General features: G+C 42.6%; 1 protein-coding gene across 2 annotated transcripts; it reads left to right on the top strand.

Annotated features, from left to right (window-relative positions):
• The first annotated feature begins 5,998 nt into the window (after positions 1-5,998).
• OPRK1 (opioid receptor kappa 1) lies at positions 5,999-42,834 on the top strand. 2 transcript variants are annotated; one of them, XM_077809005.1, is made up of 3 exons: positions 5,999-6,264; positions 33,491-33,843; positions 42,302-42,834. In XM_077809005.1, exons 1-3 carry the CDS (start codon positions 5,999-6,001, stop codon positions 42,832-42,834), a joined length of 1,152 nt encoding a protein of 383 aa, XP_077665131.1. The 2 variants fall into 2 exon arrangements, with proteins under 2 accessions (XP_077665131.1, XP_077665132.1); XM_077809006.1 differs by having other exon boundaries at positions 6,008-6,264; positions 33,491-33,847; positions 42,312-42,834.
• The last annotated feature ends 29,255 nt before the right edge of the window (positions 42,835-72,089 follow it).

The following is a 72,089-nucleotide window of genomic DNA, read 5'->3' on the forward strand; positions in this document are numbered from 1 at the left end:
ATTCTGGGTTCTGAAAAGAGAAGAGGAAGGTGACCCAATGCTTGGTTGGGCTTTTTTCCTGAAGAAGCAATGGATGGCTATACCAATGACTTACTTTAAAATAGAATTTGAACATCCTTCATTGGCAGGTAAAAATGAAGCCTCCTGAGAATGAAATTTAAGGGTTTACAATACAATATATCTACCTACATGTACATGAACCATGTAGGAATAATTATTTTATATTCTTTCTCTCCCCCCCCCCCAGTAACAGGATAAAATATAAATTCCTGACAGCTAGATTTCGCACAGACAGCTATAATTTCTGAATGCATATAGACAGGAGAACTTGGTTCCCTTAGCAACCAAAGCCACTTGAAAGCTCTTTAAATTGTCTCTCATTATTCGGGTTCTCTTTTATTGTAGCCGTTGGTCAATCAGGTAGCAAAGAGAAAAATAATTATCAGGTGGACTAAAATGGAACAAGCTAGCAGATTTTTTTTGGGGGGGGGGTAAGGAGGGGAGTGTGACTACTTACTATCTCCCAGAAGACTAAAAAGAGGCCTTGAAAATTATCACAGTCCGCACACCAAAGCTCATGGCTGAACCTCAAGTTTTCAGCTTTCTTCAGAGTTTAACTTACAAACCTCAAAAGACTATTTCATCTTCGGGGAGGGATAATCGAAATTCTAGCAGAAAATGAGAAGGTTTTTTCATTCAGGAGGGCTTCACAGCCTAATGATCTGGCATCTGGCAAAATGACAGAGACAGCAAGTAGCCTGCAGAAAGACCACTATCTGCCATGATCCAGTCAGCTCTCAGAAAATGGATAGGGTTAGCACTTAGATGGGAGAACTTAAAAGACACCTAATCTTCTGAGATGGTGACGTCAGTCCTTTGCTGCAGCCTGGCACATAGGTGCTAGAGAAAGTAATGCTGGTGATTCAGTAGGTTTTACTCTTACATCTGAATCAGTACTGAATTAGTGTCCTAGTATGTGGTTAGAGGGCACTGTGCTTCTGGATATGCCTTTTTGTTTTGTTTTTTCTAATGAGATGATGAATCTGAGGCCCTGCCTACTTGTTTTCATTAAAGATCCTAGTACATACAGGACAACTATATGTTAGTGAGGTTACAAAGTCAAGCATTTGACAGGAAGTGCCAGATATATGGCTACCTGTGCAATCACATTTATGTTGCATAGGCAACCATGCATTTTGATACCTTGTGCGTCCAATCTGTGCAGTGCAGGAGGCAGGTGTCCTATGGAAAAAAATGTGATCATGTAATTATAGAATACCATAGCACATATGCACAAGAGGGGCCAAATCTGGCATTTTAAAACTTTTTGATTGCTTGAATTTGCAACCTAAATAATAATCTTTTAATATACTATTTTGTATGCATTCTCCTATTTTTAATGGAAAAAAGTAAAAACAAATTCCACTATGTATATCAACCGTGTATCCTCACCCACATCATCATCAGGTCTGGAAGCCTTTATTTTCATTACTGTAGAACAAACTATTACTCAAGCTGTAAGACTAACTACTGGCGCTGTCTGCTGGGTCCAGGGTCGTGGCCTGGCTTGGATTTCTCTCTCCCCACCCCCCTACCACCCGGGGAGCAGGGGGATCTTCACTCCCATATGGTGTCCCCAGAGAAGGGCATGGGCTGCTGGGTGGACTGCTAACCTTTTTTTTTTCTCTCTCCCTTTACCCATGTGAGTTGAAGGATCTCCTGCCCCTTGTGATGACCTCTGGAGGCTGGGAGGGGAATTGAACAGGGTATCTATCTCTATGCTGATTGGGGGAGGGTGAGTTCTGGCTCTCTCCCTGTTTCTGATTCTTTAGTAGTTCCCAACATTCCCAGCGCAGTGTGGGCTGCTTGCGCAGTGGTGGTGTTTGGGTGACATGAACCTGGCTCTTTAGCATATGTGTTCAGTTGTTGTTTTGGCAAGCTGCCAAAATTTTCCTCAGGCATGCAAGCAAGAGAAGGGAACTGGTGATTTCTGGCAGTTTATAACTCAGCTAAATCCAAATGACAGGTTTCAGAGTAGCAGCCGTGTTAGTCTGTATTCGCAAAAAGAAAAGGAGTACTTGTGGCACCTTAGACACTAACCAATTTATTTGAGCATAAGCTTTCGTGAGCTACAGCTCACTTCATCGGATGCATTCAGTGGAAAATACAGTGGGGAGATTTATATACATAGAGAACAGGAAACAATGGGTGTTACCATACACACTGTAACCAGAGTGATCACTTAAGGTGAGCTATTACCAGCAGGAGAGTGGGGGGAGGGGACCTTTTGTAGTGATAGTCAAGGTGCCCCCCCACTCTTCCCCCCCCCCCCGGAGGATTGGCAACCCTAGTTGGGGATCAGCATACCTGTTTGCATACACTTTTAGTACTTGAAGATTCTTTGAGATTTATAAGCAATAACCATACTCAGTACTTGCAGCTTAGATGGAGAATGGAAGCTGGGAAGAGAAAGGGTGATTCCTTATCTAAACCTGAACACTTTAAAAAGTTTGGGGTCAGTTATTAATTAATCTAACTGTATTTATTCACCCTCTTCATTTTAGATTTGTCTGGAACATCCAAAATAGCAGTTTTTTTTCTCCATAAGAACATTTCTGATCCAGCTAGAGTAACTGGAGAACAACAAACCACTTCCTCCTCATCCACCCTACCTTCAACTTAACAATCATAAGTCTCACTTTACTGATAAATTGACCAGAATTCAGCCTCATACTTGTCCGAATGAAATAATTGTTTATTATAAAACACACAATGAAATGGTTAGCCAATGAGTGTTAAAGATGTTGCTACACTCTGGCTCGTGTGTGTGTGTGTGTGTGTATATAACATCTGTAATGTGGAAAAGTTCAAATAAAATGTTAAAAGTAATTGAAAATTAATGAATTAAATTATAGATTAAAAGTGACAGCCAGTAAATTCCCCCCTAGCCAATACTTCAATCTAGAGTGACTTCCTGATTTTATAGGGACAATCCCGATATTCAGGGTTTTGTATCATATAGGAGCCTATTACCCCCCCACCCTGTCCACTTGCTGAAATTGGGGAGCCCCCACTTTCCATAAACTAGACAGCAAAGGTGCCCCCGTTCCATATGTACTCCACCCAACACAGACTCCAGAATTCCCCTCTCCTCACCCCACATATAGAAACCTGAATGCCTCTCCCACCCCACATATATCCCACCAACTCTCCACCAGCCCCCATCAACATCCCAGAAACCCTGACATACATCATACTCATTGCAGCCCCCAACACCTCAGCTCCACCAGCCACAGCCCCCAACACTCCAGTCCTCAACCCTACTGCTACCCCACCCCCAACTCACCCTTCTGCCTGCAACAGCTGCTTGCTTCTCAATTGCCCCCACTCACGCCGTAGCCCACTAGCAACTCACCTGCAGCTCCTCAGCTGGTTCCCCCAGGACCTATCTGGTCACTCTCTGGCGCTTCTCTGGCTCAGTGCTTTGCTCCCATCCCAGGCCAGGGTGGCTCCTCCTGATCCTGGTGACCCAGTTCTGCTCACTCCCATCACCTGCCCTGCCCTTACACAACCCCCGCACCACTCAGGTTTAACACAGCTGCCCCTCTGTCCTGGAGGGACAGCCAGGCCAAGTGTGAGCAGTGCTACCCAATTTTTTTTTCCCTCTGGGTTGTCTGGGGCCTCCCTCAGATGAGGTGCCTGTGCAAGTGCATATTGGTTAATCCAGGTCTGACTTCCATGTGTTAAAACTGGCCTATGGGCTGCAGCTGGAGGAAGAAGAGAAGCAGTGGGGAGCAGCTTTTTTCATGGCAGTCCATAGGTCATTGCTACATCTTTAAAATGCGTATGACTCACGCAGAGACATTTCTGTCATGTTGCATCGGTTGTTTTTGGTAATTTCAAATTTATTTAAAACACTACAGCTACGTCTACGTATTGGAGAGCAGAAAAGTATGCTATGACACATGGTTTGGTTTTGGCAAAACGTCAAGCGTTGTGGTTGGGTTTTCAAACCACATCGGCCTGTGGGTTTGGAGCCCCTTTCTAAGATGTAACTCTTCAACTGAAATCAGAGCATGGAGTAAAGTCTCTGTATTACAAAAGGAGCAAGAGGAACACACCCCACCCTGTTGAACTCCACCAAAATGCATAGAAGCACATTACGCTCAGTCACCTGCTGTTGTCTTCTTGGGGAAAGCTCTACTTACCCCACTGTGCATCCTTACAAAGACAGCTAGTCTGTTTCCTCTCTCTGCTGCAAAGTGTAGGCCCAGAGGATCTTGTTTCACTCATCAATTTGGCATTTACAGGGAAACATAGTGGAGCTCTCCACCCCCATCTGGGGTCAGATTAATTAAGTAGTATCCAGAATGATGTTCAGGAGCCAAATACCTGAATGACTGAATATTTTCATCTGATATTCAACTTTTAGGGATTTGGGTTATGTACCCCCTTTTCCCTGGGGGGTTAGTTTCTGGTGGAATGGAATATTATGGTGTCATGTGACAATGGCAAAGAATCACAAAAGAGTTGCATTCTTTTAATACTGTACAAGGAAACTTACGAGAAAAAGAACAAGGATATTAGATCTAAATCTACTTTCTCACTCTCTCTGCTTCACTGCAGAGCTTCTGCCTATAACTTTCCCTAGACCCCTCCTAACTGACTTCTTGCTATAGATATAATAAAATACTACACAACCTCCCAATGAGGAACCATTTGGATCCAGTTTCATGAATCTACATTTTGTCCTCCCCATAATATATTATGAGACACACTGTGCAAACTTTCTATTAATAAGGAAATGGGGGGAAGTCAAAGGGGTTTCATTCTAATGTCTTCTAGTTAGCAAAATCTGGAATATTCAGTAAGGGAGCAAGTACCATTGCTTGAAGGCCTTAAAACTGCCTAGGAGGGAAAAAAAAAAGGAAAGACAACTTGGAAAAGTGTATAGAGATGATACATTCATTTACTGTAGAACTTACTGTCTGTCTTTCCTTTCAACTTATCTGCCTGTCAGTGTTTAGACAGAAGTCATGTGAGCTTTTGAGCTGCAGGGACTGAGATCGAGCAGAATGTGTGTGTTAATGCAGAGTGCTGCTGGAGACCTGGCAGAGTGAGAGTGAGACAGAGAGAGAGAGTGAGTGGAAAAGGGGGAAGTGCTGGGAGTTGTAGCAGCAGCAGCTGCTGCCACCTCGGAGCTAAAGACTGGGATTCAGCTCCATCTCCAGCACGTTTTCGGCTCTCCAGAGGCATAGATGCTCCACGTTCAAAAGTCCTAGAAGATCAGTGACACCTCCAAAGCTGAAAGGATGCTTCTCTACTACTCCTAAAAGCATCTGAGGACTCTGCTCCTTTTTCAGGACTGAAAGAGGTAATTTTTGAAATTTTGTTGATCTCATTTAAAGGGGTCACATCTGAATGTGGAAAAAACTCAGGGCAGAAAGGCACACAGTTGTGGTGAAAGGGGGTGGATTCTCTCTCCCCCCCCCCCTTCGTTGTAGTTTAGGCAGTAAGAACACCCAGAGATTAGGATACTGTTTGACTTAAAAAATGTGGTGGGAGGGGGAAACCAGTAGAGTGGAACTGAGCTGTTTCTAAATTGTTATGGTCTCCTGTTTTGTTTCTAACGTGTAATCTCTAAGTGGAGAAACTTTAGCCATGTATCTCATAGAGCATTTGCCAGCACTTACCTGTTACATTAAACAATGAAGAGATTTTAAAATATTGCATTTAGTTAAATGGGATTTATTTAAACCTCTGCTTATTAAACTATCTCCCCTCTCCACCATTGACCCTCCCATCCTCCCCCCCCCCCCCCACAAGATTTTGAAATGCAGGTCTGTTTGAATAGAAAGCTTGCACATTATGTTTCATTCTCTTCTCTTCTCTTCTCTTCTCTTCTCTTCTCTTCTCTTCTCTTCTCTTCTCTTCTCTTCTCTATTGGCCTTCTGCTGTCTCCATCCTTGTCCCGTCCTCCTCTCTGCTTGTGGTAGCAATGGACCACATGGAGCCCCCTGTACACATTTTCCGTGAGGAGCCACCCTCCACCTGCTCTCCAGGCCCCTGCCTCCTCCCCAGCAGCAGCAGCTGGCTCCTGGGCTGGGCTGAATATGGCAACAATGCCAGTGGTGGCTTTGAAGACTTGCAGCAGAACCACACCAACATTTCCCCAGCTATCCCTATTATCATCACTGCTGTCTACTCTGTGGTCTTCGTGGTTGGCTTGGTGGGGAACTCTCTGGTCATGTTTGTCATCATAAGGTAAGGGATCTTGGGGAGAACTGTTTGGCTTTTGAGTATCACACTAAGGAGGCTTCAAATGATACCCCATTGGAAGGGATGTAAGGGAAGGGGTGGGGAGAAAGCTCTTTGGGAGATGTAAGGTGCATATCCTAGGAGCCATAGGGAAGTGACTGAGCTGTGTCCAAGTGCTAGTTGGTAGCTATTCACATTTTTGACTTTTGCCTGGGAGTACAGCTAGAAACCCAAAGGAGAAATGGATTAGAAAGTTATAATTCTGTAGCCTCTGAGTTGGAGGAGAGGAGGTGCTGCCTGGCTGCGTACTGGAAATGTGTGGATAGAGGCCCCCCCTCCCCCCGCAAGGGTCAGAAGCAGTTAATGTTATAGAAAAAGATGAACTAGAATAAGGAAACTTCTTCTGCAAGGCATCCTTTTCCTGGGCTAGGCACCATAAAAGAAGGGAATTGTTTATGGTTCCAATTTGCATTATTGTATTATCATATTATCTTTTACTGACTTTTTTTTTTAAGATAAAGACTTTATAAAAATTTGGAAATCCTGAATATAAAGATGGGAGTAATTTTTCTTTAAATTAGACTATTATGATAGTTTCCAGGATTAAATGCCATTATTGCTTTTAGGCCTGATAAAATCAAAGTAAGCATTGATAGGGGTTGCTTTTCATATTCCAAATAACAGGACAAAAGAAAAATTTATTTGCACTAATTGGTGTTCACGCTAAACAGCTCATTTAAATGCACTCTTTTACACTTGTATATTGATGTACATCTTTAATCCCCAGGAAATGATGGGGTGTGAATTTTTCTATCTATTTTTATAATTTCCGTGTGCAATTACTGTATCAAAGTACGCCATATAGTGCCTCTCAGAAGGTTTATAGCTCACTTCTTTGTGAGTGAAATCACTCAACCTTTTGGTCTCCTGCTTCATAATGTGTTTGAATCCTACAATAAACACTGTGAAATTCACTTTCTGGAGTGTTTTAGTGCTTGAGTAAAAGAAGTCCGTATATGAAAATTAAGCTGACATGAATTCAAAAGGTTCTGGTGAACAAAACTGGCCTCGTTTAGGTCAAGCAGTTCTAAAATGAGGAAAATATGTCAAGATTGATTCAGATTGGAAGACAAGGTAGTTGTTATTTACAATGTACGTTAGGAGGAACACTTACAATCAGGTGAAGCTCCTTGAAAATAAAGATAAAATCCCTTCAAAAAATCAACACCGTAAATAAGATGCCTGTGTGTCAGTGTGAGATAATTAGTTTGCTCCAGGCTGAAAATGTTGTACTCCTACCGGCTATCTACTCTATCCTTTACATATAGTAGGAAATAAAATCCCTAATGTATAGGGAGGACTGAGTCTTTCCCTGACACACCCTCAGTTGTAAGGGGAGAGCTTCTTTAAGCTGTCAGTCTAATAGTGTCAATTAACTAGATGGGCAGCCAAAATACACCAGCCATCAACCCTGAAAGCAAGCTAATATGTATTATACTGGCTTGTGTGTATTTCCTATCTCTCTCTTACTACTTCCCTCCTGAGGTGTTTTTTTTTTTTTGGGGGGGGGGGGTGAAGGGCGGCATCCCCTGCTAATTATGTAGTTCTTTCTCTTCTCCACCCCAGCTTTTTTGTTGCTCTTTCCTCTTTGTGTCTCCCCTACCTATATTTCTACATGGAAAAGCCTGAGATTGTTCACAATATCTTTCCCCTTCCCCTCCCCTTATTTCTGTGTGGCAAATGGTTTAAATGTTCTGACATCACTAGAATATATAAATATATATAATAAACTCTAATTTGAAATATTCCAATTGGTGTTGCACTGAGTGTCACTATCTGATTTTTCATAAACCAGTGAAAAATATATTATATATGTTGCAAAAAACTCCTTTTCTCTACAAACACCAGCTCGGTGGGAAGCTTTGGAGAAAGTGGCGTGGGAGAGTCATTTCCTTCTGCCATTTCATTTCTTTATTCTTCTCCTTTCCCTGCTGCCCCTAGCAGTCTCGAGGGGGAGGATGATGACACACTGTTACTCCTCTTTTTTTTTTTTTTTTTTTACTCCTCAGACATGTGGGGGAATTCATGTGATGTCCCTCACTGTTGTTTCTACTCTGTACAATCCCTTCAGGCTAATGCTGTTGTTTCCTTCCTAACATCAGTACTGTTGCTAGGCATTGACGATGGGATGTGGAGACTCTGGCTTACTACTTTTTTAGCTCTTTGGGTAATCAGTTGCCTAAAGGAGGCGGGGCTTTAAATAAGACACCTAATGTCATGAGTCTCGTGATAAGATTGTGAAAGTTGGCAATATTGTATCACATGCAGGAGACCCACAGAAGCATCAGGGAACCTGCAGAAGAAGTGAGGAGCAGTCTGGAGGGCTACATAAACCAGCTAACATCCAGCCAAAAGCTGCAGAGTAGGCAGGTCTGCCCTATTCCTAACCCCTCTTGGAGCTGTTAAAACAGCTTTTTGCTAAACCACAAAGAAAAGGAGGTGTCTCTCAAGCTGCTTTTCCTGACCCAAAAAGACTGACTTAATTGGCTTATGAGCAGACTGGGGTGGAACTGAGACCTTGATTCACTAGCTGTCTTCTCCCCAGCCCTTCTAGATGGCCAAATGGGGAAGAATATCTAGTCGAGCTCTCCAGAAAATGTCCATTTTGTTTCATGCAAATTTCTGAGGTTTTGAAATTTGTCTTTGTGACAATGTGGAACAAAACCAAAACCTTTCAAAAGTTTTAGTGAAGTGGAATTTTGTTTAAAAGTCCATTGTTGGATCACAAAGTTCAAGTTTTCAATTTGAATTTCTCTTTCATATGCATCCACCCTGGACCTGAGATACTTTCTCATTTTAAAATTTTGTCAAAATGCATCTGTGAAAAAAAAAAAATATATATATATATATATATATATATATATATATATAAATTTTGGCATTTTCCATCGATAACAACAAAAAGACCAAGTTTTGTCAAAAATTTTTCCAGGCAGCTCTAATATATAGCCATTGTCCCTGACTTAGACCTGTAGTGTCTGAGCTGACTGGTGGTCTGGATTAGGTCTCTGGTCAGTAAATTCAGACTTTCACAGACTTCTGCCTGAGCACCAGCTTATCAGGGGGCTATAGTAACACTGGAGGGAAATGAAGTTTACCTCTCCAGAGCAGGGACATGGAGACAGAGCAAATTCCCACCTGAGAACTACATCCCCCCATGAGAGAAAAGGGAGGAATGAGAAGAGAACTCTTGAACTGCACCCCCTCGGAGATGGGACCAAAGATGAAGAGAAAAGATGAAGACAGAAATAGAGAAGAGCCCTACCTCAAGAGACAACAAGAGCAAGGAAAAAAGAACTAAGGGGCAAAGACGGAGTGAGGAGAAAACACCTACCACCTGGGGGATTCTAACTCTGTGGGAAGAGAGTGGGAGAAAGATAAAAGAACCCCTGATGGTGGGGAGGAGGAAAGGGGAGAAATGAGAACCCACACCTGCAGGCCCATCACCAGGGAGGGTAAAAGAGAGAGCTTCTGTTCTGTGGTGAAGGGGATTGGGGAAAAGAAAGGGTGGGGGAAAGAAGGTAGAGAGGAGTGAGAGAAAGCAGACATTCAATGAGGCCCTCATCAATGGGGGAGGCTGTAGAAGAAAGGGGAGAAGAGGTAGGTGGTGAGAATCAATGGGGAGGGAAAGAGGAGTGAATCTCCACTTCAATAGATAAGGAAGGGACAGTGGAGAAAAAGGTAGAAGAAAAGGCAGTATCAAGAAGGGGTGAGGAGAAAACCTATACCTGTAGGGGGTACAACTGGGAGCAGGAGGTTGAGGATAAAGATACCCAGGCTTCCTCAATAACACCACATTCAAAGGGGAGGTGTGGGCACGGAATGCACAAAATAAGTGAAGTCCAGTCACTGGTGACTAAAGGGAAGAGAGAGAGAAAGGAGGCTGTCTTCTGTGACTGGCTCTGAAGGGAGAAGGCAGTAGGAGAAAAGGAGATATCTGTGGCAGGCTCTAGAGATGGCTAAACCCCAATTATTCTGCCTGGAGATAGACTGGGAATAAGGATCCAGCCTGTGGAGAACCAAATTAGGGGAACAGCTCTAAGGAGGAAGCCCTAAGAATCAGTGACTTGGGTTGGAGCTGGTTCTCCAGGAAGAAAGTACAGAGAGTCAGTACTCTATGAGAGAGCAGGGTAGAAGGGTAGCTCAGGAAGGGTAGAAGACTCATTTATTTTACATGTCCTTTGGGACTATTGTTTAAATTTATCAGCACCATGTTCTGAGAGAGATGGTGGGCAAGGTGTTCTGGGCAGGCTGACCCTGCCACAGAGGCCATATCAGAGGCTACATAGCGGAGTGAAGAGAGACCCTTCACCACCATTGGAGGACTTTATACCCTACTGGTGGGAGGTCAGAAGAGGGAGAATGCCAACTCAGCCATTCCATCCCTGGTGGGGTAGGGGATAGAAGTGAGGTAGAAGATAGAAGAGGGAGCAAGAAGTCAGTGGTACTAGTGGAGGGGTGTGGCCTGGTGGATTGGAACTCCAGAATCGAGCTGGGTGAAATTTTTCTACAAATAGTTTTAGTCAAAAAATGCACTTTTGGGTCAACTAAAACTATTAGTAAATTCATGTTGAGTTGCTGATTAGTTTTAACTGAAGTTGAAATGGTCAAAATATTTCAGTAATGTTGAACCAAAACATTTCCTTTCAACCCAACCATTTCCTTTTTACTTCCATTTTGACAAAAAAAAGGAAAGGATTCATAAAATGACTGAGTCAGAGGAAGCAGCTGCTCTCCCCTTATACACTTTAGCCTTGTCCCTTATAAGCTTAGGTGTAGGTAGCTGGGTTGTGGGAGACCCAGGTGCAATTCCCTCTTCTGTCTGATGAGGAGGAAGGATTTGAATATGGGTCTCCTACATTGCAGAATAATGCCCTAACCACTGGCCTACAGGATATTCTGACAGGATGATTTCTCAATCTCTCCTCTTGAAGCTGTTCTGCTTTTTATAAATGATTAGTCACTGGAGCAGGGATTTAAACTGGGATCTTCCAAATCCCAGGTGAGTGCCCTAACCACTGGGCTAAAGCTTATGAGGGAGTGGGTGGCACCATCACTGCGTCCTCTTCCTCCAGTCGTTTTATGAATCCTTTCCTTGATTTTGTCAGAATGACTGAGGGTGAAACAACATGAAATGTTTCCTTTTAACATTACCAAAACATTTTGTTTTGACACAAAACTTTTCAATTTGTCGAAAAATATCATTTTTGGTACAACTCAAAATTAAACTTTTGATTTTTTTAAATTGCTTTACTCTGGAGACCTGGTTCCTATTCCTGGCTCTGCCACTGACCTGGATCCTTAGCAAGTCATTTCACCTCCTTTTGCCTCAGTTTCCCCATCCATAAAAGGGGGCTACTGATATTTTTCTCCCGTGTAAAGTGTTTTTAGATCAATGGATGAAAAGTGCTATATAAAAGCTTGGTGGTATTATAAATTGTTGGGGTTCCCCCGAGAACTCTTTCACTCAGCTGCCCGAGAACTCAGTTCAACTCCACTCTTGTCACTCAGAATCATTTAACAGGCATACAGCTAATACAGCAACACAGCTTTTGGCATACAGCAAAGCTATGCTGAATTGATTAGACTCAAGCATAGCGGGTGGGAATAGGGTGTACCACACATCCAAAGTTACACAGAAAACATCTTCCTATATATGTATTTACACATTACCTGACATATACTATATATTGCATTACACTTTTGGGGATTGACTTGGTTACTTTATAGGAAAGAATCCCTGTACAGGATGCTCTGCTACACACAACTTAGTTTTTACCTCATCAGAAACTTTTCTGACTGGCAGTTTCAGCTGGTGTTTCATTAATTTTTTCCTTTAATTTAGCATTACAATTTATTACCTCCCTTTTCTGTGCCCAGGTTACATCCCTACTAGTACATTTGGAAGCAGGTAAGGCCTATTTCCTTTTAAGTGTTTTTAATTAAATCACCCAGAGTTAAACAATTTAAATCGGATTGTCTCTGTGCCTGCAGCAGCCAGCATAACTAATAATTTACAAACACGTTCATTGGGAAGGGCCCATTTCCTTTAGAAAGGCGGTAAACTCTTAGTGGGGGCGGGGGAAAACATAGTAAACTCTTAGTGGGGAGAAAACTCATAGTCGTGGTAGCTGTCATCACTTAAACTCCTATTTGCATAATTTGTTTGGTTACTAAGGATTTTACCAGGTATGATGGCACCAAGTTATACTGCTGTAACTGGGTTTAATTATCAAACCAACCGTTCTCTTCCTTAAAAAAACCCAACACATTCAACATTCTCTTTAACACTTTATTATGGCTATGTCTACACTACAAAATTAGGTTGAATTTATAGCAGTCGGTTTTGTAGAAAGCATTTTTATACAGTCGATTGTATGTGTCCCCACACAAATGGTCTTAGTGCATTTATCCAGCATTTAGTCGGCGGAGTGTGTCCACAGTACTGAGGCAACCGTCGACTTCCAGAGTGTTGCACTGTGGGTAGCTATACCACAGTTCCCGCAGTCTCTGCCACCCATTTGAATTCTGGGTAGAAATCCAAATGCCTGATGGGGCAAAAACCTTGTTGCGGGTGGTTCTGGGTACATATTGTCAGGCACCCCTTCCCTCTCTCCGTCCGTGAAAGCAATGGAAGACAATCGTTTCGCACCTTTTTTCCTGGGTTACCCAAGCAGACGCCATACCACGGCAAGCATGGAGCCCGCTCAGCTCACTGTCACCATATGTCTTCTGGGTGTTGGCAGATGTGGTACTGCATTGCTACAAAGCAGCCGCTCATTGCCTTTTGGCAGCAGACAGACTGGTAGCCTATAGTTGCCGTACTCCAGAGTGCTCTTTTAACCGACTTCTGTGAGGTCAGGAGTGCCTGGGAAAACATGGGAGTGACTCATGGGTGAAAACATGGGAAAACATGAGTCACTCCCATGTTTTCCCAGGAGTGCCTGGGAAAACATGGGAGTGACTCATGAGTGAAAACATGGGAAAACATGGGAGTGACTCAGCCAGGTCATTACCCTTTTAAGTTTCATCTCAGGGCGATTCAGTCCTGCCGGTAGTCCTATTGCACCGTCTTTTAATGAGCAGCCAGGAGACGACAATGGCCAGCAGTAATATGCACTGTCTTCTGATGAGCACCCAGGAGATGATGATGGCTAGCAGTCTTATTGCACAGTCTGCTGCCAGCAAGATGTTATAAAGATGAAGTGGATCAAAACAAGAAATAAATCAGATTTGTTTTGTATTCATTTTCTCCTCCCTCCCTTCGTGAAATCAACGGCCTGCTAAACCCAGGGTTTTGAGCCCTATGTTTGAGGGGGGCATTCTGTTTCTCCTTGATGCAAAGCCACCCCCTTTGTTGATTTTAATTTCCTGTAAGCCAACCTGTAAGCATGTTGTCAGTCACCCTACCCTCCCTCAGAGCAATGGCAGACAATCGTTTCACACGTTTTTTCAGCGCAGATGCCATAGCACTGGGAACATGGAGCCCGCTCAGATCACCGTGGCAATTATAAGCACTATAAACACTGAACGCATTATCCAGAAGGATATGCAGGACTATAACCTGCAAGAAAAGCGAAACCAGGTGAGGAGGAGGGCGACTGCAGCGCGGTGACGACAGTGATGAGGACATGGACATAGGCCTTCTCACAAAGTATGGGCCCCTGCAATGTGCACATCATGGTGTCAATTGGAAGGTTCATGGCGTGGAACACTGATTCTGGGCCTGGGAAACAAGCACAGAGTGGTGGGACCACATAGTGTTGCGGGTCTGGGACAATTCCCAGTGGCTGCGAAACTTTCACATGCGTAAGGGCATTTTCATGGAACTTTGTGACTTGCTTTCCCTTGCCCTGAAGTGCAAGAATACCAAGATGAGAGCAGCCCTCACAGTTGAGAAGAGAGTGGCTTGAGAGTAGCCCTGTGGAAGCTTGCAACGCCAGACAGCTACCGGTCAGCCGGGAATCAATTTGGAGTGGGCAAATCTACTGTGGGGGCTGCTGTGATGCAAGTAGCCAGCGCAATCACTGAGCTGCTGCTATCAAGGGTAGTGACTTTGGGAAATGTGCAGGTCATAGTGGATGGCTTTGCTGCAATGGGATTTCCTATCTGTGGTGGGGCGATAGACGGAACCCATATCCCTATCTTTGCACCAGAGCACCAAGGCAGCAAGTACATAAACCGCAAGGGGTACTTTTCAATGTGCTGCAAGCACTGGTGGATCACAAGGGACGTTTCATCAACTTCAACTTCAGTGTGGGATGGCCGGGAAAGGTATGCTCGCATCTTCAGGAACTCTGGTCTGTTTCAAAAGCTGCAGCAAGGGACTTTCTTTCCAGACCATAAAATTACTGTTGGGGATGTTGAAATGCCTATAGTTATCTTTGAGGACCCAGCCTACCCCTTAATGCCATGGCTCATGAAGCCATACACAGGCATCCTGGACAGTAGTCAGGAACTGTTCAATTATAGGCTGAGCAAGTGCAGAATGGTGGTAGAATGTGCATTTGGGAGTTTAAAAGTGCGCTGGTGCAGTTTACTGACTCAGTTAGACCTCAGCGAAACCAATATTCCCATTGTTATTACTGCTTGCTGTGTGCTCCATAATATCTGTGAGAGTAAGGGGGAGACATTTATGGTGGGGTGGGAGGTTGAGGAAAATTGCCTGGCCGCTGATTACATGCAGCCAGACACAAGGGGGCTTAGAAGACTACAGGAGGGCGCGATGTGCATCAGAGAAGCTTTGAAAACCAGTTTCAGGAATGGCCAGGCTACGGTGTGAAAGTTCTGTTTGTTTCTCCTTGATGGAACCCCTCTCCCTTCCTGCCCCGGTTTCTCTCTACTTTCCTGTAAGCTAAGCACCCTCCCCTCCTCCCTTCGATCACCGCTTGCAGAGGCAATAAAGTCATTGTTGCTTCACATTCATGCATTCTTTATTTATTCATCACACAAATAGGAGGATAACTGCCAAGGTAGCCCGGGAGGGGTGGTGGAGGAGGGAAGCACCAGGTGGGGTGGTGGAGGAGGGAAGGACAAGGCCACACACCACTTTAAAATTTATTGAATGTCAGCCTTCTGTTGCTTGGGCAATCCTCTGGGGTGGAGTGGCTGGGTGGCCGGAGACCACTGCGTTCTTGGGTGTCTGGGTGAGGAGGCTATGGAACTTTGGGAGGAGGGCGGTTGGTCACACAGGGGCTGTAGCGGCAGTCTGTGCTCCTGCTGCCTTTCCTGTAGCTCAACCATACGCTGGAGCATATGAGTTTGATCCTCCAGCAGCCTGAGCATTGACTCCTGCCTTCTTTCAGCAAGCTGACACCACCTACCATCTTTAGTCCGCCACCTCTCCTCGCTGTCATATTGTGTTTTCCTGCAATCTAAGATTGTCTGCCTCCATGTATTTTGCTGTGCTCCGTCAGTGTGGGAGGACAGCATGAGGTCAGAGAACATTTCATCACGAGTGCATTTTTTTCTCCTTCTAATCTTCGCTAGCCTCTGGGAAGGAGAAACATATGCAGCTGGTGGAGGGGGGAAAAAGGGAGAGCGGAAGTTAAAAAGACACATTTTATAGAACAATGGGTACACTTTCACAGTAAACCTTGCTGTTAACATTACATAGCACATGTGCTTTCATTACAAGGTCGCATTTTGCCTCTTATTGAGGGTATGCCGGTTTGGTGTGAGAGATCACTCACGCAGGGGCCGGGCAGCAGAATTTGGCTTGCAGGCAGCCATGGTAAGCCACAGTCTTTTGGCTTCTTTAAGCTTCATAACATGTGGGAATGGTTTCAAACAGCAGCGCCCTCATTTCCCTTACCAAGTAGCCGTTGGGTTGGCCATTTAACATGGGTTGGCAATTTAAAAGGAGGGGCTGCGGTTTCCGGGTTCACGTGCAGCAGAAACCCAGCTACCCTTCCCCCACACACACACCCAATTCTCTGGGATGATGGCTTCACCCCTTTCTGCACCACGTGGCTAACAGTGGGGAAGATTTCTGTTCAGCCACAGGCCAACAGGAACGGGCACCTCTGAATGTCCACTTACTAAAACCACCCTATTTCAACCAGGTGACCTTGAATGATATCTCTCTCCTGAGGGTAACACAGAGAGATAAAGAACGGATGATGTTTGAATGCCAGCAAACACCGGGACCATACGCTGCAATGCTTTGTTCTGCAATGATTCTCGACTACGTGCTACTGGCCTGGCGTGGTAAAGTGTCCTACCATGGAGGATGGAATAAGGCTGCCCTTCCCAGAAACCTTCTGCAAAGGCTTTGGGAGTACATCCAGGAGAACTTTACGGAGATGTCCCTGGAGGATTTCCGCTCCATCCCCAGACACGTTAACAGACTTTTCCAGTAGCTGTACTGGCCGCAAATGCCAGGGCAAATTAATCATTAAACACACTTGCTTTTAAATGATGTATAATATTTATAAAGGTACACACACCAGAGGTCCCATCTCTGCCTTCAGGGTCTGGGAGCCTGCCTTGGGTGGGTTTGGGGGGTACTGGGTTCAGGGTGATAAACAGATCCTGGCTGTTGAGGAAACCAGTTTCTCTGCTTCCTTGCTGTGAGCTATCTACAACCTTCTCATCATCATCTTCCTTAACCCCAAAACCCATTTCCGGGTTGCCTGCCACTCCTTCAACAGAGTCAAAGCACACAGTTGGGGTAGTGGTGGCTGAACCCCCTAAAATGACATGCAGCTCATCATAGAAGCGGCATGTCTGGGGCTCTGAACCGGAGCGGCTGTTTGCCTCTCTGGTTTTTTGGTAGGCTTGCCTGAGCGCCTTAAGTTTCACGTGGCACTGCTGCGGGTCCCTGTTGTAGCCTCTGTCCTTCATGCCCTTGGAGATTTTTTCAAATATTTTGGCATTTCATCTTTTCGAATGGAGTTCTGCCAGCACGGATTCATCTCCCCATACAGTGATCAGAGCCCATAACTTCCATTCGGTCCATCCTGGAGCTCTTTGGTGATTCTGGGACTGCATGGTCTCCTGTGATGATGAGCTCTGCATGGTGACCTGTGCAGGTGAGCTCGCCTCGCTGGCCAAATAGGAAATGAGATTCAAAAGTTTGTGGGCCTTTTCCTGTCTACCTGGCCAGTACATCTGAGTTGAGAGCGCTGTCCAGAGCAGTCACAACTGAGCACTCTGGGATAGCTCCCGGAGGCCAATAATGTCGAATTGCGTCCAGAGTACCCCAAATTCTACCCGGCAAGGCCGATTTCAGCGCTAATCCCCTCATTGGGGGTGGAGTAAAGAAATCCATTTTAAGAGCCCTTTAAGTTGAAAAAAAGGGCTTCGTCATGTGGATGGGTGCTGGTTTAAATCGAGATAACGCTGCTAAATTCGACCTAAACTCATAGTGTAGACCAGGCCTTACACTACCCCAACTATCTAGTCCCCTCCAAGCTCTGCAGTGTCAATTTGTGCAAAAGCTCCTTTTAACTCCTTATCCTTTCCCCTCAAATCACTGACTTATTTTTCAAAGTGACACATTTCTCAGCTGATTATTTTCAGTGTCTGAACTTATCTTTTATGTTTTTTTGCACTTATCCTTTAACTTAATACACTTCGCCTGAAAAGCTGTACTCACTAAATACAGTCCTTGAAGGATGGCTACTTTTTACTTTGGATTTATGCAGAAAGGTAATTGACACTGTTTTCTCTCTGTCCTCTCTGGAATCTTTTCCATTTAGTTTATTTCTTCCTCTACAACTCTGGTTTCTTCTTTGTGCTTTTTTACATTCACCCTTCTGGGTAGCACATTTCATTTGTAAAGTTTTAGCCACCAGAAATCATCTTTGTAAAATTGCTGCTGCATCGATCTGGACTCAAGATTAAAAACAAAAGAAAACAAACAAAAACCTAGATACTATACTGCCAATGGGTCCTATTTTTTAAAAAAATTTCAGTGGCACTCGAGACCTTTGCTGTGCTCTGCAAATAATTTATTTATTTATGGCATTCAATGGAGCTCCGCTGTGTTCTGCTAAGCATTCTTTTTGGTTTTTTTTTAAATCTGGTACCACTCTCTGGATTTCCTTTTTCACCTGAATACTTCTCTAGGGTTTGCCTTTAGATTTAACATACTTCTTCAGTGTGGTGCTAAAGAAGTGTGGTGCCTCATATTGAAACCTTTAAACCCTTCCAATGCATTTCCCTTAATGCTAGGTTGCAACCCGCACACTAAGGGATGTATACATTACCTTACTTATACATTACCTGCTCCAGATGAGGGGATCTGAGTCGCTGTACCACTGTGTTGGAGTTCCCCCGAGACCTCTTGCATTCAGTTGTCCAAGAACTCCATTTTATTCCAGTCTCTTCACTTAGATTCCTTTATTTAGCATACAGCAAAGCTAAACTGATTTACTTAGACTCAAGCATCGGGGGAGGGGGTATAGGGCATATCACACATTCATAGTTAAACAGAAAATCTCTTCCTTTATATACATTTACACATATTACATTGCATTTACTATATATTGCATTACACATTTTGGGATTGGCTTGGTTACTTTGGAGAAACCAATCCCTTTACAGCATGCTCTGTTCACACACTGTCCATACACGATTTACTTTTTACCTCATCTTCTGTTCCAGGCCTTTTTTGTCCCTTGTTATCTTGTCCATTGTGAATGATTCCGTGGGTGTTCCCCCTTAATATCAGCCACACTATCAGAGGCTCGTTCACTTGCACATTCACCAATGTGATATATGCCATCATGTGCCAGCAATGCCCTCTGCCATGTACACTGGTCAAACTGGACAGTCTCTACGTAAAAGAATAAATGGACACAAATCAGATGTCAAGAATTATAACATTCATAAACCAGTCTGAGAACACTTCAATCTCTCTGGTCACGCGATTACAGACATGAAAGTTGCGATATTACAACAAAAAAACTTCAAAACCAGACTCCAGCGAGAGACAGTTGAATTGGAATTCATTTGCAAATTGGATACAATTAACTTAGGCTTGAATAGAGACTGGGCGTGGCTAAGTCATTATGCAAGGTAACGTATTTCCCCTTGTTTTTTCCTACCCCCTCTCCCCCTCAGATGTTCTTGTTAAACCCTGGATTTGTGCTGGAAATGGCCCAACTTGATTATCATACACATTGTAAGGAGAGTGATCACTTTAGATAAGCTATTACCAACAGGAGAGTGGGTTTGGGGGGGGGGGGAGAAAACCTGGATTTGTGCTGGAAAATGGCCCAACTTGATTATCATACACATTGTAAGGAGAGTGATCACTTTTGATAAGCTATTACCAGCAGGAGAGTGGGGTGCGGGGAGAGACCACCTTTTGTAGTGGTAAACACCCATTTTTTCATGCTTTTTGTGTATAAAAGGATCTTCTACACTTTCCATAGTATGCATCCGATGAAGTGAGCTGTAGCTCACGAAAGCTTATGCTCAGATAAATTGGTTAGTCTCTAAGGTGCCACAAGTACTCCCCCCTTAGCTTAGGTAGTACAGACATTGTTTCCAATCTAGTGATCCAATAACCTTCCTGATACTGCCTCCCAAGAAATGAGGCTTCACATATGTCCAATTACTCATGTCAGGCCAGGCCTACATAAATCACTTGAGCAATGTCTATATTACATTTCTACAGCAAGCCATTTTTGAGATATGACAACATCAAAGACCTTAGAATATGCTTCTAAAAGGGAAAATCACATTTTTAAAATTTCATATGAAAACAGGCCTTGTCCCCTTACACCAAAACTTTTCCTGCCCCCTGCAAATTCGACTCTGATTAGGGACTTCACAGGAAAAATTTCAGGCAAAATGGTGCTGTCTTGAGACAGCTGGAGGGGATGAAAAGGCGTATTTGTAACAGAAACTGAGTTATAACTTTAATTATGGAATTGCTATCACAATGTTGTACACAGCCACCATGGGAGCTATGTGTCTGTTGTTTCACTCATTCTGGATTCACCTCTTCAGTGTGCTCTGTCTTGACTGCCCCAACAGGTCACTTACTCAGAAGAACTGCTGACGTCAAACTCCAAGACAGCCAATCCTGTATTTCTTTGAAAATATTTTGCAAGCCTCCAGTGGTCTGAATAATTCTCTAGGATTAAAAACAGTTTTAACAATAGGCAGTGTCACAGCTATGTGCGTTCATTCCTAAGGGAAAAGAGGAGCTTGTATGCCTCTGGTTTGTCTAATGTCTTAGGAAAAAAAAATAAGCGTCACTGAATTTAATGGCATCCTGTATAACAGGAATACTCTGTTAAGAAATGTCATAATGTAGTCAACTCTTTCTCAGATTACTTTTATGTGCTACTGCTGTAAAAATGTTCTTTGTCCCATGTCAGTCTCTTAGTACTTTTTTGTACTTTCATTAACTTGCATTCCCCTCAAAAATGTTTCTCCATGCCTCCTGGTGTGTGTGTGTGTGGGGGGGAGGGGATATGGGCATGCCCCACACTTTGGGGACCACTTTCCTAGGAGGTGGTGCTATTAATCCCATTTTACAGATGGGGAATTGGGGCCCAGAGAAGTTAAATTACTTGCCCAAGGACACACACAATGTCCATGGTGGAGCAGGGACTTGAGCCAAGTCTCCCACATCCTAGTGTAATGATTTAACCACTGGCTCCTTGGTGGAGCTGGGTTGCACTTGGACTTCCAGTTTGGAAATGTTTCCATTAAAAAAATAAAAAATTATCAGTTGTAGGCCAACTGAAACATTCCATTTTGATGAAATTTTAGTGTTTTCTTCCAAGTTTGTCTTTTAAAATTGTTTTATTTTATTATAATTTATGACAGAATATAAAATTTGAAACAAAAATAATTTTGAAATGCAAAATCAAGATGTTCCATTCCAACGAGGTCGACCTTATTGAAATGCTAAGTTTCAACTTTTTCTATGTGAAATTTTGTTGAAATTGACATGTTGCCATGGAAAGTTTAGATATTCTATGAAATGACACTTTCTGATAGAAATTTTTTCTGCTGGAAAACTTTTGACCAGCTCTACTCCTTGGCAAGTTACTTAAACCCTCTGTGTCACAGTTTCCCCATCTATAAAATGGAGATAATTCTTATTTATTTACCTAGTTGTGGTGTGCAGCCCACCGCCTTATTGTTTCAAACAAAGCTAATACTCCATTTACTAGCACGCTAGTTTGTTGAGTTGGAGAGGTGCCTCCCAACAAACACATGCATCAGGTGTCAGCCTACCGGCATACAGGAGTGTACCAACTGAATTAGCTTTGAGAGAAGAAACTTGGGCAAGGAAAGGGTTTGATTCTTAGGCTATATACACTGAGTGAAGATGGGGAAGGGGGGTCTTTTACAAAAGTGATTTCTGCACAAGGAAAATGATTTAAAAAAGAAAGGAGGGCGAGAGCAAAAAAGAGTCACAATGGATCTTTATGGCCTTGCTGGGAAGCCTTGCTTACTGCTCTAACCATCAAGTTTGGAATATTTTTCCTGGAGTCACAGATTCAAATCTAGTCAGGTTCAGTATTTCATTCTCCGGGAAGGTAAAATGAGTTCCATATAGTTTACTATTTGGACTGTTCAGACAGGTCAATGTGCCCCCCGCCCCCCCCCCCCCCAGATGATGCCCATGTTTCCAATACTTAAACATACCCCTTTCCCAGCACTCCACCCCAAAAGTATGAAGCTTCTGGTTTATGGTTTAACTCTCTCAGGGGCATGCACCAGTGTGAAGCAGTCAACAACCGCCCCCACCCCCCCACAGACACACATACTTTGACAGCCTAACATCTTTATGCTTTTTATATTTAATCATGAATAGCACAGGAGAGTACAGAACACACAAAACAATAAACCATCCTAAATGCAATGTCCTTCACTAGCCCACCCTTCCCTTGGGAGTCCTTGGGGAAATCGCCTGTGTTCTGTCAGTTAGGCAGGCAGGCAGGGTCCTCTGCCCCTTGCCCACCCACCTTGCAGCAGCCTCCCTTATCTTAATTTGGTGCAAAATGGCTCTCCCCCAGTTCTCCTGTGAGTCTCTTTATATACTCCTCCTGAGGTCACCTGCTTCTTCAGTTCTGCCATTTGGTACTTTTTTCATTACTCCTAACTCTCTACCTATCCCTCAGAGCAGAGGAGAAGGTGTCTTGTCCTATGTACAGCAACCCTATGGTCCGAAGGTGCTCTACTTTGTCCAGTGCTGATTGCTCACCATTGTCTCTGGCTTGGCAGAGACCTGACACAAACCTTGCAGTACAGTGGATCCATAGACATGACAGGCTATCCTTTACACAGTAATTTCATCACACAATTCATATAATCATTTCCAATTCAGAAGTGGTGCAGACAGAATCCCCAATTTGTCACAGCACACACTGCGGGATTCTCAAAACCTAGCCTGGATTCTCAAAACCTACAACTAGACTGGTAGATAGGAGCATAAATATCTATATGTAGTTTTGGATGGGAATTTTCAAAGGTCCTTTTAAGTGCCTATTCTGAAAAATCTGACTACATAGTTAAGTGCACAGACAATGGGAGCTTCAGGTGCTCAGCACCTCTGAAAAGCAGACCCTAGTTATCGCACGTTGGACACAAGAGCTGTCATTGAAAATTGTGACTCAAGTTACCAATCACATAGTTAAGTGCACAGACATTGAAGGCTAGTTTGGTTGGAAGCTGAGTGTACAGGAACGAATGCCTGACAAGTTAATGATGGGGTAGTTTGGTGGCACTCTGTTTCACTACATAACTTACAGCTTTGTTTCCTGCTACATGGATGTACTACAAAATGTATTATGCCTTCCTCTGTGTCACATGGTTTGTTGCATGTGCAGGAAAATGTCCACAGTTTACTTTTCTTAATTCTTATATGTTTAATCAGAAATGCTTAATGTCTTCAAAGTATTTTGTTCCAAATCTTGTGGAAGAGCTGTAGAAGACATCTTGTGGACAATGGTGAGCAGGATCAATGATCTGCCACTCAGTAGCTGATTCACTTTCCCCCTTCTTCCTTCCTCTTTCATCTATCCCACCTTGTCTTCAGCTGTCAGGGAAAACTCCAGATTCCATGTAAGCAGCTGATTGTGACTGTTCTACACAGCTGTTTCCATGGGTCTTGCCCATGGACAGATACCTCATAAAGTCCAACTTTTCTTTCTTAAATGAATTGTTTGTGAGGAGCCATTCCTGGATGGAATACCCTTTCTTTATGGACTGGAATGATGTGGTAATAATAGTCAAAGGGATAATAGAATCATGCTGGAAAGAGTCACCAAGCTCTTTTGGAGAAAGTTTTCCTCCAAATCTTGTTGAGTATTGGAGGAAACCTGTCTCATCAAGTATATGCAAGATTATGTATAGTCCCAGCAACAAACTGGCTAAACAAGGCCAAATATTTACCAGTTCATCTACTTAGTCTTTTGGCTCCTTTTCTGTTATAGCCCCATCTTGACTGTGCCAAGAAATTTCTGGCTCAGGCCAAACCCAGTGAGGCTGTATTTCTTGGCTGATAACTGCATTCCACAGAGACTCATGTGTGAGAGAGAGGCAGATTATGAAACTGTTTTATCTGAAAGGATTTTACCATATGCTCTGAAGGGAGTAAGAATGGGGAGGGAGTTGCAATGTAGAGTTGCAGTCTCAAATAGAGGAAGGGGGTCCAAGGAGGTCTGTACTAATCAGGAATGGAAATGGGAACATTATATTCTAAACACAGAAGTCAGTTCCTGGCCCCGCTAAGTCGTCTTTGTGCTGTTCTGGCATGAAAGAGTGCTAGGGAGGAAAGGGGAGATGGCCAGAACATCATGAATTCGGGCAAACATGTAAGGCCATGGGAAGGCATTATAAGTCTCCATAAATTAGAGCAGTCCCAGGGCTGCTCAAGTTTGTGTGGGGCCAAATTGTCCCCCAGCATCCTCAAGGATGGGGAGGATGTGATGGTCCTGTACATCCACGATTGCCCTTCTCACCTCTATGTCAAGTAGAGCTTAGCCAAGCCCCAGACAGTTTAAATGCGCTCACTGTACTACGCTTTCAAACACTACTTGATTCTTCAGAAAGCCTTAGCCATAATGACTACTAAGGGCATTTCAGTGAGGCAGGGCATCCACCAGTGCTGGTTCATGGTGTGTGACAGAGAGTGTGTGTGGGAGGTGGGGGGAGGGAATGTTCAGTTCTGACCTAGTACAACATTTTATGTTACAACTAGCTATTCAAATACGCCCATTCAATTTCCTCACCGAAGGCAGGATTTTTTAAAAATCTCTCAGTTGATGCTCACTGAATATGAGAATCAACTGCTGTTGACATGTCAGGACCTTCTTCTAGAGGTATTCCCAGAATAACTGGCTTGTCAAACACTGTCCAGAAGAGGAAGGCTAATTAGTCTCCAGAGAAGATCTGAATTTTGACCCAAATGATCCAGAAGTGCTATGTCTGCCACTTCAGACCTGACCCTGAAGTGTCCCATAAGGAAAGTTTGTGCTTGATGCAGTGAATGCTATGGGAGATGACTGGAGAGGTATGGAGAATATTAAGAAGTGGGTGGCATGCAACAATGAGGTGAGGAAGATAGAGGAATGCATAGAGGCCAGAGGTTGATCCCACATGATTTCTCCCAAGTGGAGACACTGGAGCTGTAGCCCACTCAGACCATCAACAGCCTATGGGGACTTGAGACCACCCTAATGAACCAGATCTTCACAGATAAATACTCTTGGGAAGTGTATGTCATACAGTGTGACTTCTTTTTCTCACAACTTCTGAGCTGTATAGTGTCTTACCCTTACTACTCGGAATGTTCCCTGATACCCCAGTGAGCATTAACGGAATGCTTGTTTAAGATGCAACTCCCATGTGTCCTAATTTTCAGCTACACAGTTATCAGATAGAGCATACCTAATGTCAGCTACCAGTGCTCTCTTCTATCTCCACGGTAAGGCAGAGGCCATGTGCTTTGTTCTGAGAACAGGCTGAAGGTGTTTCCCCATGAGTTGTATTCATGCAGCGTACTCGCAGAGCCTCTGTTTGTGTGTATTGAATTTCCACCCCGCTTTTACTTTCCCACAGAAACAGCCTGACAAACGCAGTTCCCTTAAAAAGATTTGGCTGCCACTAGCCAGGATCTTCAGAGGTAACCATTCCCTAGCCCTTCAGATGCCACAGCCCTTGCAAAGGAAGAAAGGGGGAAATGGCACTCTGACAACCTTCCACTGGAGCCATTATTGCTTCTCCCCATGAGCAATGAGATCTGTGCTCTCCACCAGGTGACACCTGGCCCACAGCATCCATCAGCACAGACAACTCCATTCAAGTGAAGGATAGAGTCCCTCCTTGTTGGACCAACAACTGACGCGTATGACACACCTGGTTCTTCAGGAACTGCCAGGCAGAACCTGGAACCTTTTGTCCCAGAGCCACTGACACATACCTAGGGAGGTTATGGTGTCCTGCAAGAAAACCTCACTGCAGGAAAGAGGAATGTTGAGGCTGAAAAATGCTACATTGACAGAGGAGCAGCATTCACTAGGAAAGTAATGTAACTTCTAAAGTAACTTCTAACGTAAGGCAAAATAGGGGCTCTTGGGAACAGCCACACTAGTCAGGAATTCTGTATATAGGGAGCTGGGCAACCCACTCTGATGCTCTGCACTCACATGGGACCCATGCAGAGCATCAGAGTGGGTTGTCCAGCTCCCTATATTCAGAGTTCCTCACTAGTGTGGCTGTTTCCAAGAGCCCCTATTTTGCCTTACATTAGAAGTTCTCATCCTGTCTAAGCTAGAAGATTGTGATGACTGCAAGGCTAGTGAAATGACAACATCTCAAGATCTCAGCAAGAGAAAGTTTAGCTATTGCAATAGAAAGAGATTTGCAACCAGATGGTTTAAAAATTGTAATTTTTTTCTGTTTTTATTAAACCTGTTTAACTTAAATTTAAATTTTAAATTTAACTTTAAAAATTAAAAACTAAGTTTTTGGATAGAGGAAGGAAATATTTAAGGAAGTATTCCTTAAAATCTAATATCTTTCGCCTTTCAAGCGTGAGAAGTCACAATATCCTTGAGTCTGGTTGCTTTCTCAGCAAAACCATGGGACACCAAACTTGACATTACTGCCATTTGTAAGGAAAAATTGAAGCTTTTTTCTTAATTAAAAACAAACAACTCCTTTGAATCTTCTTTATCCAAAGAGGAAAAAAAAAGATGGATTCATAACGCAGTGTGGCTTTGTCCTCAGTGAGTGACTAGACCATGTTTGGAGTTTTATGAGTCTTGTCCTGCCCTTGAATTTTCAAATCCAGTACTTTATCTCAAGCATAGAAACTCAAACTTTTTGACCTGAGTTCAGGCCCCATAGATGTCTCATTCAGGGGTGTAGTTATAAATGGAGGCCCATGTGAGGATTTTAACTCTTGTTGACCTTTGAAAGTTGGGATGAATTTCTACAATCAGGAATATGCATAATTCATACCAGCACGGTGTGGCTCTTTATCCTCCTCTAGGGCTAAACCATGCATACAGGTTAAGACTATTATTCCATTTGAGCTATTAGACCTAGTCCTTTAGCTGTAGCAGCTGAGATTCATGCTTTTTGATCCAGAATTCCCAGGTTGACTCCCTGCAGATAAACCAGCCAGCACTGATATTGCAAGGGAACTGACCTATTTAAAAAAATCCTTTGCAGTTCATGTTTAATATTTTAATATCAATTTTTGTACAAATTTTTAACTAGTTACAATAATATTTATAATAAGTAAACATTATGGCAAATATATTAAAAATTAGCATCTCAGGTTTTGCTCCTAAGTCCATATTAAGGCAGCTAAATAGGTGGCCTGATTTTTCAGAGGTGCTGTATCAGTGGGAGCTGTTGGGCACTCACCACTCTTGAAAATCAGGCCACTTATTGTGTTAAAGCTAATTCAGTGGACAGACAATTCTTGAATCTGTATGATAACAATAATAATGATTACTATGAAAGTGTGAATTTGTTTTCTGAGGTCCCCGCTAATATAAATTCAAGACTGCCATGAATTCAGAATGTAGTGATAACACATGGCCGAAAATGTGAGAGTGGAGGTTGCAACATGCAGACTTTTACACTCTATGCTGGCTCTGTGTTAAGTTTCATATTGATGTAAACTTTCAAAATGCCTTTTAAGACTATAAAAAGATTAGATTCATTCTACTTCATATGTCCCCAGTCTTTCACTATGTTCTGATTCAGTTGGTTTTGAGTTTACCCTAAATATAACCTTGATATCTGGGGCCTTTCCCAGTTATGCCCTTTGTCTTTGCAACACTTGCTGCTGCTATCCATGGGAATTTCACACAAGGGAGCCTAACATGATAGCATCCATCTGTAGCTTAAAGAAATGTTTGACATTTGGTTTTGTATGTTTTAATTCAGTGCGACAGCTGTCCTCCTATACCACTTCCATGCTATGCCTCATTCTATTTAATGCATTTGTACTTCACATATTAACCACTATCGTAGAATGTTGTCGAGGTATATTTGTCATTCTTGCAAAACAAATTGATCTCATACTGAAGTGGAACATTTCAGCATGAAAATGTTATTTTATCAAAGTTATGTCTGGATGAATAATGATTTGGAACTACCTTTTTAGCTTTAACTAAAATAATTAATGCAAGACTATAATTTGTAAATCCTCATTCTCTTTGTCGCTGCTTGCAATAGTATTGTCAAAGAATCCTTATACAGTGATCCTTTTCAATGTGTACCAATTTGTTAATAACTCTGTGCCTACCAAACCTCAAGTTTCCCTGTAGGTTTACATTAGCTGTGATTCTCCCCTCCCCCTTACTCGCTCTCTTGAACAGATGTGTAAGTGTTGATGTGTCCTATTAAATAGTTGCTACATCCTATTTCAGAAGTGAGTGCACTGCAGTGATGGGTGAAATAAGAAGTGAGGTAAGTTTTTCAAAAGTGCCTAAGTGACTTAGGAGGCAAAGTTCATTTAAAGTCATTGGAAGTCAGTAGGCCTTAGGCTTCCAAGTGCTGAAGATGCTTAGATGCTTTTGAGAATTTTACCCATAATTTGTAAGCAGACAAATGGCATTTCCACTCTGCTCCTTACAAAGTGGACACACTTTAAGATCATGTTTCTTCTGGGTTTGGTAACTTAAACAATAATATCCAAACATAAATTTAAGCCGAAGTTTTTCCTGTGGGATATCTCTATTCCTCCCAGGTATGTTAGTACCAGAGAGGCTCCAGCCACTTCTTTTATATGCTAGCGGGAGATAACAAGATCTACCTACAAACATAAGACAGCAGAAATTATTCTGCATCTTCATACAACCTTCTAGCACCTGAGCTTAGGTTGACTAATGAGAGGAGCCTTTCACTTTTATGTAGGATCATCAAAACTGCCACTCTGTTACATTTCCCATTATATAATGGGCTATATTTGACCCTCTTTCTGTGCACAGAACTTCCACTGAAGTTAATGGGGGAAGGGGGCCAGGGTTGTACAAAGACTGAGGTAAAATATGATCCATAGTTTATAAATATTTTGTAAAGCTCTTTGAGAACTTTAGATGAAAGACCGTAAATGTGAGTCATCTTATATGTGCTACATTAAATCCAACTCTGCTTAGTCCCGTACTTGACATTTAAAAACAGATACTGATATTTTCCTCATAGCTGAAGTTAAATTATTAGATCAATAATTTTAATTTTCTGCAGCATCCCTGAACTTTTTTATTATGAAAATCTGAGGTTTTAAGTCAATACTTTCACCCTGTACAAGTGCAGGCCTGAAAACTTAGAAAACTAGGCTTCCCATATACCACTGAATTCCATTGTCTGAGGTCATAAAAAATCAGGGGAGAGAGAGGACAGCTAGTCAACCAGATATCTGTTCACTCTTTTGTCATGTGTTGGAGAGTACAAGTAATATGTGATTTTTGAAAATGGGATCATCACGTTATGGCATCTTTCTGGTTGCTTCTACAGTGCATTTACTAATTGTCTGTCAAAATGTCTTCCCAAGAAGCTGTCTGACTCCAAGTCAGACTCCATAGCTGCTAATAGAAGCATTTCTGAATCTAACCAGCAGGCAGCCTCAGCAATGAAAATGAACCTAACTCCATTCCATGTTTTTTGCTGATAACTGATCATGTGACATCAATAATGATAAAGCAAAAAGGGATAAGGTGCTAGGCCAGATTGTGTGTGTGGAGGAAATCCAGCCCTGACTGGTGCTTTCTCTCTCTCCCTGCACATCTTTCTCCTGCTCCTGGTGTTGGGAGAACTCTAGGGGGTGGAGGAGAATGGGCCACTGGGGCCATGGGGTGGGTTAAGGGGCTTATGTGGGGGTGCTTGGGTTGGCTGTCAGTTCCTCCCACCCCCAGCTCTCTGCTCCAACGGCTCTCAGGTATCTGTGGAGAAAGAGGTGGTTAGGGACTATTTAGAAAAGCTGGACATGCACAAGTCCATGGGGCCGGACGAGTTGCATCCGAGAGTGCTAAAGGAACTGGCGGCTGTGATTGCAGAGCCATTGGCCATTATCTTTGAAAACTCGTGGCGAACGGGGGAAGTCCCGGATGACTGGAAAAAGGCTAATGTAGTGCCAATCTTTAAAAAAGGGAAGAAGGAGGATCCTGGGAACTACAGGCCAGTCAGCCTCACTTCAGTGCCCGGAAAAATCATGGAGCAGGTCCTCAAAGAATCAATCCTGAAGCACTTACATGAGAGGAAAGTGATCAGGAACAGTCAGCATGGATTCACCAAGGGAAGGTCATGCCTGACTAAACTAATCACCTTTTATGATGAGATTACTGGTTCTGTGGATGAAGGGAAAGCAGTGGATGTATTGTATCTTGACTTAGCAAAGCTTTTGACACGGTCTCCCACAGTATTCTTGTCAGCAAGTTAAAGAAGTGTGGGCTGGATGAATGCACTATAAGGTGGGTAGAAAGTTGGCTAGATTGTCGGGCTCAACGGGTAGTGATCAATGGCTCCATGTCTAGTTCGCAGCCAGTGTCAAGTGGAGTGCCCCAGGGGTCGGTCCTGGGGCCGGTTTTGTTCAATATCTTCATAAATGATCTGGAGGATGGTGTGGATTGCACTCTCAGCAAATTTGGGGATGATACTAAACTGGGAGGAGTGGTAGATACGCTGGAGGGCAGGGATAGGATACAGAGGGACCTAGACAAATTGGAGGATTGGGCCAAAAGAAATCTGATGAGGTTCAATAAGGATAAGTGCAGGGTCCTGCACTTAGGACAGAAGAACCCAATGCACAGCTACAGACTAGGGACAGAATGGCTAGGCAGCAGTTCTGCGGAAAAGGACCTAGGGGTGACAGTGGACGAGAAGCTGGATATGAGTCAGCAGTGTGCCCTTGTTGCCAAGAAGGCCAATGGCATTTTGGGATGTATAAGTAGGGGCATAGCGAGCAGATCGAGGGACGTGATCGTCCCCCTCTATTCGACATTGGTGAGGCCTCATCTGGAGTACTGTGTCCAGTTTTGGGCCCCACACTACAAGAAGGATGTGGATAAATTGGAAAGAGTCCAGCGAAGGGCAACAAAAATGATTAGGGGTCTGGAACATATGACTTATGAGGAGAGGCTGAGGGAACTGGGATTGTTTAGTCTGCGGAAGAGAAGAATGAAGGGGGATTTGATAGCTGCTTTCAACTACCTGAGAGGTGGTTCCAGAGAGGATGGTTCTAGACTATTCTCAGTGGTGGAAGAGGACAGGACCAGGAGTAATGGTCTCAAGTTGCAGTGGGGGAGGTTTAGGTTGGATATTAGGAAAAACTTTTTCACTAGGAGGGTGGTGAAACACTGGAATGCGTTGCCTAGGGAGATGGTGGAATCTCCTTCCTTAGAAGTTTTTAAGGTCAGGCTTGACAAAGCCCTGGCTGGGATGATTTAATTGGGGATGGGTCCTGCTTTTGAGCAGGGGGTTGGACTAGATGACCTCCTGAGGTCCCTTCCAACCCTGATATTCTGTGATTCTATGATTCTATGATTCTATTCTCACTGCAGCGTGGGCTGCTTTGGTGGAGACATGAGCCTGACTTTTGAATGTTCAGGGACTTTGGCAGGCTGCCATACTTTTTTTTGTGGGTGCAAGTGAGAGAATGAAAATGGCAATTTTAACACTTTCTATCTCAGCCAAATCTGAATGGAATTTCATGGGATAAAGAAAGGCACTTTTGTAGCTCAAGGGGATTCTCTCTGCTGAGTATCAAAGGCTTCTTGTCAACAATGATGACAAAGAAAAAGTCACAAGAATTCCCTATAATGTAAAGTGTTAGGCAACTACTACCAGCTCCCTATATCGGTAAAGTATAGGTTATTGCTAGGCTACAATGAAGCCAAGGTCACCCAAGGTCACCAGTGCTTCTGCGTCGTTGTTCCCTCCTCTTGCAGGTTCAGGAGACTAGCAGAAAAGACAATTTTTCCTTCTAATCTATGAGGGTCTTTGGACAGCAGTAAACAGTCTGATCCTCCATTGGGCAGGGGATCTGTGAAAGACACCTGCTACTGCAACCTGATTGGACACTGATCCCAGGGCCATAATGCCCATAAGCCTTAGCTTAAGGGAGCACTTGTGGAGAGGTAATTGTGTGGGAGGGCTCATGAAAGTCTTCTCATTACTAGACTTTGTATATTTATTTTTATATTAAAAATTAAGATTTCAGGAGTAAGTGACTGTGTTACAAAGTGTGGTGCTCACAAATCCTAGGTTTTCAGGTACAAGTCAATTAATTAGACACCCAAACAGGTAGTTAGGAACAATAATGCCTGTTTGCACACACATTTGAGATCTGTGGGTAGAACAAAGTTGAACAAGGAAAAGTTGTTGTGAATCTTATAATGCTTTCAGATCTAGAGGGGGAAAAGTATTCTCGAAAAGAAAAGTAGTAGAGTCAAAAGCAGATCCAGGTTTCCTGAGACCCAGTCTCTTGTACAATCAGCAAGACCACAACTGCCCTAGAATAATAGTGCCAGACTAGTGACTCCATTGCCTCAGCAATGAAAATGAACCTAGCTCCATTCCATGTTTTTTGCTGGTAACTGATCATATGACATCAATAATGATAAAGCATTATCAGCATATTCACATCGACAATGATGAGCAACAATCAATATTCTGTTGTGTGCCACCTCAGAAACTTTAAGGGCCCACAGTTGAAAATGTGGCCCCCGTAGTTTTGTATGCTATTGCCAGCCACATTTCTTAATTGGTGTTACACAAACCAATAAAATCAGTTTTGCTTGAATGTATATAGAGAAAATAGTGTAAGAGTTAATGTAATTTTTATGGACTCTAGTAGCCTATTTAACCAGGTATCTTATTCTACACTCTACAGGCCACTCAGCTGGTGTAAATTGGCATAGCTCCAGTGAAATCAATTGAGAGATGCTAATTTACGCCAGCTGAGGATTTGGCCCTGCAAGAGTAATGATTAATGATTAATTCATGCCATAGCACGATGAGTTGAGGATACCCATTACTTCTGTAAAAAAAAAAACAAACAAACAAAAAAACCAACAACAGGCAGTAAGGGTACATCTACACTGCAATAAAAAAGGCATGGCACCAAATCTCAGAGCCCAGGTCAATTGACTCAGGCTGTGGGGCTAAAAATTTTAGTGTAGCTATTTGGGCTCAAGCTGAGACCCGACTCCCTTATGGGGCTTCAGAGCTTGGGCTCCAGCCCGACCTGGAACATCTACACTGCAATTTTTAGTCCCACACTTTGAGCCCCACCAGTCCAAGTCAGCTGACCTGGGCCAACCACATCCATGCTATGGATCTTTTATTGCAGTGTAGATGTATTCTCAGATGCTTGTAAGGAAAGGAACTGCTAGAATTTTCTATCACTTGCAAATGAAGCAAATTATATTCTGATTTATTTGTAGTTGGATTTTAGAGGATGAAACTAAATCTGGTATTTTTATAATGGCTTGACTAATTTACATGATCCCATTAAAATTACTCAAAAATCCATTTCTGCCTCTGGCAAGTAAATCTAATTGGTGATGCAGCAGCAGCAACATAGCTGAGAGACTAAATGTAACATATTTAAAATAATCCCTCAGTCTTGAACGTGCTTGCATTTTTTTCCAAAAGTTTGTTACAACACAGTTTCCCTAATACAGTAGCTTCATATGCGAATGTGTTGTTATAATTAAGATTTATTTTTCTTGTACTTCAGGTATACAAAGATGAAGACGGCAACAAACATTTATATTTTCAATCTGGCTATGGCAGATGCTTTAGTTACTACGACTATGCCTTTCCAAAGCACTGAATACCTGATGAACTCTTGGCCATTTGGGGATGTGCTGTGTAAAATAGTTATTTCAATTGACTATTATAACATGTTTACCAGCATATTCACATTGACCATGATGAGTGTTGATCGATACATTGCTGTGTGTCACCCTGTGAAAGCCCTGGACTTCCGCACTCCTCTCAAGGCAAAGATAATCAATATCTGTATCTGGCTATTGTCCTCGTCTGTTGGTATATCTGCCATAGTCCTTGGAGGCACTAAAGTCAGAGAAGGTGAGTATAATTTTGATCACTTAAACTCAAATGCTTTTGCTTCTAAAATAATATAAATGTAACTTGGAATACTGAGTAGAGTAGAAACTTATTGAATCACACTTCACTAATTTGTGCATCATTTAATTTGTACATAAAAAACCCGGTCACATTTTCTCAGCAAAATTGTAATAGTGGAATACTTCTCTAAGAACTCATATTTCTAAGACTTCAATATTTAAATATGCTACAGAATATTATAGTGTGAAATATTATAGTTAAAGATAAGATACAGTGGTCAACTAAATGAACAAAGGACATTTTATGATGCATTATCCTTGATAGGTCAAGGAGGAAAAGGTCAGGATAAAAGTCTGAGATTTGGCTGGAGAACTTCATAAGAGAAGTTTCAGTGGAGATCAGAAAATGGAAGCCAGATTGGTGTTTGAAGAGTGTCAAGCAGAATTAGAAGTCAAAGGCTGGTTGTAAATAACCAATTCAAGGCGCTTAGAGAAGAAGAGGGGAAAGAAATAGGTCATAGTAGCTGGAGAGAAAAGTATGTCAAGGGAGGAGTTGGGAGTAGGAGCAAGATAGGGCAACAGAGAGGCATAGGGTCTATGGGACAGGTATCCCAAGCTCCCATTTACTATCATGGGAACTGGCATTCTGAGTAAGGACTGCAGGATTAGCCCTTAGACGCAGAGTTTCACTGTAACTGGACATGCATGCACAAATGAGTTTCAGTGAATCGGAGTACTCTATTGGCCCAATAGATCAGTGCTTTAAACCCATGCCAAGTGGGTGTAAAGCACAACCATCCTGATGAGGTAGAGTTGAACATTTAATTTGCACAAGCTACAAAGTAGAAGGCAGCAGAGAATCAGGCCCTATAAAGCAGAATGCTCTGTATTCCAAATGGAGGAACATCTGAGGAGAAAGTGGAAACATTTTGATGCCATGCTTCTTCAATGAAAGGTTTAAATGCATAAGATTAGTAGGTCTTGACTTTTTTAGGCAGAGTCAGAGTAAGTACTACTTAGAAGACCAAAAAGCCATGTATTGTAATCTATATCTGCTTTCCTCTAAATATTTGTGTCACTTGGAAGATTATGAATTCCAGTGCGTATTCAGTGACTTCAGATTCCATCTTAAGTAAATATAAGCCATATTATGAAACTCCCTCCCCCCCAAGAAGATAAGGACAATTGTAGCTCTTGTGCTCTCTCTCATTCAAGAACTTCATTGGGTTAGCACTTTGAGCCACCCAAAAAACGGGTGAGGATGGAGCATCTATGTGGTGTGGCCATGACCCCACTGCTATGGTATCCATTAGCACACCTGGCCAGCCGTGGAGTGGAGCTCATGTTCCTCTTATGGGGCATAATAGTGGCTGCATATCTCTAAGCACTATGGAACTCCAGCAGACACGAACCTATGAACTTTATGGAAGACTGCTCTACCCATTTATGAAAGCAGCCGCTACTGATTTCACTTCCTGTTAAATCGTTTGGTATAGATAAATGTAAACAAAACATTAATGCTCATTAGCGAGTGCAGAGAGGAAACTTATTGGCTATTGGTCTGCACTGGTGTGCAAAACATGGATTTTGTTCCTGATCTTGATCTTGGGTTGGCTGGGGTTGCAGACAGAGTGCTCTGGGAACAATGCATTCAGATCTTTGGAAAGAAAATGTCTTCTTTTGCTCTGCAGCAGTGGTTCTCAACTTGTGGCCCAGTCAGCACAGAGCTACGGCCCATGTGACATCCTCAGGGCCATACAGCTAGTACTGGATGCGGCCCACAATGGTAACTAGGTTGAGAACCACTGCTTTGCAGGAACTTTTTTGACTAATAAAGCATTGACAGTCTCAATAAAGCAATGACTGCCTCTGGAAAGAGTCCTTTCCAGGTATCCTCCGCTGGGAAGAATAGTTGTCTGGCTTGCTTATATTATATTTTAAAAGATGTGAAACACTTATGTCAGCAAGGTACCTAGGAATGTGTCTAGCTTTTTAAGCACATGAGTAATCCTATTCACTATAGTGGGGTAGAGGTGCTTAAGAGTTAGTCATGCACCTAAGTGCCCTGTTGAATCAGGATGTAAGTGAGCTTCTTACTCCCAAAACTGAGAGACTGATAACTGTGCACAGCAAGATTGGGCACTGTTTGCAAATGCACTTCCGTGCTGACTGCAAAACCCCTGCATTTCTAATTGTCAGCCTCATTTGAGTAACTATGGCCAACTATATTATCTGGTGCTTATTTGAAATTAACAAATAAATTGGGAGTAGGATGAACAGAGCCGTCTCTTGAGTATGGCAAATTGGGGTGACCGCTGCAGGTCCTGTGCTCTGGGGGCCCCGGGGTCCGGTGCGATTGGCCGGTGCGGTTGGTCCCAGAAGTGACAGATTTGTGACTTCCGCCTCGGGCTCCGCACCCCCCTAGGGATGGCCCTGAGGATGAAGTGACTAAGCTACTTTTTTCACTTCCAACCAAAGCTTAGGTTTAACCTCTAATTCCTCAGTGAGGAAAAGTATTTCTGGGTAGGACTCTGTGTGGTCAGTTTAACATCTGAGCATCAAATGACCTTGCCCATCTCTAAAAATTATTCTCTTAGATTGTCTAGCCCATCTAGTTCTCCTAATGCAGGATTATTCCCAACAGTGTAATTGCTAACACTTCCTTCCTGCAGCATAAGTTTGATATGTCTGACCTTAACAGAGTTTCTCCTTTACTGACAGACCAATCTCTTAAAAAATGCAGAATTCTAGTTTCTTCCAAGGCCCTGATCCTGCAAACTGGCCATGAACAAATTCAGGCTGGAAATTAGAAAAAGGTTTCTAACCATCACAGAGGTGAGGTTCTGGAATAGCTTCCCACTAGGAATTGTCAGGGCAAACAACTTAATTAGTTTTGAGAGAGAGCTGGACATATTTATGAGTGTTTTTGTGCATCGCGGTTTCTTGTGATGGTGGGGGTAGGGCTCAAAAGCCCTGAGGATCACTTCCAGATTTTGTCTTATGTTCCTAATAACTCATTCTTCAGGGTTTAAGTGGCCACCTGCAGGGGGTCAGAAAGGGATTTATCCTGCCCGCCCATATATTCTGTTTTTTAAAAAATCTCCTTTTTCTGAAGCATCAGGGATGGCCACAGTTGGAGATGGGACATGGGCCTGGGGATCAGATGGATTCGGGGGAGGCAAGGCTCTGAAGTGGCACTGAGCATTCTCTTTCTCAGTTGCTTGTAGGTTGGCCAAGTGCCCAGTTTTTGACCGGAAAGTCCAGTTGAAAAGTGGACCTGACAGTGTCCGGTCAGATCTACTGACTGGACACCCAAAGTCCGGTTACTGCGAGTTGGGGAGGTGGAGAGGTGCCAGGTCATCACCCACGCCAGCCCCTACTCAGCCGGGGCTTACTGACTCTTACCTTCATTGGGTGGCTGCAGCTCTCAGCCCCGGCTCCGCAGGCAAGTCCCTCCTGATCTGGGTGGCGGGAGGGGAAAATCAGTGAGCGACATGGGGGAGGGGAGAAGAGGAGTAGATGGGGGCGGGGCCTCAGGGGCATAGGTGGGGCAGGAGTGTGGCCTTGTGGGGAAGAGGCGGGGCAAGGAAGTTCCAGCATTCCTCCGGAGTGTCCGTTTTTTAAATATTACCAAGTTGGCAACCCTAGTTGCTTGGCTGGCTGGTCCTTGTTCACATGCTCAGGGTCTGCTAGCCATATGTGGGCTCAGGAAGGAATTTTCCCCCAGCTCAGTCTGGCAGTGACCATGGGGGATTTTCACCTTCCTCTGCAGCATGTGCGTGTATGTCATTTGCCAGAATTTTCTGGATTTATTTTACTTTGCCATTTCCCTGCCATTGTGGGGGCTTTGGGTAAATTATAGTAAATATTTTACTAAAATATATTTAGCTAAGGTGGAATCTGAGTCAATTCCAACAGTTTCTTATTATGTAATTGAAAAATATAAAAGAAGGTACTGGACCTAAATCCACAGCAATGTACAATATTCTGCACTTTTTTGAGTATTTGAAGTAATTTTTAATTTAAAATTAAAGGAATGTGGATTACAGATAAATGTACATGTTCTTACTGAACTACTTTGTCTATATGTTCAAAGCTAATTTGGTAAGTAATTGGTTTCACCAGTTCTTTAAATTTCCAACCTAGAAGACTTTAACTTATTAGAAGTTCAAAGATCTGAGAATAGCAGCTATGAAATTCATATGCACAAAACTCATAGAAACATGAAAAAGAAAATGAGTAAATTGAGTATCTTCCAAATATTGCTCTAATCGGTTTTGTTAATGTCAGGAACTGGATTTTTTTTTTTGAGAGACAGAGTTTTAAGACTCTTAAATTTGTTTTGTTCCAGGAAAAAAAGAAATGTTTTTGAATACCATTGGCATTAACAGGGAATTTTAAGTATGAAAGTAAAATAGAAGCAACATTTCTTATTTCTCTCAAAATGTAAATCATGTGCTATACAAATATAAAATCTTTTGCATGAGAATCTAATAACATTAAGTAACTTTTGCACTGTAGCCTTTAAACAGGGCCAGTCTTAGCATGTTTCCAAGGTAAAAAAAAAAATTTTGCTTCCACCTTCTTTCTCAGCCTCCTCCCCCCGCAATAATGTATTAACTGTGATACTGCTTCAAAATAACAAATCCAGGGACTTGCTATGGTTTTCCAGACCCCACAATGACAGCTTTGAATGACCATGAGGACATTGTGAATAATCTGAGATCATTAGGAAATGCAGTGATATGTTTTCAAGCGTAATGACCATTTTAACATCATTTTGCTCTTTTGCTACAGGGAGGTCTAGAAACTTTTCAAAACAATGAAAGCTAAATCTAATATCAAATTCTCCTTTGCATTTTTTGTTCCTTTGGGGAACCACAAAGGCCACCCCTTTCTTTAAATACAGACAGTATGAAGGAGGTCTGCATTGTGCTTTCTGCTACTTAGGAAATGCATTAACTGCATTGCACAAGAATGAGATAGCTAAAAAATATAGACATTTGTTCCCAGACTCCATAAAGCTGTCACATTTATTAATTGAGAGAGTGTAAAAAGAAATGAGTTGACATCTAAATCAAATATTTTCCGTAATTTATCTTGCAAAAACATGCAATACAGTATCAAAAATTTGGTGAATACTATAGCTGAGAAGACAAAGGAAGAGCTGTTTCACAAAGGATTTTGAAATTTGGCTTCATTAGAATTGGAACAAAACCTAAAAATTTCAAAATTCTCCATGAAGGAAAATTCTGAAAAAAATCAGTTTCAGATCAATCAAAATTTGACAACATTAAATTGAATATTTTATATTTATATATCTATTTTTGTACATATTATAGAATATATAAGAAAATACAAGATAAATAATTTTGAAAAAAAGTCATTCCAAAATGAAAAAATCAAAAAGTTTCATCCAAAAATCTTAAAATAGGATGTATCAGCACTTTCAGAAGTTTTTTCCCTTCAGTTTGGATGGGCTAGAGTTCACTTCATTGTCCTTCTCCAATGCCTAAAAAAACCCCAACTCCCACAGAAAAGCAGCTGGAGACCCAGAATTAGTCTCTAAGAATTTTCAGTAAGGATTGCAAAGAGTCAACCTCCCCACATTCAAGTCCCCAAAAGAAATGAACTTAATTAAGTACCAACTGTATAAAATCTTATGATAAAGAAACATAATAAATAATAATAACAATGTTTATAACATGGCTATTTTATAATCCACAAACATTATCTTTACTATTATACATACATGTAAAAAAAGAAAACAAATTAAATCTAAACAGTCAGTTCCCGCAGAAACACAGTGAGAAGAAACTCAGAGTTCCCAAAAAGCTTAGGTTGAGTTCACCCAAGTCTCAGAAAGAAAAGGAGGACTTGTGGCACCTTAGAGACTAACCAATTTATTTGAGCATGAGCTTTCGTGAGCTACAGCTCACTTCATCAGATGCATACCGTGGAAACTGCAGCAGACTTTATATATACACAGAGAATATGAAACAATACCTCCTCCCACCCCACTGTCCTGCTGGTAATAGCTTATCTAAAGTAATCATCAGGTTAGGCCATTTCCAGCACAAATCCAGGTTTTCTCACCCTCCACCCCCCCACACAAATTCAAGTCTCAGAGTCTTTGATAATCAAATCTATACAATCTGCTGAGTCAAAAGCAACATCTTCCCTCCACTTGCTTGTAGGAATCTTCAGCTGGACTCCATGCAGACTCTTCCCCTTCCTCTGCTGAAATCACAGTTAGCCAGTCAGCTAACTGATTAACCAACCACTCAGTTAAGCCTATAGATTTAAAACAAACAAAAACAAAACTGTTACAAGAAAAATGCAAAAAAATGAGACTAGCAAAATAAATGACTTTCTCCATCATCACATTTAAATAAAAGAAAAGTTAGTGACTCATACTAGTTGAGACAATTTAACGACATTCAAAATTTGAACAACATTCAAAGTATTCAATTAAAATAAAAGAAATGAGTTTTCCCTCATGATTTTCCCTTTCTATAATTAACATTGCCCATGCTTCTCTTTTGGAGGGTTAACAATATCACTAACATGCTGCAAAATAATTCAGAGCTAGGGAAAACACCCTACTTCCTTCTCCTGGGCTCAGCTCCTCCCAACCCACAAAGGACACATGGCCTTTTGTATAGCAGTTGCCCTGACTTCTTGCCCTCATGGAGTCTGACTCCAGCAGCTAGTTATTATAAACTATTGAGCATACCTCAAACTACCACACCCAACTCCAGAAACTTCTGGATGTGGAGTGCTAATTGTTCATCTGCCTAGCAATAGTGACCCAGACACAGCTCACTCCTACTCACCCCTCAATAGATCTCTTAAAGAGATATCTACCTAGTAGGCACATGGGTTCCACAGACAGGAATGAAAGCCAAACTACCAGTCATAGTAAAAAAATGCCCAGTAAACACTAATGGAGAATCTGACCCTTTGTCTTGTTTTGCCATTTATCTTGTGTCTTGTTTTTCCTTGTGCCTGGTTTATATGATGAAATACTACACTGAGGTAAGCAAATGAACCCAAGAATATCACACTGACTACAAGCCTCCTGTATGATGAACTAAGACTAGAACATAAAATAAAATGTCAGCATGTGACCCCCATTTATAATATTGCAGCAAGAAACGAAGTGAACTGATGTCAATGGGGTCAAATCCTGCAGTCCCTACTCAGACAGAATTCTCAATGAAGTGTTCTGCAAAAGGAGCAGCTCAGTTAGACTCTGCGTATACCAGTTTGCTTTACCTAAGATTCATTTAAAAAAAGATATTTCGAAGGGAATGTAGCACTTAGACTGCATAGCGTTTGCACTGAAGAAAGCATGTGGGAAAACATTTCTGCAAAGCAATTGTGTCATTGCAAGACTGTTTCACGATGGCAGAAATCTCACGAGATCAGCTAACCTGATGAGATTTCCACCGTTCAGGATGGCAGAAATTTACCCTTTTTTGGTTAAAATAGCATGAAAGCAGCTACAAGATTTCAATTCAATTAAACCAGTGGTGGAGCTATTAAGGAGGGGTGTGTGTGTGTGTGTGTGTGTGTGTGTGACTCCCACCCCAGCTAGCCTTTGGATGTATGTGTGTCGGCTTTCACACAGGGCTTATGGTTGAGTCCACCCCACGCTCACCTGGCAGAGGCGGCTCCTGTCCTGCGGAGCTGGGCCCAGCTCCCCACTCCGGGTGCTGTGACACAGTTTGCAGGTTTGTGTGGTGCTGAGACCCCATGTGCAATTTCACAATGCCATTCACTTAAATTTGGCCCACACAAACCTCCATCATGATGGAGAGGTGTCCCGGCCAAACCTGAATGGCGCTGTGATCCCCATGCTCCAAGTCGCAACACCATTCATTAAAATTTGCCCTGGCTGCCCTTCTTTCATGATGGAGAGGTGGCCAGGCCAAACCTGAATGGTGCTGTGGCCCCATGCACCAGGCTCCAATGGTTGGAGTGAAGAGCCAGACCTAGTCCTGTGGGACAGGACTGTTGCTTTCCAGTGAGTGTCAGGCCTCCAGCTCACCAACAACCCATCGCCCCTCCCCCAGTTGGCTCTGCCACTGCATGGAACCTGGCCTCAAATCAAACTGAGATCCAGAGCCTAACAACTGTTCAGTGCATCTCTATATATTGTATTTTTGTGCCTCTGTAGGTTTGATGCCGCTCTTGTGCACAAAAGTTTGTAATATAAAATGTAATATAACACATTTTAAAATATTCTCCAACTAGTCCTGAAAGACAGCAGTGGAAAACCAGTTTCAATGACAATGGAAAGCAATTATTGGAGTGATTTAATGATAACTCCATTTATTTGTGTCACATTACATGGTAATCACTTTTGCAAGCTTATACTGTAATGCAGCTATAGGTTGGAATGTCTAATAATAAAGCAATTTTCTTCTTCTTCTTCTTGCCTCCTCCATTTATAGATACTGCTAGTACTGAATGTTCTTTGCAGTTTCCAGACCCTGATTATATGTGGTGGGACATCTTCATGAAAATCTGCGTCTTTGTCTTTGCGTTTGTTATTCCAGTTCTCATTATAATTGTTTGCTATACCCTGATGATCCTGCGCTTGAAGAGCGTACGACTTCTCTCAGGGTCTCGAGAAAAAGACCGAAACCTTCGTCGGATCACCAGATTGGTTCTTGTTGTTGTGGCAGTTTTCATTATCTGTTGGACTCCCATTCACATTTTTGTGCTGGTTGAGGCACTAGGGGATGTGCCCCATAGCACTGCAGCAATCTCCAGCTATTATTTCTGTATTGCTTTGGGTTACACCAACAGCAGTCTAAATCCTATCCTGTATGCTTTTTTGGATGAAAACTTCAAGCGCTGTTTCAAAGACTTCTGCTTTCCCTTTAAGATGAGGATGGATAGGCAGAGCACCAGCAGAGTCAGAAACACAGTTCAAGACCCTGCTTACTTGAGGGAAGTGGATGGGACAAACAAACCAGTATGACTAGTCGTGGAGATGTCATCTTACTGTCCTCAAGGAATAGGAGAATCAAACGATCTTGGACTAACTCAAATAACCACTGTGGTTTGAGACATTTTTGATAATATTTGGGAGTTCTCACAGTTTGAACTAAAATACGTTAATTGCTTAGAACAGGGAATTCCCCAAAATAAGCTCAAAGGAAAAAGATGACTGACTGCCAGATTTTGGAACCATATTTACAATGGAGCTGAGCAAGTGGTAAAATACCCACTTTCAGCAAGGTAGGAAGTGCTTCATACTGTATTAGGTGACTCTGGACAAGAAAAAAATTGAACTGTTCTTCTTATAGAACATATCTGCCACCTTCTAGTCTATACCAAGCAACATTTGGTGATAACACTAAATCAGATTATGGCAGAAACTCTGTTTTGACGTAAAAATCTTTGCTTCAGACAAACAAAAAGAAGGCATCCTAACTTATTTTGCTGCTTTACAATGAATAGTATCAGTTCTGAGACTACAAAACATGGCAGAGCTATGTAATCAAAATTCTCATTAACTACTTTGTGTGAAATAACATACGTTTGTCTGTATTGTGGAGATCCAGTTTAAGCATGATCTGCCTTCAGACCAAAATGATTTTATTGTGTCTGTGTATTGTGAAAACTTTTCAATGCTTAAAAAAAATCAAGATTTAAAGATAATCCTTAATATATTTTAGCACATGTTACGTCACATACGATGCTTACTGTCTTTATATGTGATTCTCCAAAAGATGTGTATCTATTGATTGTGGATATTCCAGTATGCCTTTCAACAACTTGTTGTTCAGCAAAATACTAGAAAAATGCAAAGAATTCTTGACCGGTCACTAAATCGTTAAAAAGAACAGTATAACAAAAGACCCAACAGTAAAAGAGCAAACAGGCATGGCTAAAATTAATGTTATATTAGCTGTCCTTGATATATACACAATTTCAGAAAATTTTAAAAAGTAAAGAATGTATACGTGGACTAGTTACTAAAAATGTAGTAAATTGACACAAAAATCAATGAGAGTTAATTGCATTTATAAGTACACACTATGGCACTGGCTAGACTAGAGAAAGCTCTCATTGCACGTTTAGTCACATTGATACATTTAGCCTCAAAAGAGTCTTACAAATTGAGTAAGTAGTATTACCTCAATTTTTCAATAAAGGTGTGGAAGGCAAGGCAAAGAGAATGTGAGTGACTTGCCCAAGGTTATAAGGTAAGTTTATTGCAGAGCTGAGACTATACTATGGAACATCAGTCTCCCACCCCTGTGCTTTTAACTACTAGAATAATCACACCATCTTGGATCTTAATCTTACTCCCATTGAAGTTAATGGGAGTGTTGCTGTTGTGTTCATTGGGAGCAGAATTAGACACCAAGCGAACACCAACTGTTTGATCATTTTCATCACTCATAGTAAAGACATGAGGTCTCCATCATAGTTTACAGTGCAATTCAACTGGAGGCTGTTTTGTTGGTGCTTTAAGTGGCCTCTTAACTCCAAGCAGACATGTATGATTTTAAATAAAGATACATGTGCCAATATTTTCAATAATGGGTGCCTAAATGTAGGCTCCTAAGTTCATATTTAGGTACCTAAGTGAGTGCAAAGTCCATAGACTGCTGGGTGCCCAGCACTTTTGAAATTCATGCCACTTACTTAGGCACTTAAGCATTTAGGACTCTAACTTTAGGTCCTCTTGAAAATACTGGCCACAGTATCTGGTTAAATCTAGCACTTTCTGATTGTGCCTATAGGGCCAAAATTTAATCATTTTTGTTGCTCTCCTCTGGACTTTCTCCAATTTGTCCACATCTTTCCTGAAATGTGGCATCCAGAACTGGACCCAGTACTCCAGCTGAGGCCTTATCAGCATGGAGTAGAGTGGAAGAATTACTTCTTGTGTCTTGCTTACAAAACTCCTGTTAATACATCCCAGAATGATGTTTGCTTTTTTTGCAAGAGTATTACCCTGTTGACTCATATTTAGCTTGTGATCCACTCTGACCTCCAGATCCCTTTCCGCAGTACTCTTTTCTAGGCAGTCATTTCCCATTTTGTATGTGTGCAATTGATTGTGCCTTCTTAAGTGGAGTGCTTTGCATTTGTCCTTATTGAATTTCATCCTATTTACGTCAGACCATTTCTCCAGTTTATCCAGATCATTTTGAATTTTAATCCTATCCGCCAAAGCATTTGCAATCCCTCCTGGCTTGGTGTCCTCCGCAAACATTATAAGTGTACTCTCTGTGCCGTTATCTAAATCACCAATGAAGATATTGAACAGAACCAGACCCAGAACTAATTTCTGTGGGACACCACTTGATATGTCCTTCCAGTTTGACTGTGAGCCACTGATAACCACTTTCTGGGAATGGTTTTCCAACCAGTTATGCATGCACTTTATAGTAGCTCTATCTAGGCTATATTTTCCTAGTTTGTTTATGAGACGGTCACACAAGACAGTATCAAAAGCCTTACTAAAGTCAAGATATACCACATTTACTGCTTCCCCCCTATCCACAAGGCTTATTACTCTTTCAAAGAAAGCTATTAGGTTGGTTTGACATGGTTTGTTCCTGACAAATCCACGTTAACTGTTACTTATAACCTTATTATTTTCTACGGGGTTGCGAATTGGTTGCTTGATTATTCACTCCATTATGTTTCTGGGTACTGAAGTTAAGATGGCTGGTCTGTAATTCCCCAGGTTGTCCTTATTTCCCTTTTTATAGATGGGCACTATATTTGCCATCTTCAAGTCCTCTGGAATCTCTCCCGTCTTTGATGAGTTTTCAAAGATAATCACTAATGGTTCAGGTATCTCCTCAGTGAGTTTCTTGAGTATTCTTGGATGTATTTCATCAGGTCCTGCCGATTTGAAGATATCTAACTTGTCTAAATACTTTTTAGCTTGTTCTTTCCCTATTTAAGCCTCAGATCCTACCTCATTGTCACTGGTGGTCACTATGTTAGATGTCTGATCACTACTAACCTGAACCAAATAAGTCATTTAGCACTTTTGAGATTTCCATATTTTCTGTTATTGTCTTTCCCCACTCACTGAGTAATGGGCCTACCCTGTCCTTGGTCTTCCCCTTGCTTCTAATATATTTGTAAAATTACTTTTTGTTACCCTTTATGTCCCTAGCTAGTTTAATCTCATTTTGTGCCTTGGCCTTTTTAATTTTGTTCCTACATGCTTGAAGTTGTTTATTTATATTCATCCTTCCTAATTTGAGATAGTTTCCACCTTTTGTAGGCTCTTTTCTGAGTTTCAGATCACTGAAGATCTCCTGATTAAGCCAGGGTGGTCTCTTGCCATACTTCTTATCTTTCCTGTGCAGTGGGATAGTTTACTCTTGTGCCCGTAACAATGTCTTTTTCAAAAAACTGCCAACTCTCTCAAACTGTTTCTCTCCTTAGACTTCTTTCCCATGGGATCTTACCTATCAACTCCCTGAGTTTGCTAAAGTCTTTCTTCTTGAAATCCATTATCTTTATTCTGCTGTTTTCCTCCTACCATTCCTTAGAATGATGAACTCTATCATTTAATGATCACTTTCACCCAAGCTGCCTTCCACTTTTTAATTCACAACCAGTTCCTCCCTATTTGTCAAAAATCAAATCTAGAACAACCTCTCCCCTGGTTGCTTTCTCCACCTTCTGTAATAAAAATTTGTCTCCAATGCATGTCAAGGACTTTTTGGATAATCTGTGCTCTGCTGTATTATTTTCCCAACAGATGTCTGGGTAGTTGAAGTCCCCCATCACCACCAAGTCCCATGCTTTGGATGATTGTTAGTTGTTTAAAAAAGTCTCATCCATCTCTTCCTGGTTAGGTGGTCTATAGTAGACCCCTACCATGCTATCACCCTGTTTTTTTCCAACTTTTATCCTTACCTAGAAGAAGGATTGAAAAAATTGGGTTTGTTTAGTCTGGGGAAGAGAGGACTAAGGGGGGAACATGATAACAGTTTTCAAGTACATAAAAGGTTGTTACAAAGAGGAGGATGAAAAATTGTTTTCTTTAACCTTTCACAATAGGACAAGAAGCAATGGGCTTAAATTGCAGCAAGAGAGGTTTAGGTTGGACATTAGGAAAATCTTCCTAACTGTCAGGGTAGTTAAGTAGTGGAACAAATTGCTTGGACAGGTTGTGGAATCTCCGTCATTGGAGGTTTTTAAGTACAGGTTACACAAACCCCTGTTAGGAATGGTCTAGTTATTACCTAGTCCTGCTTTGAGTGCAGGCTACTGGAGTAGATGACCTATTGAGGTCCTTTCCAGTCCTACACTTCTGTGATTTGATTTGCACATGCACATCTGTGATTTGGCGGACGCAAGTCAGGCAGCTGCAAAGACTGCACATTCTCAACTCTGAAAACCTGGCTCATAATTCTTTAGTTAAACTTTGCCTAAATGGCTGTACTCCTTTCTAAATAATCTAGCATTCAAAGAGATAGTGAATTTTACCCTGAGCTATCAGATGTGCCTAATGTACGAATGGCAAAATTCTAGTCTCTAAATCTAAATGTGGATCTACATTCTACTGCATATCTGCCCTCCTCTATGAAGAATTCTTAAGAGAACCATAGGGTAGATATGAAACAGGTTTCGTCCTTAATATGGTAATTAACAATGTATAACTATACATTTTTTAATTTAAATAATATGGTATGACAAGAGACGACAACTGAAATGTTTAGAAAGCAGTCCAGAAATCCTGTTCAAAGGAGAAAATTATACGTGAATGGTAAAGCATCTTCCAGTTATTTAAAATAAACTTGTGGGGAAATGTTGAAAAAGAGGAGTGAATGGACTTGACCCCATGAGTTCTTCTCATTCTAAAAAAAAAGTGTATTGTGTTCATATTTTGCTAGTGTACTGTATATATATATGTGTTTAAATAGAGGTGTTATTCTCTGCATTACATGCATTGCCCTGCCTTGTAATGAAAAATCAATGTAGCTCTTAAGTTGTAAAATAGAACTCTAATAATCAAATCTGTGTTTTGACTTGGTTATTTATTTAAATTACCTGACCTGTCTTAGTGGGGAAAAGAATCAGCTCCTAGTAATTTCTATATGATTTGCAAATGTTATACTTGCTGAAGAATCATACAAATGTTCTTAAGGTTGTTTTTTCCCTGGGAAGATTCATGGATGAATCAGTCTGGATAAAGCAGCAGGGGGTGAGAAAGTCATCTAAGCTAATTTGCAACAGCTGAGGATGTGACCCCGCAACATTTACTTTACCCTATTAGCAAGTCTAAAGCATTTCTTAGAGGAAACATGAAAAAAGTGGCTTATGCAGAAAAGACATTTCACTAGTTGTAAGGTTTTGGCAATGCTGCCAAAAACTCAATTCCAAGGGATTATTACTGAATTGTATTGAAACCTGTACACTTAGGCTATGTCTATGCTACCACTTAGAGAAAAAAAACACATTCCTGAGCAACATAAGTTACACCAACGTAAGCGCCGGTGTGGACAGGGCTATGTTGGCAGGAGAGAGCTTCTCCCACCGACATAGCTACTGCTGCTTTTTGGGGGTGATTTAATTATGTCCATGGTAGAGCTCTCTCCTGTCAGCATAGAGCAGCTACATGAGAGATCTTACAGCAGCTGCTGCCTCCGTACAGCGGTGCTGCTGTAAGGTCTCTAGTGTAGACATAACCTTAGTCTCTTTTTTTGAAATCTCATCTAAACCTCTGTGTCATAATGGGTGATAGCAACTGGATAGATAGGTCTGACTGTGTGGTATTCCATATTTATATCTTCTAGGTCCATCCCTTCTCTGATATCATGGTTAGCTCTGCCAGTGACCTGTCGGGGTGGGGGAGGTTGCCTTTTCTGCAGTGCGGGGGCCTGGGTTGCTGGCTAGGATCACCTGGGTATATCTCACTTACTCAATGCCCAGAAGAATTTGATTATCAGAGGGATATCCTTGTTAGCCTATTTCCACAAAAACAACGAGGAGTCCAGTGGCACCTTAAGGACTAACAGATTTATTTGGGCATAAGCTTTCATTGGGATAAAACCCACTTCTTCAGATGCACTTCTTCCTTGGGCATTGGTGCACCTCACTCCCTCCTATTCTCTGCCTGTGGCACACAATAGTTTAGTCTCCTGAGGATCATAATACCTTGGTCTAATGCCAGTTCTTGGGTTAAGGTGTTGGTGGCCTGGTGGCGTTGGTGGCCTGTGCTGTACGGGAGGTCAAACGTCGCTAGATGATCTGGTGGTCCCTTTTGGCCTTAAACTCTGTGATTTTTCTTTGGTTAACCCAATGCTTTGGTTTAAAATGATCTCACCCACAGGACTGATTGAAATGACTAACAGTAATTGAACAGCCATGTACTGAAAGCATTATAAACACTAGCCAACACTTATTCTTCACGCAAGCTGTAGTCATTTTTGTGCACACTGCGAAGAATAGACACAAGCAAAGAATCCTTAAAGATGCAGCTCATACTGGCCTTGATTCCCATACCTTTACTCAGCTCAACCTTCTTTTTGGATAAAGATTAACTCCTCTTCTCATGATGTTTTGAATTCCCCAAGAAATGATCATTAACAAAAAGAATTAAAATCCAGGTATGTCATAGTTCCAGTGATATGTTGCTTCATTTTACTTACTGCCATGTATTTTACATAGATTAGACATAGTGACCAACATTACTGGAAACACCTCGATACCTAGACTTAGTCCTCTCCGAATTCCACTCCCAAACTGGAAACAAGGGGGCTATCATTGGTCATGTTGCCTTCAGTAATAATTATTAGATGGGCTACAGTTTCTTATTATCTGTGAATAAATTATGCCAGAAGATTTTTTGTTTTGTTTTTTCAGCCACAGTTATGTTTTCTTATTAACCTAATGAAGGCAGAGAGAGAGCAAGAGAGAAATTATTTAGCTAATTTCCAGCCAGTTGTAACTCAGAGACAGAAAGAAAACATTATTCGATTACAACCAGTCTCTACTAACACACACAGCGCAAGAAGATCTCACTTATGGAAGTGCATTTGAGTGAGTGAGGGAAAGTTTCCCCTCACAGATTAAAAAAGCCACTTTAGTACCTTATTTTTGACACCCTAAATAAATAAAATGTAAGAAGAAACAAGTTTCAGGCATTATGCTATCTGGTCATCTGCTCAAAGAAAATTTTAAAGAGTGACTATACATTATTCCTAATAAACAGTCCAACATGTTCTGTCAGCACCAGTGAATAACAACATTGAGCACACTTTCAAGTAGTTGATCACACTAGTTTGAGGTGATTAGTTTGGTAGATAGGGTTAAAAAAGAACTAGATAAATTCATGGAGGATAGGTCCATCAATGTCTATGAGCCAGGATGGGCAGGCATGGTGTCCCTAGCCTCTGTTTGCCAGAAGCTGGGAATGAGCGACAGGGCATGGATGACTTGGTGATTACCTGTTCTGTTCATTCCCTCTGGGGCCACTGTCGGAAGACAGGTTACTGGGCAAGATGAACCTTTGGTCTGACCCAGTATGACCATTCTTATGATACTATCTGATTAAATTCCAAAATAGCAAGAGAAGAGGCAACTTTTGCAGCATTTCTAGTCTACCCAAAACCAGAATCAGTGAAAATCCCAAGGGGAAAACCACTTCTTAGGAGCTAGGTAGCCCACTTTGGCAGACCTGAAAGGGTCAGATACTGTCAGAAAAAGGTGCAAAAGCATTATAGTTACCTTTCTCAGAAATAGTAACACCATTCATTAAGCATATTTCTAAGGATGGATGCAGTGTTTTATCCAAACTGCTGATATAATCATTTTTACATGTTGACCAACCAATTTTCAAAGTAGGGTAGTGAGACATATCCTCTCAAAATTAGCCAATCAAAATTCTCATATTCAAGTAAAATTTCAAATCCCAAGGAACAGGGAAGAGATTTGTAAAAGCACAAAGGGGACTGAGATGCCCAATTGCCATTGAAAATCAGTGGGCCTTACGTGCCTAATTTCAATTTGTGCCTTAGAAAATCTCCTTCCAAAATGATAAGACATATGGCACTTCATTACAAACTTGGGAGATGAGACTCAAACAACCTGGCCCAGATCCTCAAATCAATGTGACTTAGGTGCCTAACTACCTTTGAGGCTCTGGGCCCTAATGTTTGTCTATGCTTAGGTTCAGGAAGAGATAGGGATGGTTATGATTTTCAAAGAAGTGTCTTAGAGTTTCATGAAACAAAAAACTAAAAAAGGTCACTGGAGCTATATTGATTTAAACCTGGTAAAAGTCTGGCTCCTGATGTTGACTTTACAACTGTTAAGGAGTTGTCCAGCATCCTGATCATATTGCTTGCTCATAAAGAGCTGACATCCAAAAATGGTTGGCATTAAGAAAACAGGACATGCATATCCCTATCAATTAGAACACTTAAAAAATTATTATAGATGTAAATAGATTACTGCTGAAATGGAAGGATTGCTTGGTGGAAACATTTTGCTATTAGTTCCACCCAGCCTCTTTTCTAATACAGGGGATTGGAAATGTTACTCCTGGGGAATTCTGCACCAATGCGCAAGGACAGCATTCATGACCCCCACAGATTGTACTCTTTCCCTGCCGAAAAAATGGATTGATGTGCCCGTTCCGGGCAGCAATCAGGGGTGAGTGTGTGTGTGTCTGGTTCGAGTGGCGCGAGCAACCAGGGGAGATTTAAATCACAGCCTCGTGGGGTGGAGCTAGGTTCTCTCTGTCCTTTTCACTTGCTAACATGGTGTGCCCAGGGCTGGGGATGCCGTGGCTCCTACTATGTGCTAGGATCCAGATGCTTCTGGCTGGACTGGGAGAGGGGGAGACAGGACTGCCTCTTCCCCTTCACAGGCCACTCCTGGGGCAGGGGCTTAGTCAAACTCACCTCCAGAAATTTCCCCCGGGTGCAGGAAGTTCTGCACCCCCTCCCATTTCCTGCCCCCATTGCTCCCCAGCCGTGGGGGGAGGGGTCACTCTATGGAGAGCTGCCCCCCCATCTGCCTCATGTCCCTGCATCCAGACTTCCTGCACCCACACTCCCGCACCAAGCCCCATCCTGCTAAACCCACCCACATTCCCCCTCAGCACCCACCATTTTTTCCCCGTGGGTACTCCAGCTCTATGGTTCCAGTCCTGCTAAAGACTCATGTGGGTGTCAGTGCAATACCACAGGATGTTTTTTTTTTTATATCTAAGGCCGTACCCCTCTCTTAAGCATTTCCTATTGGCTAGCTCAGATGGCTCCCCATTCAGCTTGCTGGCTTCTGTGAATTCTATTCTTAGGTGCCTAACTCTCCCCATGCATTGTATGGGGAGCCTGGGCACCTAACCAGGGGCTTAGGATTCCACTGGGTGGCAGGGTACCCAGAGTTAAGCATTGCAATGCTGAGTCTAGATCCCCTTTGTGGATCTAACCCTAAGTGTCTTGACCCAAAGTTAGAAAGACTTGGTATCAGACTTGCACCCTAAGACCTCCCAGCCTTTAGTCACACATAGACTGAGGCTAGAGGAAAACTGAGTACCAGCAAGGGCACACCATGCCAAAATAACATACATTTAGTTTAAAAACTGCACTAAAGTTTTTTTTTCCAAATGTCTTTTTTTCTCCTTGCAGGTGGCATGAGGAGCATGGGGACACCTTCTCATCATTTGCTTTTTGGCTTCCTGCAAAACAATTGTGGTCACCTAGTAAGAATGCTAGTTACACACTTGTTCACCATTATTAACCACATTAACAATCAGGGAAAATACAGCTGAACAAAGCTAATTTATCTCTCAGACTGGATAAAGAGTTTGTTCTTCCAAAAAAAAAAAGTTCGTTCTTCATCTGTTTTCTCTCTCTGCTGTTTTTATGAAAGACTAAATGTAAACCTTTTGTTATGTAACCCTTCTGCCAGGCCGAGTTGATAGCAGCAAGGGCCGGGTTCAGTACACAGGGGTTCCCTCTCATCAAAGCAAATGCAAAACTGGCTCAAGCCCCCACCCAGTGACCTGGGAAAATCTTACACACCCCCTGGGCGCCTCAAAGACTCTGCAAGCACAGAGTCTCGGTGTAGCAGAGAATCTTTAATAACATGAGGTAAACGACATCAGCATTAAATTGGGGAAACACCACAACTAGTGTTCATTAACCAAACCATGAGCAAAGACCCACCCCAGAAAATTGGGCCACATCCTTTCCCTCGGGTTCTTGAGTCCCAGAACCCAAACGTCTCTTGAGTCCAGCAATCCACAAATCACCCAAAGTCCAAAAAGTCCAGCCCCAGAGTTCAAAAGTTCATCTGCATAGTGTTACTCCCCAGTTTGGCTAAAATGTGCCTGTGTGTGGGGGGAAAGAGGTAAGGGGCACCTTACGTGTCCTGAAGCTGACTGCCCCACAGGGCTCTGCTCTGCTACGCTGTCTCACGAACGGCTCCGCTCCACCATGGCCGGCTCCACTCTGCACAGCTCGCCGTCTCACGAACAGCTCTGTTCAGCTCACCTCGCCGTCTCACGAACACTCCGCCAGCCTATCCACGAACAGCACCACTGCAATCTAGATCTTCCGGCTCCCCACTACTTGACACAGTGCTCAGTGATTTCAGCTTATAGTAGTGGGAGCCTTAGTGCTGGTGCACCATAAGGCCAAAGTGAATTCAGCACAGTACCTATAGCAAGACTCTTAATAGACCCAAAATTAGCTCTGACATTCCACAGTGGAGAGAGACAGAGGTGCAATTGGTGCGTCAGGCCCTCACAAAGGGCAGGGCCAGGTACTACCTCTCTCCATTCACAGAGTTTCGGAACCCATGTCCCTTGCCTAGCGAGTGCTACTTAGTTGATGGTGAGTCCCTCCATCATAACAAAAGGCCAAGTACAGTTCCAAGCACAGTTCCCATAATCAGGGTAATAACAATTTATTCTTCCCGCCCCAATAACAGAGACACTGGGGATCCCACAACAGCCAAAGTGACCATTTGGGCAGTTATGGCCTCATTCTAGGCGGGGTGGGTGTGCCTATGCAAATGAGATCAGCTCCTGAAGTTCTTTTCCACAACTTGCCACACCTCACCACCAGATGTCAGGGTGGAGCTCATCCTGACTCTGCTTACAGTTACAAAGGAGCCGTGTGGACTATGGCTCCTTTGTGACTATTTGATGTTTGTAGCATGCAGCTATAAGGCCTCATCCAAGCTAGACATATGGCTTTGTAATGAAAGAAGATCTAATTATTTTGCAATGGTAACTTCAAAGCACTAATCTTAAAGTTAAGTTTTAGTTTTGTTCTCCGATTCAGTCCAATTATCGATTATGCACAAAAACAAAAGGTTTAAGCTACTTAAAATGCCTTTTTATTTGCAATAGCCTTTTTTCTGCTCCACCTACCTACAAAGATACAAAGTTTCTGAACTTCTAGGGTTCTGCTACATATCAGAAACTGACGAAGACAGCAAAGAGAGAATAATTGGTCCAGGGGGACCTAACCAAGCTAGGCCATTGACCAACATAATGGTGGAATACAAAGAGTGAAATGCTGGTCCCATTAAAGTCAATTCAATACTCCCATTGACTTCAAAGGGACTAGTATTCCACCCAGTGTTGAAAAATGAATGTAATGCATTTTGAGAGGAATATTTTCAACTACTCAGGTGCCTTACTGGATTCCAATTTAACTATAACACCTCAGTAGCTGGTTGAAAATTCAACAAAAACTGAAACACTTCATGAGACTGTATTTATTTTTGTTGAAAATTTTAAGGGGAATTAGCACAAGGTTTCATTTTGCTAAGGTTGAAATGTTTCATTTTGACTTATGTTATAATATTTGAAACATTTATATTGAGTGCATATGATAAAATGTAAACAAATTTTGATAAGGTCAAAACAAAATATTTTGAATTTTTTTTTCCATGAAAAACTGAGACTTTGACTTAGTCCCAATTTGGAGCAAAACCAAATTTTGAAATCTCAAGATTTCCGAATGGATAGAAAGTTCTGGTTTTTGCCTATCCCTGCCACATAGGAAAAAGACAGAGGTATTGGTATGGACAGTTTGATGTAAACCTCTGCTTCATGTGCAGTGGCAGTCAATAAAGAAAATAAAATGTTAGCGTAGGCCTGGCTTGACATGCAAACACTTTAAGCACCAAGTGATCGCTGAACACCACAAGCAGTATTCAGAAAAGGATTAATCATTTAGGTTGGATAATAAATAAAGGGAATAGAAATCTTCATGCTTCAGGGCATAAGTCAACAACTAATTGACAAAGCAGAAACTTCACCTATGGGATGTGTTGCTGTAAGGGTAAGCATAGTGTTACTGACACACACCTTTACTTTTCCATGGGCTCAAGGCGTAACCCAGTTAATCAAGGCACCCTCTCCCTTACACAGTTCCTAGGGCTCAGGGCGTAGCCTTATGTGGGTTTGTGGGACCTTTTACCAGTGAAAGAGCCTTACACAGTAATATCCTTAACCTCTATTTATTAACAGTTACCAAAACAGAATACACACGCTAAGCATAATATTCCCAATAAGGCCGATTAACTTTTCTTGGTGGCCAGTCAAGATTAGATCATCTGGTAACTCTAGCTTCTGCACAGTATGATTGGCAGGGTGTTGAGGTCTGGCAGCTCTGAACTGGGACTGTGTCCTGGAGTTAGGGTCCAAAGAACTTCCTTTCGGACCCCAGTTTATAAAGTTAAATTTTTGTCCTTCGTAGATATACCTTAACCAATCATTTAAAACGACAAAACAGCATTTTTCACCAATCCTAGCTCATTATGAAACAGTTCTTTAACCAATCATACCCCACCATCTTAGCTGATTTACACCTTGCAAAATTTGTTATGCAATAGACAGAAACAATTAAGAATCAGAGACCATACAAATAAACAATAGAGAAGTAGGGACCATAAAAGCAAAACAATAAAGTAGAGATTACACAACTGTTGATAAGTATCAGGGGGTAGCCGTGTTAGTCTGTATCCACAAAAACAAGGAGCCCTGTGGCACCTTAAAGACTAACAGATTTCTTAGTTAAGTTGATAAGTGACTCCTTGCCAGACAGAATACAATCAAACAAAGTTGTCTTTAAACATCTTAAGAGCTGTTTCTGTTTCTGTTGATGGTGGGTAGTATTAGGACAGGAGCGCCTACTTAAGAGCCCTGATATTATATTGATTTGATAGTTTAGATGGAATGTGAGGATGCGACTTGCTGCTGTCCTACTGTGGCTGCTGCTTACTGCAGAAAAAGGCCTCAGACTGTACAATGGGTCCAATTAGCTCTGTTCCAAGTTCCAGTTCAGAACAGCAGGGTATTCTGGGAATTGTAGGCTAAGCTGCAATGCATGCTGGAAAAGGAAGCATAAAGTTATAAGAGGCAGCTGCTTATAAGCTGTTTTCTTTTCCAGCATGCATTATTAAATATTTTTCTTTAGCTTGATCCTAGAACTCCAGGTGGAACTCCTCTTCACTTCAAAGTAGGGTTTGCAAGATCGTTCCCCAAGTGTATCAAATGGAGATCTTCATGTATTATAAATAGAAGGTCTTCAGTCACTGGATATGGTAAAAATGGTATGGATATGGTAGTGTCAGGACTCTCTCATTTCTGTTTTGTTATGCAACACTTGTGTTTGGTACTTTGTGGTGTATCTTTTTATTGTGCATATAGAGTCAAATCAATGTGAGACTTGTGAGAGCAAGGTGTGCAGGGTTTGTCATTCCTCCTTCAAATAGGAACACAACTTAATGTGATAAGGCGATGATTCCATCAAGTGGGTCTAGTGGCATCCAACAAAAACACAACTTTGTACTGTCTTTCTGAGAAACTCTGCTCCAAAATGACTTATAGAATTCACCATTACAAAACTAAAACAAAAAGTGAAAGCTGAGACATTAGGATGCATGGGCCAGCAGGAAGAGAGGAGTTGCAGACCCAGGAAGTCTATTTTAGATAGCACAAGCTGCAGAGAAGAAGGTTCTCATCCTCCTTTTTCTCCTTCCCCTCCCGCAAGTTTTCCCCCAAAGGGATGAAATTGTGTACAAGGAGAGAGAGGAGAGTTCTTCCCAAATAGGGAAGAAAGGAAAGGCTAGACAAGGATTTTAAAATAAAGATACCAATTTTGAACTAAAACCCAAAATGAGTGGCTAGCCAGAGAGATTGTTATGGTTGGGGCTAATGTTCTATATTTTTGAGTATGTGAGATTAGAGGCATTATATACATGCTGGATAATGGAGAGCTGGTATTTGGGAAAATTACAAAGATAGGAAATGGTGTTTTCATTTTATTTTTTAAAAAGAACAGTTTATTGTCTGGCTAATTTTGCAGGAGATACTTTACATTTGTATATATTGTGATACACTTTAATGTAGAGACCAGAGTTTTTAAAAACACACATTACCAAAACCATTCATGTTGTCATTTCTACTTAGTACAAAAAATAGCGTTTAGGTGAAAGAAGCAGATGACAACCATGTCTTCTGTTTCAATACTTGTCCTTGTGTCACAGATGCTTAGTAATATCACAAATAACTTAATAATTAAGACTCATTCTCAAAATAGCTTAAATTCAGATAACAGCATTTGCACATGCAAACAGTATTTATTTGTAAACCTGTCATGCAAAAATACTTTCATGTATGTGAAAATTCTATTTTTGTATGTAAATGATTAAGTATGCAAATTCAGGCCTTGATCAACAAGGTACTTAAGCATGTGCTTATCTCTAACTACATGAATAGTTCCAAAAATTAAGCATATGTAAGCAACTTGCTGAACTGGGACCCCAGATAACAATTTTGTATTGCTATATTCAAAAAGCAATTTTTTTGTCTACATCTTCAAAATGATTGAAACACATTTTCACACCAAAACACTCAAATGATCATATACCATTTGCAATATGAAATCGAGACATGTTACTCCTTCTATGACATATGTGCTCCATGATAACTAATACCATACTCTAATCTTGAAGATATTTTGATATAGTAAATAGTCGGAAGCTTCTTATTCTGACATCAGGTAAAGTGCTGAAGCTCAAACTTTAACAACAAATGTTAACACAGGCAATGGCATGCCATAAAATAGCATTAAAAGGAGAAACATCTTTATGTCTCCATTTGTTACAGTATTTGCAACCCCAATTAGCAGTGCTATGAGCCTTGTTACGCTACCTAAATCAGAATTTGGCAGCTTCAAGAACTTCCTTGGGCTAGCTCAGAATTGTGTAGCATCTGGTAATTAGAAAGAGTAAATGTTTATCATGGGTTTCAGAGACTTCTATGCACATTATTATTTGCTCCTAATGATGCATTACTTTGCTAAAAAGGAAGTAAACATTCTTCTCTTTTACAGTTGAATGTAAAATTCTGAGCAAAAGCAGAGCGATTTTTGGCAATCCTGAAGACTAGCAATGTTTTTTGTTATAAACAAACAGCATTTGCTGTAATGTTTGCTTAATGCTGACATCCCTGGTTGAGTCATCATCAGCAGAGATCAAATGTGGGACCTCTGGATCTTCATACATCAGTGTCTATTGCCTATGTTAACTGTCTTAGCCAATGCTGGAGCAGGCTTATTAACCTCTATGTGGCCTATCCACGACCAGAAGTGATAGTTGCCTACACCAAGCAGACATGGCTTACATTCCACGGGCTGGAGATTTTTTTAGTTGAATTCTCCATACAGGGCACCACGAGTAACAGACTTTCTTCTTTGGCTATCTCTCGCTGTAAGGATGATGTCTGCCAAAGGGGTTCATTGATGGGTTTTTAGGTGGCTCAGAAGCCCAATTCGTGCCCTGCAGATTTCTCCACAGAAGTGACAGTGACAGGTGTGATCTCGGAGGAGACGTAGTTGTGGGCTGGAGTGTTGTATCCTTTGTTTCCTCCTTTGCTGCTTCTCTGTCTCTTGAGCATGTCTGTGCTCCTCAAAGTGAGCTGTGGCTTGGTGTTTGTGGTACTGTGTTCTGTTCTGCACCAAGTCCTCCTAGTTTGCTGGGCTGATGCCTCCCTTTTTAAGGTGTACTTTCAGTATGTCCTTGAAGTGCTTCTGCTTCCCTCCATGAGTGCATCTTCCCTGACTTAACTGAGAGAAGAGTACTTGCTTCAGAAGGCGAGCGTCAGGCATACATACACAGTTACCAGACCAGCGGAGTTGGTATTTCATGACCTGCGCTTCTATACTGCTAATGTTGGCTGCACAGAGATGCTGATGTTCATGCGTTGGTCTTCCCAGCTGATCCTGAGATCCTTCTGAGGCAGCGCTGCTGGAACCACTCCAGCTGCTTGAGATGTTGTTTGTAGGTTACCCAGGTCTCATACCATAGAGAAGGGTGGGGATGCCTTGTAAACCAAGTGATCAGCAGCAGCAGAGAGTTAAACTGGGACCTCTGGATCTTAAGGCATCAGCCTCTACTGCCTAAGCTAGTGGTCCCCAAACTACTGGGTGTGCCTCCCTCGGGAGGTGTGGAGGAACGTTTGTGGGGGAGGGCATCAGCACCTGGGCCAGCCCCCACGGGGGGGGGAATGCTACCCAGCCCCTGTTAGAAAAAAGAGTTGTGTTAGTATTGTTTAAATGTGTTTGTTTAGTTGTTTTAATAATGTACATAAGATAAAGGTTATGTAAATCACTGGCTCTAATGAAATCCAATATGGAGTATATCATCTGTGACCCTTGGACTCCATCTTTGTAAGTGAATTTGTTTACAACTTAGACACTGGAGTCCCCAGGCTCAAACCGCACAGAACCAGTTTTTCCTGCCAAAACCAACCCCCAACACTCTATTCCATCAGAACTTTTCTCGCCTTAAAGATTATATAAGATCTTGCTCAGCGCCTGCGTGGGGCTGTCCGTTCCAGCGGCAGCACGTGCACGGTCAGGTCTTCCCAACGTTCCAGAGCTAGCGAGAAGAACATCGTCTATCCTGAAGTGAGACAGAGGAAGGAGAGGCCTGTCATCGTCATCATTCCCGCCACAGCGAAACCATCTTACCTGGGAGGGAATCCTGCAGCTTTCCTGGTGTTCATCATCCCAGAGCATCTCCCCGCCTGCGACAAAGTCCACCAGTTGTCAGGACTCCCCAGTGGTCCTCCTCGAAGGCTCCCAGTCAGCCAAAGAGTTGAAGGTCCTGGGCCTCACATTTGTGCATAGCAGCCACTGTGCCTGAATATAGTAGGAGAGGTTTCTGTATTGGGGTTTCATTTATTATTTTTCTGAACACCAAGGGAGGTTTTGTGGGTCTGAGCTTCAAGATCCTAAAGCCAGTCATTGTTTCATTGTATTGCTTAGGTTTGTGCTTCTTCTTCCCTACCCCATTTCTCCCCACTTTCTGTACCTTTACCCTGAATACACTTACCTTTGTTTGTACCATATCACCTGGTCTTCTCTTTATTTTATTTACATTACACAAGGAGGGAGGGACACCCTTATTGTAAGCTAAATCCACTGGTAACAGATACAGGAGGGAGTCAAGTCTGCACCTTCTGAGAAAAGGGGCTTTCCTTTTATCTCTCCTTTACCATTTCTAAAGTTTTCCTTTCTGAAGCATTGCCTTATTCCCCTTGAGTCTGACCCCAGCTCTGCTCCGGCCCCCGACTGTGGCTTGGCTCCAGCTCTGCACCTGGCTGCGGCCCTGGCTGCTGGAGCTCACCACAGCTCTGCTCTTGGCCCCGCCCCCAGCCTTGGCCCAGGCCGGGGCTCCGCTCTCAGCCCCAGCCCCCAGCCCTGCCACTAGCTGCAGTCCTCTTACCTCTGTCTGCACCTGCCCCCAGGATCCGTGGCACCTCTCCCAGCCCCAGCCCCAGCTCCTGGGGGTGTGTGTGGAAAGGAGTAAGGGGGGGGCACAACCCTGAAAAGTTTGTGGACCACTGGCCTAAGCTAAAAGACTCAACTTTCTTACAGCAGCTGCTCTCAATGGCAGGTGAACCACTTCTCCACAACTTGTTCCACTAACTGGAACCAATTGTTAGTTGTGGATGCAGGGGAAATATCCCTGGACATCAAATCTTTCAAATCCCTTAAGGTATTTTCTACCTGTGCCAGGAAAGGCTGTAACTTGGCATTAAAATCCATAGGTGCAAGGCCATTCTTGCTATACCCTGAACCACTGTCCTGGAGGATGGCTATACTTCAGATGCTAGTGTCTCTTTTGGTACTCTAGTTGCCATTCAGTACTGCAGAGCACTATATCAAGACTCTGGGGCCCCCTGCTGTGGTGCTGGTGCTGTGGTATGACTCTTCCCCAGACCTTCACAGTGTTGACAACACTCAATCCGTTCCTTTGGAGTTTCACAGAGGATTCATGTTCCCATAAAGGGTTTGTAGGGCTCCAAGCCTCCTGCTTTGCTCCACTCACAAAGCAAGGTGCTCCCCATCTTCTACTGTAATACCTGATTCTCTAGGTGACACTGGACTCTTTGCTCCCAGGCAGAGCAACGACTTTTGAACTGACACTACTTAGAATCATAGAATCATAGAATATCAGGGTTGGAAGGGACCCCTGAAGGTCATCTAGTCCAACCCCCTGCTCGAAGCAGGACCAATTCCCAGTTAAATCATCCCAGCCAGGGCTTTGTCAAGCCTGACCTTAAAAACCTCTAAGGAAGGAGATTCTACCACCTCCCTAGGTAACGCATTCCAGTGTTTCACCACCCTCTTAGTGAAAAAGTTTTTCCTAATATCCAATCTAAACCTCCCCCACTGCAACTTGAGACCATTACTCCTCGTTCTGTCATCTGCTACCATTGAGAACAGTCTAGAGCCATCCTCTTTGGAACCCCCTTTCAGGTAGTTGAAAGCAGCTATCAAATCCCCCCTCATTCTTCTCTTCTGCAGACTAAACAATCCCAGCTCCCTCAGCCTCTCCTCATAAGTCATGTGTTCTAGACCCCTAATCATTTTTGTTGCCCTTCGCTGGACTCTCTCCAATTTATCCACATCCTTCTTGTAGTGTGGGGCCCAAAACTGGACACGGTACTCCAGATGAGGCCTCACCAATGTCGAATAGAGGGGGACGATCACGTCCCTCGATCTGCTCGCTATGCCCCTACTTATACATCCCAAAATGCCATTGGCCTTCTTGGCAACAAGGGCACACTGCTGACTCATATCCAGCTTCTCGTCCACTGTCAACCCTAGGTCCTTTTCCGCAGAACTGCTGCCTAGCCATTCGGTCCCTAGTCTGTAGCGGTGCATTGGATTCTTCCATCCTAAGTGCAGGACCCTGCACTTATCCTTATTGAACCTCATCAGATTTCTTTTGGCCCAATCCTCCAATTTGTCTAGGTCCTTCTGTATCCTATCCCTCCCCTCCAGCGTATCTACCACTCCTCCCAGTTTAGTATCATCCGCAAATTTGCTGAGAGTGCAATCCACACCATCCTCCAGATCATTTATGAAGATATTGAACAAAACCGGCCCCAGGACCGAAGACAGGGCACTCCACTTGACACCGGCTGCCAACTAGACATGGAGCCATTGATCACTACCCGTTGAGCCCGACAATCTAGCCAGCTTTCTACCCACCTTATAGTGCATTCATCCAGCCCATACTTCCTTAACTTGCTGACAAGAATACTGTGGGAGACCGTGTCAAAAGCTTTGCTAAAGTCAAGAAACAATACATCCACTGCTTTCCCTTCATCCACAGAACCAGTAATCTCATCATAAAAGGCGATTAGATTAGTCAGGCATGACCTTCCCTTGGTGAATCCATGCTGGCTGTTCCTGATCACTTTCCTCTCATGCAAGTGCATCAGGATTGATTCTTTGAGGACCTGCTCCATGATTTTTCCAGGGACTGAGGTGAGGCTGACTGGCCTGTAGTTCCCAGGATCCTCCTTCTTCCCTTTTTTAAAGATTGGCACTACATTAGCCTTTTTCCAGTCATCCGGGACTTCCCCGGTTCGCCACGAGTTTTCAAAGATAATGGCCAATGGCTCTGCAATCACAGCCGCCAATTCCTTCAGCACTCTCGGATGCAACTCGTCCGGCCCCATGGACTTGTGCACGTCCAGCTTTTCTAAATAGTCCCTAACCACCTCTATCTCCACAGAGGGCTGGCCATCTCTTCCCCATTTTGTGATGCCCAGCGCAGCAGTCTGGGAGCTGACCTTGTCAGTGAAAACAGAGGCAAAAAAAGCATTGAGTACATTAGCTTTTTCCACATCCTCTGTCACTAGGTTGCCTCCCTCATTCAGTAAGGGGCCCACACTTTCCTTGGCTTTCTTCTTGTTGCCAACATACCTGAAAAAACCCTTCTTGTTACTCTTGACATCTCTCGCTAGCTGCAGCTCCAGGTGCGATTTGGCCCTCCTGATTTCATTCCTACATGCCCGAGCAATATTTTTATACTCTTCCCTGGTCATATGTCCAACCTTCCACTTCTTGTAAGCTTCTTTTTTTATGTTTAAGATCCGCTAGGATTTCACTATTAAGCCAAGCTGGTCGCCTGCCATATTTACTATTCTTTTGACTCATTGGGATGGTTTGTCCCTGTAACCTCAACAGGGATTCCTTGAAATACAGCCAGCTCTCCTGGACTCCTTTCCCCTTCAAGTTAGTCCCCCAGGGGATCCTGGCCATCCCTTCCCTGAGGGAGTCGAAGTCTGCTTTCCTGAAGTCCAGGGTCCGTATCCTGCTGCTTACCTTTCTTCCCTGCGTCAGGATCCTGAACTCAACCAACTCATGGTCACTGCCTCCCAGATCCCATCCACTTTTGCTTCCCCCACTAATTCTACCCGGTTTGTGAGCAGCAGGTCAAGAAAAGCGCCCCCCCCTAGTTGGCTCCTCTAGCACTTGCACCAGGAAATTGTCCCCTACGCTTTCCAAAAACTTCCTGGATTGTCTATGCACCGCAGTATTGCTCTCCCAGCAGATATCAGGAAAATTAAAGTCACCCATGAGAATCAGGGCATGCGATCTAGTAGCTTCCGTGAGCTGCTGGAAGAAAGCCTCATCTACCTCATCCCCCTGGTCCGGTGGTCTATAGCAGACTCCCACCACTACATCACTCTTGTTGCACACACTTCTAAACAATCCAGAGACACTCAGGTTTTTCTACAGTTTCGTACCGGAGCTCTGAGCAGTCATACTTCTCCCTTACATACAGTGCTACTCCCCCACCTTTTCTGCCCTGCCTGTCCTTCCTGAACAGTTTATAACCATCCATGACAGTACTTGCCTATTAAAATCTTCTAGTAAATTAAATCCTAGCAGTGCAGCCATCTGTGGCCCCTCTCCTGAATTATGGTTCTAGCCACTCCCTGCCGCTTGCTATGGGGAATGGCTTCTTCCATCTCCTCATATTGGTTGGGTTCTGGGTTCTTTTTCAGATGCCTGCTGCCTCCACCCAAGGTGTTTCCTCATTGTGCCTGAAACACAAGAGGTGCTGTCCCCCAGGAAAATGAATAACGCTACTACTTGGCACCGAGTATAAAACACAGTACTCAAGAAACAATAAAGCACATCAGTGCAACGAGAGCAAAGAAATGATACACCCCAAAATAAGTGTATCAAGGGACTTTACTGAAAACAGGCAAATAGGGGGCTGCCAAAGGAAAGGGTTAAAGGTTAACTAATAAGCATTAAGCATTAATAAATCAACACATTCCCCCAGCCCCCTTCCAAGGTGGGCGGTACTCTGATTATGAGTCTGGAGCCAAGTGTTACAACACTGTGAATGTTGGCTAGCTTAAACAAAAGGAAAGAATCTCCTTACTGAGCTTTTGCCCCTGGGTGTCTCCTGTCTCCCTGGTCTGCAGTCCTGTGGGGGTCTCAGCTGGCTCTCACTAGCTGGTGCAGGGGCAGATCTCTGTCCCTCTTGATGCAGGTCTCTGCAGGGCTGGAACTGCCTGACCCATGCACTAAATCCCACAGCAGTTCAAAGACTCCCTTTGTGGAGAGGGGGCGTTAATCAGAGACTCCCTGCGCTGTTCTGCTTCTGTCTGAGGTCCCAAACTCAAACCAAAACTAGTTTTTTGTCTCTAAGTCAGGCTGACCCTCCCTCTGAGAGGCTGAGCAGCCTTGGCTCATCATTGGCCCAGCAAACTGCTTGCCCATATCAGCCCACACAGAAGCTCCCTACTGGTATCAGCAGGAGTTTCCAGTCTATTCTGTTCCCCCACCCCCTTGACTCCAAGCATGCAGGGAAGTGGTGTCAGAGGGCTCTGGGAGCCATTGTTGTTGTCCGTAAGGTAAGACCTCACCCACAACCTGAGGCTCAGTTCAGAATTCCAGGAGCTGATAAATACATTTAGGTCAGTTTATTGCCTGTCCAGACCTTCCTCTTCAGATACCAATGTAGCTCTGTGCCAAATGTGAGAGGGCCGTCAGTGTCCTAGGAGCTGACAATGTAAACATGTCCATAATTAATTTCACTGAAAGACATTGTAAGCTCCAAGTGTGGGTTTGCACCTGTTAATGAAAAGTGCCAAGGTGAGCAGGAGCCATCTAACCACTTGTTAATTTTGACAAAAGTGGCATGTTAACATGTTCTTTCATTGCAGGGAAGTGACAGGGCAGATAACTGGCTGTATTAACTTAAATTTGCTGCAAGAAAAACAGAAGTTCTAAAACCATTACTGTGTCATGTGACGTGCTCTGAAGAGCTATAATAACGTGCTGTGTAAATAAACAAGATCTGTACCTAGTATCCATATGTGTGTGGCAGGAGATGGGGATGATGGTGGGTTTACTTTAGTTTAGATAATTGTCATATGCGTGGTGGATCTTACTGACTTATCTACAGGAATCCTGTGTGACACCAATCAAAACAATTAACGTTTACTCATCCTGTTAGGGCACAGTTAAGATAGGACCTGATCTGAGCCCACTTAATTCAGTGGAAATCTTTCTATTGATTTCAGTGAGCTTTGGATTAGGTCCATAGATGGTAATGCATACCTCCTCCATATTGTGAAATACTGAGATGAATGCGCTTTTTTTCTTATTGAGTAAATTAGTGTCATGAAAGACTGATGGTCCTGGGGACCAAAGTTTTTTACTTTTCCACCAATAAGAACAACATCCACATTAGTCGGATACGTTTCCCCAGACCCCACTGCAATGTCTAAATCCAAATCTTTGAAATTTCGCGAAGATGGGGTGAAAACCTTGTTGAAATGGGTAAGTACGACAGCCACCTTCCCTTCAGGATAAATGTAAGAAGCAGTTAAGCTCTTTCTGGGGTAGGATGACTGAAACAATATATAGTCCACATGCAAGGCTGGTCAGAAACTGAGCTTTGTGGGGAGAGGAGTTTTTGATGGGCATTGTTTGATGGAGGGGTATGTCTGCAGTCAGAAACAGGCAGAAAAAAGTAGCCTAACCCAAGCAGACAGCATGATGAGGACTGGAAAGGTGGCCCTGAGAGAAAGTAAAGAGAGGGAGATTTTTGGGTAGAGTGCTGGCTGGAAAAAAGTTCAGAATTGCAAGCAAAGAAACGGTTTCCTGCTGTTTGATTCCAACAGTATTCAGGGAAACAGGACTTTATGTAAATTATTTGTAAATAAACAGGATTGCATCAAAGAAATACTTGACTCTAGCATCTATTTTTCTTCCTAATGCAAACAAACAGCAAGACCACAAATATTAGTTAATCCCTTGGGCCAAAATGGCTGACGGTGTTTGAATCCAGACTTTATTTTGCCCTAACATAGAGAGAAGAATTGGATTTATATCCATATTTCCCTAAGTACAAGGATGTTCACATCTAAGGCTTTGGTTTAGCTCCATCTGTAACTTAAACATTGACTTTGATTGTTAGCAAATGAAGTCTTCCCTAGCACAAGCTGAAAATGTTTGGTTTCAGATTTTACTTCCTACATAATAGGTAACACGTAAACCTGCTCAGCTCTCCATCAGCATTGGAATGGCCAGTACAAATCATAAAAACACGGCCTCATGATTTCAGAGTTGTTGGTCACTGGATATCATGAGATTTCCAATAGCCTTTGGAAAGTAGAAAATTATTGGTAGTACTAAAACCGATAGATTTGGAGCCCCTGGGCACTATAAAAATGCCAGCTGAATTGGTATCCCTTGGATTTATAAAAACAATGGAAGGCAGAAGCTGCAGAAATGGAATCCCGGGGAGTTATAAAGAAACTATTTATGTGTCCTAATCCTCTTAAAAATGATAGGGGTAAGAAAAATTTGATTGTCATGTGTTCTAGTGCCAATACTCTTGTAAGTTCTACTAATAAAACAGTTTTGTCTGAACTGAAATATTGGTGGTTCAAGTTGCTACTTTGTGGAAGACTCAGAAATTGGACTTAATTTTCAAAAATATTGTGGAGAAACTTTATTTAATGGTTCTCAGCACAGTGATTGGTTTAAATACTCAAAGCATTGAAGATCTGGCATTTCTTCATGTCTGCCTTGTTAGGTTCAGTTTCAATGTGAAAATTTGAGTAAAATATAAAGACAAACCTTTTGTTTTTTTTTTTAAAGACAGTTTCAAAGTTTTCCATATGGCCTAGATGGCAGGACTTGGAGATCAAATGTCTTATGAGCTATTCATCTACGGCACTGAATGACTTTAATAATACAGCTGGTTGAAACTCTTTTCTGTCAGACAATACCACTTACTCAAAAATAAATATTTTCCAAGGGAACATGTCAATTTTGTCAAAATTGACTAGAAAAAAATGAAATAAAGTATTTTTTTAAAAAACCACAAGCCAGTGTTTCAGCCTTATTGAAATGGAACATTTGGGTTTTTCTTATTTCAACAAAAACAAGGAGGAGTCCTTGTGGCACCTTAGAGACTAAAAAATTTACTGGGTTCTAGCCCAAGAAGGCTTATGCCCAAATAAATTTGTTAGTCTCTAAAGTGCCACAAGGACTCCTCCTTGTTTTTGCTGATACAGACTAACACGGCTACCACTCTGAAACCTTTTATTTCAACAATGGCTTTTCACTTAGAAACTTTCATATCATCAATTATAAAATTAAAAAGGTAAAACTGGAACAAACCATTTCAATTTCATCAAAACAGAACATTTTGATTGACCCACAGTCATTTTTTTAAACGTCACCTAGCGGGAAAACTATGAAATTTTGTTTTCGTTCCTATTCATAATAGAAACAAATTTTGAAATTGCAGAATATCCAACCTAGACGTCCCCTACTGCAACTTGAGACCATTGCTGTCATCTGCCACCACTGAGAACAACCTAGCTACATCCTCTTTGGAACCCCCCTTCAGGTAGTTGAAGGCTGCTATCAAATCCCCCCTCACTCTTCTCTCCTGCAGACTAAATAACCCCAGTTCCCTCAGCCTCTCCTCGTAAGTCATGTGCCTCAGCCCTCTAATAATTTTTGTTGCCCTCCGCTGGACTCTCTTCAATTTGTTCACATTCCTTCTGTAGTGGGGGGATGAAAACTGGACCCAATACTCCAGGTGTGGCCTCACCAGTGCCGAATAGAGGGGAATAATCACTTCCCTCAATCTGCTGGCAATGCTCCTACTAATACAGCCCAATATGCAGTTGGCCTTCTTGGCAACGAGGGCACACTGCTGACTCATATCCAACTTCTTGTCCACTGTAATCCCCAGGTCCTTTTCTGCAGAACTGCTGCTTAGCCAGTCGGTCCCCAGCCTGCAGCGGTGCATGGGATTCTTCCTTCCTAAGTGCAGGACTCTGCACTTGTCCTTGTTGAACCTCATCAGATTTCTTTTGGCCCAATCCTCCAATTTGTCTAGGTCACTCTGGTCCCTATCCCTACCCTCCAGTGTATCTACCTCTCCCCCAGTTTAGTGTCATCTGCAAACTTGCTGATGGTGCAATTAATTCCATCATCCAGATCATTGATAAAGGGATGTTGAACAAAACTGGCCCCAGGACCGACCCTGGGGCAACCTGCTTGATACCAGCTGCCAACTAGACATCAAGCCATTGATCACTACCAGATGAGCCCAACAATCTAGCCAGTTTTCTATCCACCTTATAGTCCATTCATCCAACACATACTTTTTTAACTTGCTGGCAAGAATACTGTGGGAGACTATCAAAAGCTTTGCTAAACTCAAGATATAGCACATCCACCGCTTTCCCCATATCCAAAGAGCCAGTTATCGCATCATAGAAGGCAATCAGGTTGGTCAGGCATGACTTGCCCTTGGTGAATCCATGTTCACTGTTCCTGATCACCTTCCTCTCCTCAAGTGCTTCAAAATGGATTCCTTGAGGACCTGCTCCATGAATTTGCTGGGGACTGAAGTGAGGCTAGCTGGTCTGTAGTTCCCCAGGTTCTCTCTCTTCCCTTTTTAAAATATGGGTACTATATTTGCCTTTTTCCAATCGTCTGGGACCTCCCCTGATCACCACAAATTTTCAGAGATAATGGCCAATGACTCTGCAATCACATCAGCCAACTCCCTCAGCACCCTTGGATGCATTAGATCTGGACCCATTGACTTGTGCACGTCCAGCTTTTCTAAATAGTCCTTAACCTGTTCTTTCACCACGGAGGGCTGCTCACCTCCTCCCCATACAGTGTTGCCCAGTGCAGCAGTCTGGGAGCTGCCCTTGTCTGTGAAGACTGAGGCAAAAAAAGCATTGAATACTTCAGCTTTTTCCATATCATCTGTCACTATGTTGCCTCTCCCATTCAGTAAGGGTCCCACACTTGCCCTGACCTTCTTGTTGCTAACATTTCTGTAGAAACCCTTCACATCCCTTGCTAGCTACAATTCCAATTGTGCCTTGGCCTTCCTGATTACACCCCTGCATGCTCTAGCAATATTTTTATACTCCTCCCTAGTCATCTGTCCAAATTTCCACTTCTTGTAAGCTTCCTTTTTGAGTTTAAGATCACCGAAGATTTCACTGTTAAGCCAAGCTGGTCGCCTGCCATATTTGCTATTCTTTCTGCACTTCAGGATGGTTTGTTCCTGCTCCCTCAATAAGGCTTCTTTAAAATACAGCCAGCTCTCCTGGATTCCTTGTCCCCTCATATTAGCTTCCCAGGGGATCCTGCCCATCAGTTCCCTAAGGGAGTCTAAGTCTGCTTTTCTGAAGTCCAGGGTCTGTATTTTGCTACTCTCCTTTCTTCCTTTTCTGAGGATCTTGAACTCAACCATCTCATCATCACAATCAAAATGATTGTGAGGTATGTGCATACTATGGTGATATGGGCCATATCAATACAAAAATAGATATTTACTTATGGCAGAGGAGCTGAAACCAAAGTGGGTTTCAATGAAGTCACACAAATGAGGGTCATTCTTGTCAGTTGCCAGCTTGTGCAGATCAAGAAGTTGTCACCCACTTCTACTTCCCCTACCAATTCTTCCCTCTTTGTAAGCAGTGGGTCAAGAGGAGCACGGCCGCTAGTCAGTTGCTCCAGCACTTGTACCAGGAAGTTGTCCGCAACACTCTCCAAAAACTTCTTGGATTGTCTGTGCATTGCTGTATTGCTCTCCCAGAAGATGTCAGGGTGATTGAAGTCCCTCATTAGTACCAGGGCCTGTGATCTGGAAACTTCTGTTAGAAACTTCACTGAGGCAATCTGAACAGAAAGTAGCTCATTAGTCATACGGCTGTTGTGGATAAGGACCGTAAAACTATCAAGTATATAGTTTTCACTAATTCTAAAAATCTGACCAAGCTCCAGTCTGCAATATCTACACAGCTATTCTTAGAGCGCAAGCACGAGTCTGTGGCCCAAGGCTGGCTTCTAGATTCAGTGTAGCCCTGAGGGATTTGGGAAGGACAAAATGATTGTGAGGTATGTGCATACTATGGTGATATGGGCCATATAAATACAAAAATAGATATTTACTTATGGCAGAGGAACTGAATTCCAGATACCGCCTGTCAAAATGGAATGTGGAAAATTAAGGCTAAAAGAATGTATTGGTAACTTACTGTGACACTGCGCAAGAAAAGTGTTGCTCATATTTGCTTTGAAGCTATTTTTTAACCTATTTAATTGCTAATATCAAGATATAACTTTGCTGCCAGAGCAATGCAATAAAGCAATAGATCTTGCTGCTCTATCTCCGTAGTATCTAGCTTATCCACAGCCGAACTTTCAAGACACACTGAAGCATTTCATCAATTTTTTTTTCAATCTAACATTCTGTGGCACCCTTATGCCAAGTTATAAATGACATATGCTAAACCATTCTCCCCTAGTGAAAAATTTCTGCTTCCCCAGCATACACAGAGAGGAATTCAGCCAGCTTGGCTCAGAGGCAACAAAAAGAACAATTGAACCTGGGCCAAAAAATGTTCTCCCTTCACCACCTTCCCCTCAACAAAACTTTGTGACTTAGGGGATACTTAAAATGCTCTTCTTATGGCAGGTCTACATTAGAAGAGCTACATTGGCGCAGCTGCATGAATGCAGCTGTGCTGCTGTAGTGTGTTTGGTGAAGACTCTCTATGCTGATGGGAGAGAGTTCTCCCATCAGCATAATAAATCCACCTCCTCAAGAGGAGGTAGCTATGTCAGCAGGAGAAGCTCTCCTGCCGACAGCGCTGTGCACACCAGCGCTTAGGTCAGTGTAACTGACGTCACTCAGGGGGGTGGCTTATTCACACCCCTGAGTAATTTATACTGAGATAAGTGGTAGTGTAGACCTGGCATTAGTCACTCCCCCATTCTTTACTGTCCTTCCCCTTTTCTTCCTTCCATAACAAGTTATTCATAGCTGTAGCTTTGGAAAGGTGCCTTAGAACTGAATACAATCTCTCCTCAGTAACTTAGGCTCTGATGTCTCTCATTCCTGCCATGAGGCGAGATTGCTGTTAAGGAAATGTTTCCCTTTTCTACTCTTTTCCTATCTGACTCTGGCTCATGGAAATCTTTACTTTAGGAATTTTAATTTACAGTCAATGCTGCTTATGAGCCCAGCCCCCAGAATATCTGCCCTCCTTTTACTTCTTTAAAAAGCCTCTGATGAGGCCAGCCTGGGGGCTAAGAAGTCTTTCTGAGAACAGGATTTTTAAATGAATGAGCCCCATTCTGTTAGCACAAATAGAGATTTAAGCCTGGGGAGCTAAGGGAAGGATATCTGTGGATTGCTGAGATATGAATATCTTCCACTGAAATCCACAGACTATGTTGCACTTTTGTAGGTCTGATCTAGGGAGAAAAGGCAAATCAGGAAATAATGAAAAGAAGGGGATGCTTTTTGGACAGTAGGAAATGAAAGAAAAAGTTTGCTTGGCTACCAGCTAATTCTTCAGTTGCTAGCACTTACTTTGTTGTAACTTCTAGAGGCTGGCTC

Source organism: Eretmochelys imbricata, chromosome 2, assembly GCF_965152235.1.
Source record: "Eretmochelys imbricata isolate rEreImb1 chromosome 2, rEreImb1.hap1, whole genome shotgun sequence".
NCBI lineage: Eukaryota > Metazoa > Chordata > Testudines > Cheloniidae > Eretmochelys > Eretmochelys imbricata.

Bases quoted from the DNA above. Each gene is read 5' to 3' on its own strand.
- OPRK1 (XM_077809005.1), top strand. From the start codon at position 5,999: ATGGACCACATGGAGCCCCCTGTACACATTTTCCGTGAGGAGCCACCC. The intron at 6,265-33,490 runs GTAAGGGATCTT...CTTGTACTTCAG, and splicing joins GTCATGTTTGTCATCATAAG to GTATACAAAGATGAAGACGG. The intron at 33,844-42,301 runs GTGAGTATAATT...CTCCATTTATAG, and splicing joins AGGCACTAAAGTCAGAGAAG to ATACTGCTAGTACTGAATGT.